Below are 72,089 nucleotides of genomic sequence, written 5' to 3' on the forward strand. Positions count from 1 at the left end.
AGCTGGGAAGAGAGGTTACACAGTGAGGATACGCTACTATTTGTGTTTTTCACCTAGGAATGCTGTCTGCTTGCATCTTTTGAAGTACTTTCCTGCCTAGCTCAACTGTCCCCACCCTTTAGCAAGTCTGCTGCTCAGAAATCTACAATGAAGTGGCCTGCCAAGTGACAATGCAGAGGACAGAAGGGGTGTTTCTTCATTTTCACTAACCAGGATCACTTTTAGCTGCTGGGAATAGCTCTAGTGATCAAAGGAGATTGCATGCATCAGTATTTTACCTAGCTCAACTAGTTTGTGCTTTTATAGCCTGGACTTACTGTGGGAAGGCTGAGGAGAAAGAAAGACCTTTACAGCTGCATCTGCTTTGTGGTGGAATATGAAGGAACCTAGAACAGCACTGTTAGGTGGGCTCACCACACCTCTGGGTGAAGAGAAACACAGTCAGACTACATGGAATAGTTTTGTTCATTTCATTGTCTCTATTTAATCTTTTGAAAAAAAAAAATTGACTCTTTCTCCTCCCAGTCCTTGCTTGTGACATACTGGGGCTTTGTTACACCCAGCACTTGAATAAATAAAATCACCACACGTGGTTCAAGTAGGAATAGCAGCAACCTTGAGTACAGTATTGTAAAAGCAAGAGATTTTGTTCTTTATCACCTTGTTACATTGGTCCTGCAAGCCTAGCTGTAAAAAACACCTTGTAACCATAGCTAATATCCAATATGTCTGCAGCAAAACATATTTTTCAAGTATCGAATCCATGCACAGCACAGAAAGAATGACTTGGAATGGGAAGAAAGACGGAACATTGAGCTCTAGGAAAACTCAAAGGAACATTTTATTGCAACATTTATAATAGAAGTTGGGGGGTTTAGTTTTGCCTCAAGGTGTAACTTGCTCATAAAAGTTGTGGAAAACCTGCTGTGTATAAGAACCCTGGCCTATGATGTCAGAATTCATTATGCACACAGGGGCAATTTACAGCCTTGTAAAGTTGTAGACAAGGAAATTGTTGCTGAAATATTGTTTCAAAAGTTTAAAGGTAATCATTCTACTGATGTATACACCTCAGCTATTGAACACATCTTTTAAACAGTTCCTGTAAACTGAAAAAATCATATGGCTTGAGTTGCAAACGTCCACTCATGTTTCTTCATATGTGCTAGGTATAGAATTATATATGTGTACAAGGTTAACTGTGAGATATTTATTTTTATGCAAAAGTTATCTGCTAAGTTATAAATTAAGCATATGCATAAGGTGTTCAGAAACAAGACAAACTGAAAGCAGTTTTCACTGCCCTCTTTTCACTCCCCATTCAGACACTTAAAAATAAAAAAGGTCAAAAAAAGAGGAAGCAAATCAAGAAAAGAGGGACAGCAAATAATTAAATCCCAAAAAGAACAAACATATTTTCAGCTTTCTAAATACAAAGGTATTTTATCAAAGAGACTGAAGCTTTAATTGAAACATGTATTTCTTAACAGAGCAACTATGGATGCATGAAAACCCACCTAGGATCAAGCAGAATTCGATGCAAAGGTACTGGTTAGTTTAATGTGTCAGGAGAGAAAGCAGTGAGTCTGTGTCTGTTACAACCAGGACTGGCACTGCTGTGTTTAAAACTGAGGGAGAAAACCTGTTGACTGTAGAGTATGGTCTGTTTCATTTGATTGCTGCATGCTGTTTTATTCTGTGGCTCTAAGCATTTTAATTGCTGCTATCGTGATTTTTCCATCACCCTGAACAGGCTTTGTGACCAGATGTTATTTGTCAATTGTCCCACAGTAGCTGGCAATAATATAATTACAGAAATATGGAAAAATATGCTTAGCACTGGGGATTAATAGCCAATCCAAGCATTTTCCTACTGAATAATCTTTTTTCAAATATTCCTTCTCACAACAGTCCAAATTATTTTCTAGCTCTGCATGAGGTAACTTCCCAAGCATCCCAGTTACATTTATTTTTTCTAATGCACTTGTCAGCTACTTCAAACTCCACCCCAACTCCTGACAGCGAGGCCAATTGAACACCCTCTCATGGTGGTTTCATGGGGAACCAGTTCACAGCCTCAGAAATGGACTGCACCCAATGGCAGGAGCCCAAAAATAATCCCACCACTTCCACTTTTTTCAATGCGCCTGCATTGTTCCAATTGCACCGAGATATAACTACTGATTAATTCTGCTGTATAAAAACATGCAAAATGGAGGAAAGTTGTAAGACTGCTTTTCTTTCTTTCTTTCTTTCTTTCTTTCTTTCTTTCTTTCTTTCTTTCTTTCTTTCTTTCTTTCTTTCTTTCTTTCTTTCTTTCTTTCTTTCTTTCTTTCTTTCTTTCTTTCTCTTTCTTTCTTTCTTTCTTTCTTCCTTCCTTCCTTCCTTCCTTCCTTCCTTCCTTCCTTCCTTCCTTCCTTCCTTCCTTCCTTCCTTCCTTCCTTCCTTCTTTCTTTCTCTTTCTTTCTTTCCTTCTTTTTGTGAACATTTTACTCATGTTCACAGTAAAATTTCCATTGGCATCAATAAGCTCTGTATACCAAACTAGCACTAACAGTTTCATTAACTTACCTGCATTACTCCTTTTTTATTGCAGTGGAAGTGAGTGGAAAATCAAGGCCAATGGAATAAGAAACAATCCTATTATCCTGTCCATCAATATTTCTCTGGCTGTGGAACTGAAGGTTAGTTTTATCATTGGCTTTTTTGGTCACAGAAGCTTTAGCACCTTTTCTTGCTCTACACAGCCATTCTGGTAAGTTCACTCTTGTCTCAGTCTTTCAACTCTCCTCCCTCCTTCTGCTGCTGGGCTTCCTTCTTCATCAGATCTATCCAGAGGCAGCAGACATTTTGTCAACAATTCAAGATACCTAGGGATCCACTGAGATGGCAACAGAAAATGAATGTCTATATAACAATAGTCCTCCAGATCTGAGAATTTCTCTGTGCCATCAAAATATTCAAGTCCCAAAAGGCAATAGCATGCATAGAGAAGATGATCAAGGTACAGCCAAGCAAATTTCTATCACATCCTTCCAACCCTGTAAACCAAAGGCCTTACTTTTTCACTTACATGGAAAACACTTTTGATGCCATATCTGTTATTCACCGATATCTGAGATCACCAATGCATCCAGTCTGCCAAGACAATTGCAGTGACATCGGATCTACCTCAGGCATAAATATCATTTGCAAAGTGGGTGAGATTTCACATTGGTGTTGGTCACCCTGACATTGTTCAGTAGTTCTGTTGGAATTAGAGTGAGCCACAGCTGAGGGAAACATCATGGAAAGAAAGATAATCGCACATGGCACTTTTTCCTTTAACACACAGCCTGTCTGGCCTGCACTTGCTGGTAAGTTTATGCAAATGCTTTAGGTGCATGTTGTATGTATGCCTATATAAAGATACAAAGGTAAAAGTTGTGTGAGAATGCAAGCGTGTTGATACCAATATATAAAAAATATTTTATGGTTTTCTATTTATGTACAAAGTAACTGATGACAACTCTGTTGCTCCTAACATTCAGCTGGGAATGTGCCACTTTGCAGGGCTAGGTCCAGTCTCTGAGAAACAATAACTTTAAATCAGAGATTATTTGCAAAGACAGACAACCATTGAGACACAATCTGGAAGTGCACAAATATCACTGCTAGTTCTTTTTCTACACCCAGATATCTTGGTGAGATTAATGTGCCAGAGTGCTACAAGTGCTCAAGTTTTTAAAGAAAATTACGTATCTTCACCCTCAGAGCCAGATTCATATTTCTGTGTGAAGCTCAGAGACTTGAACCTGCTACCTCCTGTGAGCCAATTTCCCCTTGGATCCACATTGCAGATTTCAAGAGTTGGAATAAGTTATGCTTTGGAGAATAAATTAGTTACTGGCAGGACAACTTTGGCAACAGATTCATCTCCTAATCAGTTGCTTCACTAGCATTCTTCTAGCTGGGAGAAAAGGCCATGTCCTCTTCCTCTTGGGTCTGGTGTTTCTTGGAGTGAGTTTGTAATAAGATTCAGTTTGGAGAGCAAAGGATGTGATGTCTTCTGTTAAACAAAAAATATGCTCCTGCTCTATTAAGGCCCATGGGATTTTTTTTTTCTTTTCTTTCTGTCTCTTTCATGAGAACAAAAAGAGTAGAAGAGTTAGTAGTAGAAGAGTGGGAGAAAGGCCTAATTAAAATTAAGGAGGATTTGAATAGCTGAATTTGAATATATACAGGACTTTCCTCTGTACCATGAGAAGCAGCAGAGCTGTCTTCCCTGGGGGAAATCTCTATCTCTCATTCTCTTCACGGCTGTTGTTTCACTTATTTCTTGGCTTTCTCTTAGATGTCTTCAGAGCCTCCAAGCCACTATGTCTGATCTGTTGAAATAATCAGATGCAGGGTTAGCCATAAGACACTTTAGCAAATGTCTTCCCAGAATGCAGGAAACTAAGCCTCCATCCTATGAAGATGCACACTGTTGTTCCAATGCAGAGCCTCTGGAAAAGAGGGTACAAGACATAGATGAGTTTTCATGTGCAGCCTGAATCACACACTCCAATTTCCCTCACTGTGTATTTGTTGTGCTACAAGAGCACCTGTCAATCCCCACTGCACACCATAGCTGCATTGCCCCGGGGCTGGACATACAACTAGGAGAGGACTCCTGAACACAGCGAGTATGAAATGTATTTCCTTGGGCATAGTTTGGGAAGTGCTGTGATGAGATCCAGAAAGCAGCAAACTCCCAGAGCATTAATTTGCTCTCCTGTCATCTACCGTGCATGATACTGTATTTCTGGGGTGACAGCTGGAGATGAAGCCAGGTTCTGACCACAAGAGCTATCCCTCCATCCTGAGGTCTGCTGGACAGACCTCCTTCCACCACTGGCCACCTCCTTGTGTCACTGAGCCTGACATATTCCCTCTGTCAGCATGCTTATGGGCGCCCACCTTGCTGTCTTTGTCTGACTCCACAGCAGCTCCCTTCTGATGCAGACACTGCTCTGCTTCTGGGGTGGTCTGTCTTCCTCATCTGCAGGCTCCCTCATCAGTAGCCCCCAAACAGGGTGGGAAGATGAAAGTATTTTCTTTTCTTCCCATTTCTTTTCTTTTCATGAAGAAGAATGAGGACAAGGGAAAAGAAATAATGAAAGGCTAAAGAAAAATTTTCCCTAAAATCCATTTTATCCTATTTTTATTTGCCTTTTTATTTTTCTGAAGATTGTAGACAAGGAAGAGAACTGAATTTGACTATATCTAGTTCTCGAAGATATCCATTGCTTTGCATGTCACATGCAGCTTTAAAGGCTGTCTGGGTTTGTAGAAGAGGAATAGTAAAATGCCTTCATGACTGCATCGACTTGGACATTTTTCTACCTCTTCTCTGGTGCCATACATATGGCTTTTTGCACCCAAGCAGCCACAAGCATTTTTTCCTTCCAGCCAAGCTGCCCTTGAGAGACCTAAGGGAAGAAGCAGCCTGTGCCCAGGCCATACACTGCCCGGGGTGTTCAGCATCCAGGTTCCCCCTTTGGCGATGGCAGAGAGAGCCCCATGTTCCCAGATTGCCACCCAGACCCAGAGCAAGAGGTTTATTTAGGTCCACATAACCAGCACCATCCCTCCCAACAAATCTCACCCTTCCTCTCCCTTTGGTCCAAACAATAAAAACTTGTCTCAAAGTTTTAATAAAGATGAACATATAACGTATGTGTGATGTCAGCCTCGTGTTTAAAAGGCATAGCAGGTCTTTATAAGCAGAGGATATTACTCTGCCCTGGGACAAATCCGAGGCGAGAGTTTTCGCTTCTGGATTGATGTGGTATGTTTAAACCCATGGCCGCCCCTCTCCGCCTGTCAGCTTGGGAATTTATTTTCGTGGCAAGAAGCAGGCATGGCTGGCGTTATCGGTAGAGATGACATGAGAGCCAAACAAGGGGGCCTTTGAAATAGGAGGGGTCCCCCCTCTTCCTCTCCCCGCAGTGGCATAATTCATCTGAGTAGGGGGCGAAAAACACCGATATACACCCATCTTTAAAACTGGCCGGCTCAGGAGCTGTTGTGGGAAGGCATCCATCGGGGCCGAGGCTGGCAGCAGTGGGCTGGGGGTGGCCGGGGTCCCCGGGCGCCTGTCCCAGCAGGTGAGGGATGCCCGAGCCCCCATTCCCAGGATCCCAGCGCCACCCAGCGGAGAGGCCGGGCCGCCGCCGCGGGGCCGGGGGTCGCCTCTCGGGGCAGGTCGGACGTCCCGGTGGTCTCCCGATCCCTCCCTCCTCGCCCGGACACACTGCGGGGAGGAGGTGGACAACTTGCAAGGGCATGGTTTTAAAACCTCACTTTGTATTTTCGGTGTTTTCCTCCTCTACTGCGGTGGAGGAGCTGGATCTGCCAAGCTGCAAAGCCTTAATGAATTTGGGAAAGCAAGCAATCATGGTGTAAATGGTGTGGCAGTGAAAGTTAAAAAAAAAAAAAAATAAGAAAAGGAAAAATAAATCATGAGGAGGGCTTTTTGGCCGGGATTCCATGATTCCGAAAGGTCATTGGTATCATTTTGACGTTGATTATGTAGCTGTTCTAGTCTCAAGCCGGCTCCCCTCCTCTCCCAGCGTGGTGTGCGAGGATTGTATTTGAAAGGGAGGAAGCAGATACCGAAAGTGATGGCTGATGAATTGTCTAAACCCTTCAGGGACATTTCGTGCGGGGGCTCGAAGGCAGCTCATCAATAAAAACCTCCCGGATGGAGGAGGGAAAGCGAGAAAGGGTGATGGGATTGGGGGGGACATGGACCCCGCAGGCACAATTGCTCCCCCTTCCCCTTTGATCTGGTGGGGGATCATAGCAGACATAAGGCTTTGGAGGTATCGGTGTAAAAAGGTGTGTATGAAGGGGGGGAAAGGCAGGGAGATGCAGCCTGTAAAACCACCAAAAAAAAAAAAAAAATTAAAAATCATTAAAACTGGTTTTACGGTTTCCCGCTCCCGCACCTCAGACCGGCCCTTCTGAGGGTCGCCGAGGCGGGAGGTAGCGGGACCGCGGCCACAGCAGCCGTGCCCGGCCCCAGCAGGCTCGCTCCTGAGGTGCGATCCTGGATTATTACTTTTTTCCAAACTATGTTCGTAAATCATGTAATAATCCGGCACTCAGTAACTCTGCCCTACCTTTGAGTGGGTCGTTACGTTTTATGGGCTTTACTTAAAAATTAATGCAAACCTCTCACGAAAGGAGAGGGGGGTACGGAGGGGGAGGCGGCGAGGAGGAAGGGAGAGAGGGGGAAACCTGCTCCTGATTAGTGCGTTCCTCAGCAGCGGGGCCGGGGCTGTGGGCACAGCAGCGATGCGGGTGAGGGGAGCGCAGGGTCTCCCGGCGTCAGTGGCTGCGCGCATCGCTCCGAGACCTGCTTCTTCCGAAATTAAAGCACCCTCACACACCCTCCGATGCTACCGATACGCCTGCCGTCCCAGCCGGCTCCCGAGGGCTCCCTTCTCGCTGCCCACCCGGCTAGCCCCGCTAGCCCCCCGCTCCCGCGGAGCTTTTCACGCGGGTTATGCGGGAAGAGGATGCCGGCCCGCCGGGGGCGGCGGCGGACGGAGGGCTCGGGGTGAGGGGGGAGTTCCTGGCGGGGCGGCGGGGAGCAGGAGAAAAACGCAGGCCTCCGCCAGGGCTCCCTCGCCCCACTGAAACTATTTGTCTGCTGCAAATGGTATGGAAAGTAATTAAGGTCGGCGCACGTATGAAAATTATTGACAATGTGTAAAGTTAGAAATCTCATTTGATCGGAATGTAAACTTGGGCGGGGGAGAAGCCAGTCAAAAAGGTGCCGTGTGTTCAGATCTCGGGCCAAAGCGTGTTTGCCCTTATTCGCGGCTGTCAGCGGGGTATGCAGGGCAGGATCGGGAGGCGGGGGGGCTTTTCCTGCAGCCTTGCAGAGAGACGAGGAATCCCTACAAGGGCTGCCGCTCTTTTTGCACTAGCTCTGCTGGCACTTGAGCGACCTTTACCGCTGAGAACCGAGCAGGATGTGAACGGGTGGAGGGTATCGGGTCCCACACCCGTGTCTTTTTCAGCCTTCCCTCGGAGGTCTGTCAGAGCCCCGAGCCTGCCTCCTTCCCGGGAGCGCGGCAGAGCCTCCACCTGTCCGGAGCCTCCTGCTCTGCTGCCCCCGCCCGGCTGCGCGCACTGCGCCGGGACCTCGCTTCTCCTGTGATCTCGAAACATCCCGCTTCTTATTTTACCCCGCGCCTGTCACGTTTTATTTACACCGACAGAGGATGCTCGGAGACAAAAGAGTATTTTTTTTTTCTACGTCAAAGATGTTTTATATTTTTGGAAGGGTTGTGTTTCCTTTTAGAGAGGTGACCTATATCCTGACCGCTGTAGGGGGTTTATTTTGATGCTCCGGGAAGTTCAGTTGGAGCTGTGCAGAGATGGGAGGGGATAAAATCTTTAACATTGTCATCTGGTATAGGAAACGCAAAGTCTACTCACAAAAACACTCGGTGGAAGTACTCCGGGGCTGACACAAAACCAGCGCTGTTACCACATGAGGAGCGTGTTTCTGTGCAGATTTACTCGCCGCGATGTCCGCTCGGCTCCGGCCGGCTGTTGAAACACCGGTGTTATTTTTTGCACGGGGGCCAGGTCCCCTCCCTCAGTTGGAGCCCCTGCTGTACCCCGCATCTGGGGACCTTTTCTCCGGTGTCCCACCCTGCCGGGGTAGCGGGGAAAGCACAGAAGGGTGTGCGGGACAGTTTCCCCCCTGGGGCCCGGCATCCCCGCATCTTGGTGGAATTCGACTTGTCTGAACCCTGGATTTAGAGAGCTCAAGCGGAGCGCGGGCAACTCAGACTCGCAGGGTGTGTGTGCCACGGCTCCCGGCTAGTGATAAGGCCGGTGTGGGATGCAGGTAGTCTTGGAGGGGGAGGGCTGGGGGATTAAAAATACAACAAAATCCTAGGCGTAAGTGTCCCCCGGAAAGTCTAAACTCTGAGAAACTCTTTTTCAGTCCGCTGAAGAGACCAAATGCCTGTGAAAGCAGGACCTGTCCGGAGGGGGGTTGGGATGGGCGGCGGGGGGCGGATATTTCTCGTCCCCGGTGTTCAATGCTCGCACTTCCCCTCCGCGGGGTCCTCCGGCCCTTGAGGCCCGCGGAGTCCCGGCTCCCTGCGGGACGCCCCCAGGAGCCAGGGTCCTGCGGGTCCAGCGTGGGAGAGTTGAGCAGAGACTCTTCTCCCACCTGCTGAGGCCGATTTTCCCCTGGAACACACTTCTCTAAAGGCAAATAGATTCTGCTCTTCGGCTGGCTTCTCGCCCAAACTTTGTTTCCCGCCTGGTCTTTTTCTCCGTCCCTCGGGCACTGAACAAAGCTGCCCCGGCCCTGAGAGTTGTGTAGCAAGGAGGAAAGGGAAAGGTGCGGCCCTACCATTTTACGATCACCACATTCGTGTAGGTGTCCTGTACTTAGAGTTCTCCCACATTCAGACACTGCTGAAAATTTTCTTAAGGTATTTTCACGGAAAGCCAGCCAACATGGCGATACCCCAGGTGATCTCCTGTAAAATGCTACAAGAGGTGCCCGCTCTGTGCAAGGAGCGTGTCTGGTGATGCTTTTAGAGTCAGGCTGGTTTTAGGGGGGCTTTTTGCCACAAGGGAAAATGCAGTGCATTTGCACTGAATGTCCCTGTCTGCCCTTGAGAAAGGAGGTGTGATTGTCGTGATCATCTGTCCTTTTCCTCTGCTTCAGGAAAGGAAGGAGAGACCGACTCTTCAACAGAATCTGGGAAGAAGGGTTTTGATGGCATCCTTCAAGGAGACATCTATAAAAAGTCACGCCTGCTGCCCATTGCGTATGCAAAGAAAAAGAAGGGGGGGGGGGGGGGGGGTAAAAAAATAAAAAGGCGGAAAAAACTCTCTAAACAAACATCGGGATCGCACGGCTACTGCCAGAGGTCCCGAGATGTCAAGAGGTCCCGGGAGCAGCACAAAGGACGGGACAAGACCGCTGAGAGTCCCTTCCCATCGTGGCCTTTCTGCTCCCTCCGCCGCGGTGGGATTGCCCCCCTCCACACCCTCCAGGTGGTCGCCCCGGGCAGCCGGGGCCGGGACTTGGGCGCTCCATTGCAGCCGCAAGGCTCCTTCCAGCTGGTTGAAATGCCCGCGTGCCCCTCATGCGGAAAGGGATCTCTGTCAGTCGCTGTAGATCGAGATCTAAATCCAGGCACCCTGAAACTGACAGTTGGAGGAAAATCCTCCAGGGCTTAAGGAAACGCACTTTTACAATACTGGAGGGATTTGTTTAAGTTTCAGTCTCGGCTTTAATTGAAAAAACGCTTCTCATCTGCAGAACCTCAGAGGAGAGGAAAGAGCCTGAAGCACGCAGTTAAAAAAAGGAGGAAAATAACAGAAAAAGAACAAAAAGGGGGTGGGTGGGGGGAAGGACTCCAACATGACCGTAAACATTTATCTTTCATATTTGTCTTCCATTTTCTTAACTGGTTTAGTCTAACTTATTTCACTTAACCCACGAAGCAGAGGGGACTGTGTTATGAACATGAAACTGAAACCGCAATAATGAAGAGATTTCCTAGAATAAAAACTATGATTATACAACAACATCTGAGTAACCAAATCTGCCAAAAAGTTTAATTTCCGTATACTTTGGTAAAACAAACCAGTTGTGCTCCGAAACGAGGATCAGCTCAGAAATGGATACACCAACCAAAATAAACATCTCCACAAAACAGCAAATGCCCTTCTGTTTAATCACAGGCAATTTAAATCATCTTTTTAAAGGATCATGATCATGTTTTGGAGGCTTTTTAACGCTATGTTTCAAAAAAATGTCTGCTGCGAAGAAGAGGACGCTGCTAACAGGTAGAAGATTTAATGTGTTAGCCCCGATTCCCGTATCAGAGCTGTGTCAAGTCAGGATCGAAGCAGCACGCGGCTCTAGCACCGGACAGCCTTTCCCGGCTTTGCTTCACTGTCTGTCCTGTCTCGCACCGCCGAGAAACCAATGACATCCCAGTACATCGTGACATCTTGTGTTGGGAGCAAACGATTTTTCCCATTCGACTAAAAGTAATGATCAAAACCAACAGTCTGAATCGGGGGCAGGTTAGAGTGATTTGCAGGCAACGATCCTCCCCCTTACCTTTAATTCCTTTGGTCTCCTGAAGATCGCAGATATTACTTGAACGCGTCATCCGATTATGACATTTAGACTGACATTCCACCGAGGAAGGTGAAAAAGCACCCTCGCTCGGCGATCTAGAGCAAGGAAAGATGTTTATATATAAAACCACAGATTTTGTTTTAATTAAAAAATATCAGAATAGGTCGTTACAATGAGATCAGGAATCACACATCGGCCTCCCTGCCTTTCCAGAGAACAAGAGGAAAAAAAATGATAGATAGATGATAGATAGATAGATAGATAGATAGATAGATAGATAGATAGATAGTTTTTTTAAAAAAAATTATTTTTTAATTATGGGAACAATTTAAATCGATGCTTCAGGAAAGGTAAACATGGTCTATGGACTGAGCGATTATTTTTTCTATTAAAAATGTGTCGTAAACATTGCCGGGCTTGGTAGTGTTTTTCTTAGCTTATCCTCAGATACAATCAAGCCATTTTCGGACACATTCCCATGTATGTAGCAGTGGTGATCTGGAGGAAGCTGTCGACGCCTGTTCAGTTAATTTAGGTTTTCTTTGTCTAATTACTGTGGAGCTTAGGGAAAAGGAGCTGGGCTCAGGGCAGTAAACTGACACTTGGGCTCTGTGTGTGGTATCCAGGCAGAGTTTGATGGAAAAAGCCTGCTTCCACTCAACTGCAGGTCACTGTCTGGGACCAGCCCCACCCCCTCCCTGCCCGTACCCACCAGCGAGCTCTCAGCACGGAGCTGCACTGGAGACAGACGGACACACAGACACACACAGAGCGCTGCAGGCGCGCCGCTGACACGGCGTCCCGCTCTGCCCGCGTCCGCGTCCTTCCCACCCCCATTCCTTTGCTCCTGCATCCCTGTCTGCTCTTGTCCTGCCGCCGTCCTCCTTGCGTCTCCAGTTTGATTCTGGAGCCTTCCTCCATCATTCGTGAGCAGGCCCGTGCCTCCGCCGGCCCCTTTTCTTCCTTGCCCCCTCCTATGCCCCGTTTCCTCCGGCAGACGGTGTTTGCCAGAACGCATGACCACCCGTTGCAGCGGGGGAACGTCCCCGGGGCGTGAAGGGAGGGCGCATCCCTACTTCTCGGACTCTACCCCTGATTCTCGATAAAATGAATGATATTTAATGGGGCCGTGGGAGGCGGCGAGGGGTAGGGAGAAGTCTTAAAAGACAGTCATATTGCAGTAAACACTGCTGCCTAGGGCTCCGCAGGGCTGGCGACCCCCTCACACGCGTCTACGCCCGCACCCGACCTCATCAGCACCCTTGTGTCCCGGGGCGCACCGGTGGAATTCAGGGCTGGCAGCCGCTCGCCTCGCCCCGGGGCCGTGTAGGGAGCAGAGGGCAAAGACGTGCCTGTGGGGCCGAGGGAATCCCGGGAAGGCGGTAAGCAGCACCGGCGCTAGTCCGGCAGCGGGAGCGAACCGGGGATACTGCCGCAGCAGCAGCGGCGGCAGCAGCAGCAGCAGAAGCAGCAGCGCCTCTTGCCCGAATGACGGGTGGACAGAAGCCAGCTGGAAAAGGGGTGGTCTCTTTCTTCCCCCTCTCGCTCTCCCTCTCCCTCTCTCTATCTGCTGATTTCTCTGCCGGATTTAGGGGGGGGTCTTCGGGGAAAGAGAAAAAAATAATAGCAAGATTGAAGGAACTGATAGGCGATGGCGTTGTGCCTTTTACGGGAAAAAAAAAAAAAGAAAGAAAAAAGTATATATGAAAGAGTAACAGTGCGGAAGAGATTGGGGGGCGGGGGGCAGACTCTTGCGCTTCCTCTCCTCGCCGGATTAGGCAGCGGGATGGTCCCCAGGTGGGGGGCAGAGGAGGAAGCGGAGCGGCGCTGAGCGGACCCTCCGCGGGCGGCACGGCGCAGAGAGGGAGGGGCAGGACCAGGGCCGGGGCCGGGGCCGGGGCTGGGCCGGTCCATCCCGCCCAGTGCCTGGCTCCGGCGGAAAGCAGAGGAGCCATTGCGCAAGGGACCGTGGGGAGGGATGCGCAGGGCTCTGCCGCCGCCCCACCGCCGCCCGCCGCGCTGAGGAGGTGCCCGGAGGACAGCGGCTCCCACCGCCCCCCCGCTCTCCCCCTTCAGGGCACCCCCCGCCCCGGTACCCACCCCGCCCGGCTCCCCCCCTTCCCTCCCAGCCTCACCCCACCCTGCCCCATTCCCCTCCCTCCGCCAGATGACCACCGAGAGCGGGCAGCAGCGGCTGGAGCCCCCCGTCCCTCTCCGCTCCTGCAGCCCGGCTCCCGGAGCTCTCCAGATGAGCCGGCCGCCTTCCTCCGCCCTGGAGACCTCCACCTCCTCTTCCTCCACCTCCACCTCCTCCTCCTCCTCCTCGGCGGCGGCGGCGGCGTCCTCCAAGAGCAAGAAGGCCAGCTCGGGGCTGCGGCGGCCCGAGAAGCCCCCCTACTCCTACATCGCCCTCATCGTCATGGCCATCCAGAGCTCGCCCTCCAAGCGCCTAACCCTCAGCGAGATCTACCAGTTCCTGCAGGCCCGCTTCCCCTTCTTTCGCGGCTCCTATCAGGGCTGGAAGAACTCCGTGCGCCACAACCTCTCTCTCAACGAGTGCTTCATCAAGCTGCCCAAGGGCCTGGGCCGCCCAGGCAAGGGCCACTACTGGACCATCGACCCTGCCAGCGAATTCATGTTCGAGGAGGGCTCCTTCCGACGGCGTCCCCGCGGCTTCAGGAGGAAATGCCAGGCGTTGAAGCCCATGTACCGCATGATGAACGGGCTGGGCTTCGGCGCCTCCATCCTCCCGCAGGGCTTCGACTTCCAGGGGCCCCCCGCCTCCCTCGCCTGCCACTCCAACGGCTACAACCTCGACATGATGCCCAACGCCATGGCCAGCGGCTACGAGGGACTCAGCGGCGGCCACCACGTCCCACACATGTCTCCCAACCCCGGCTCGACCTACATGGCCAGCTGCCCGGTGACTGCCAACGGGGACTACGGCCCCGACAGCAGCAGCAGCCCCGTGCCCTCGTCGCCGGCCATGGCGAGCGCCATCGAGTGCCACTCGCCCTACACGAGCCCTTCGGCTCACTGGACAGCCTCGGGGCCCTCGCCCTACATAAAGCAGCAGGGCCTCCCCGCCGCCAACGCCGCCTCCTCCGGCATCCACTCCAGCGTGCCCTCCTACTCCCTGGAGCAGGGATACCTGCACCAGAGCCCCCGCGACGACCTCTCAGGTAGGGGCGCGGAGGGGCGGCGGGGGCGGCGGGGAAAGCGGCGCCGGAGGGGGTTTTCTCCGGCGACAAAAATTTCTCTCGGGGAACCCCGGACCACCACGGTGTCGGAAAATTGAGGTGCATTGTCTGCGAGAGGGAAACAAATACGCGTGGGTTGGAGCTGTTCTGTTTCGGGACAGTGGGGCTGTTTGAGGGGGACGGCTGTGGGCACGGCTGCGAGCAACCCTCCTGCTTGCCCGGTGCCAAGAAGGAGCACTCTGAGGAAAGCCCGGCTTCGTCCCGGCTCCGTCCCGGTTCCCGCGTTCCCCTTCCTGGTGCCGGCGACATGTGCGCGGCGGGGGCAGCGGGGTTGGCCCCTCCGCTCCGTGCTGCGGCTTCACTTCGCGGGGAGCGCCGCCGGGCATCGCCGCCGCCTCGGTAAACCGCGCTCCGCTGAGACGCGCCGCGGGAGTAATCAAATAAAGGCGTTAAATACTATCCTCCAAACCCCACCGGGGGAAAAAAAAAAGGAGGGAATTTAAAAGAAAATAAAAACCCTCAAACATCAAACCACCCCCTTATCTTAAAAAATGCTAGAAAGATTAAAGCGGATCGAGTATATTTCTGCAACCGGAGGGAAAGAGTTTTCTGGTCGCTGTCTTCTACCCCTTAGCCCCTCTCCGGCCGGTGATTACAGACAATGTCTGCTCAGAAAAATCCGACCACAAAAATGGGTAAAAGATGTTGGGCTCTTACGGGGAATTTTTCCAAATAGCCCTTTTAAACGTGGGTCCCAGAGGTTAAGCAAACAAAGACAGTCTGGGCTGGACCACACCGAAGAGGATTTTAGCCTGACTTAACCCCTATGAGAGCGGGGTCTTGTTCAATTTTATGGGAATTTCAACAAGTAACAAATACAGGCGACCCTCAGCTCTGGGTCCCCTCCCGCCCCCTCCCTGGGCGCCTGTCAATCATTCTCCTGTCCTTCTGCGAGCGCCGCAGCCTGCCCTGGCCTCCCCACAGCCCGCTGTCGCCGTGGGGAGAGCAGCCACCATGCAAGTCGCTTTGCCATCACCCCAGAAGGGACGTGGGCTGTCAGGGGACAACAAGCAGTTGCAGACTTTCCTCCCTTAAAAACAAAAGCCCCAAAGCCCTCAATAGCCCTGACGTGCCTTCTGGGGAGAGGCGGCTGCAAGGCGGGTCGCCGTCTTGCCGGCGTTTCGGTGCAGGGGAGAGAGCGGACGAGATGTGTCCCCAGCTGGGCTCCTCTGTGCCCACAGGGCTCTGTTAATGAGGTTTAAAGCAACGTTTCGGAGCTTTAGGACGTCCTTCCACGTGCTTTTTAGAGCCGGGGCGAGAGGCAGGCGAGTTCACAAGGGCATCCCCCGCCGAACTACGTACCTTCTCCGTTAGGAATTTCTGCTTCGGTTTGTTGTTTTTGTTTGGATTTTTGTTTTGTTTTCCTTTCTTTGGATCTTTTTTTCCTTTTTTTTTTTTTCCCCCTCTGTTTGTTTTACTATTTGCGGCCGCATAGTCGGCCACGCAGGGCCCATGGGGCCACGCGTGGTGCAGGAGTGGGACTGGCCCGGGAAGCGGGGCTGGGAGGCAGCTGCCCCCTCCTCCTGCCAGACACCTGAGGTAAGAAAGCTGATTCCTGGAAGAGAAATTTTCATCCAGAAACAGCCCAAAGTTATCTCCACAAAGCAAAAAAGCAGAAGGAGAGAGAGGAAGGGTTCTGGTCCTCCCGGAGTTCCACTGCCGTTTCCGAGGCCGGGGCGGTTTAAATCCGAATTGCTTCTGTTCAAGGACGGACACAGAACGGTACGGACTGCTGGACTCTGTCTTAATGCCGACCACCAGCCTCCGTTTCCAGCAGTTCAGATATAATGCCATCGCTTTGCAAAACGGTGTTTTCCCGCTTATTTTCTACAGCTTCAGTACCTGGGCCCAGGACTTTAGTGTAAGCCATACCCAGTCCTTGATTAATTTAAAAAAAAAAATCAAACCAAATTATTATTTTTTTTTCTTAGTGGATCCAGTCCTTACTTGTGTATGATATGTAAAATCTCTGTGGCACAAATATTTCAGAAGAGCGAAAGGAGGTAGGGGAAAAGGATCCGAGCTTTTTTATTTGTACTTATAATCAGCAATAATTTTTCTCCTACTGTCCCCGCAAAAGCAGTCGCAAGTGAAATTCGTCTTTCTCTTTCTCTTAGTTAAATGCAAAGCAAATTCGGTGGCAATCGCTGTTGATCGGTCAATAATTCTCTACTCATGACAGCGTCAGGGAGGACTTAAAACCGTGAATTTACATCAAACCCAAGAATAAGAGAGGTAAAAATTGGAAACAGGAGGCTTGGTTCTGCTAAAAGGGTTTTGAATCTGGGGGGCGGGGGGAGCTGGATTTTTTTCGCAGACTATTAAATCCTGCTAAATGATTGAATCAGGATTGTAATAAAGTGCCCCAGTTTATGGTGAGCATACCAGCAGGGTTATTAGAAAGCCGAGGAAATCCAGCGAAATAATCACTTTTATAAAGTGAGCTCTGCGGGGTGAAGGAGGGGACAATGCGGAGGAGAACTGGCTGTGCGCGCCGCCGGCCGACGCCGCCAAAGGGTTCGGATCCGCCATCCTGAGGAAAACCGGGGACGTTTCCCTCCTGTTTCTTTCTCTTTTTTCCCTTCCCCCCCCCCCCCCCCCCCCCCACTCTCCTGCTTTCTTTTACTGTGGTTTTTTTTTAATTCTCCTAGCTTTTTTTTTTTTTTTCCCTTGACCCTCGGTCACATTTGACAGGATCCCGCTAGCCGAGTTTGACATCCACACGCCAAACAAAAACCCTCTCTGGCTCTACCCTGCGGGCCTTGCTCGGGCAATGCTCCCCTCCCCGCCGGATCCAGTAGGAACCCTGCCAGACCAAAGATCCCAGCACGGTCCTACGGCTCGGTGTTGGGGGTGGGGTGACGTCTCCCATGCGGCCCCCGAAAGGCTGTGGGAAATTACAATGGGAATTTGCAAGGTCATTTACATGTCGGTGCCACGGATGTACTCGGCTTGTTGTTGTTGATGAACCGTAGGGTGTATCTTAATATTTATGAAAGCTCACACGCGAAAAGGCGTGAACGCTCTTACACGCGCACACATAAATAAATACATACTGTATCAACACACAAATGGATCCTGACTGGAATTCAACCTGCAGCCGCTCAAGTCAGAAGCAAAATCCTCCCAGGAACGGGGTAGGGAGCGGGAAGAGCGAGGAAAGATGGGAATCATGTTCAAATGGCTGCGGTTCACACAGCAAAACACGCAAGTTGCATCGTCTCCACTTTCTCTCTCTCACACACCCGCACAAAACACACGCTGCCTCATCTACCTCCCACGCAGAGGCTGAACTACCCCTCCAGGCTGAAAAGTACCCAGGCAGAGGGCAGACAGACAGCAGTGCGTGTGTGCCCACGCAGGAGGGATGCTCAGAGATGCCTGCGAGCCCGGCACGCGAAGCCGGGCACCGGGCACGTGTCCGTGGGCATCCAGCTCCGCATGCCTTCCTCTCCTCTGCCTGCGTGCCACGCGGCTGCGGAGTCTAGAACCTGCCCGCAGAGCAGGCTCGGGGGCTCGTACGAGCACGGCTGCAGCTCCCAGCCGACCTGCAGGCGATGAGGGGCTCCGGGGAATCCACTTTCCCCTCCTCGCTCGGGGCAATGGAACACCCGGTCTCTCTGACCTGCCGCAGGTCAGGCTCTGCCCCTGGGGGATCGTCCAAGTCTTTGGAAAGCCAAAGAGGAGTTACCAAAGCTTTCAGGGGGAGCCGAGACCGGGGGTGAGGGAGCGGTGTGCCAGCTCCGTGCAAGCAGCCTCTCTTCCCTGCGGGTGAGGGAGGAAGGACTGCTCCACAGGGAAAAAAAGCTCTCCGACTTCTGAGCAGCTCTTTTTATTTCCTTCTCTTGCAGTGGGATTGCCTCGCTACCAGCATCATCCCTCCCCGGTGTGTGACAGGAAAGATTTTGTCCTCAATTTTAATGGCATTTCTTCGTTTCACCCGTCCGCTAGTGGATCTTACTACCACCATCACCACCACCAAAGCGTCTGTCAAGACATCAAGCCCTGCGTGATGTGAAGGCCGCGCCCCAACAGAGACAATCAGGTGTCACTGAACAGAGCCGAGGTGTAGACGGACCCACGCAGATTAAATATAACGTGCACTCTGATAGAATTGATAGTACACGAGTCACTTAGCAAATTTGCCTAAGGAAGCAGTGTTTTCGGTCCCACTCCACCTCCTGAAGAACATGTACAGCCGATATAATGCTCCAAAGGTCTTACTAAAAGAAAAATGTCTTGCGTGATGTTTTGGTTAGGGGGGACGTAAGCGTCCTTACGCCAAGTCTGACCACCTTAATAATAAACCGGCTTTCTGCCATCTCCTAAAAAAAAACGAGCTTTGGGAAAGGGAACAATTCGACATGTTTTTATACGAGAAAGTGTCTTTGCGTAAGAAAAATAAATGTCTCCGCACCTGCGAGGACTCCCCATTCTGTTACTGCGTTAGCAGGAAATGCATTTTTTATTGTGTTCTCTCCCCGTGCCCCACCAAGGACACTTTGTATCGACTTCAGCACCGACCAATTGATATTATCAAAACAGTATTGTTTAGCCCTTTCGTGTATAGACTGTAAGAAAAGTTCAAAATTTTTTTCCAGTATTGCAGCAATACAACGTTTTGTTTTTTATTTTTACAAAAGTTGTTTTCTACCACAATATTTTTTAAAAAATTATTTTAAATAAATCTCGTGTATACTCACACACTATTGCTTTAAAAGGAGAATATATTTGCACTTATGTATACTTTTTACAGTTTGCCAAAATATTTTGATGTAAAAATTTTTTCCCAATAAAATGTATATAAACGACATTCACTTGACAGGAAAGCCACTTATTGTTCCTTGGCTCCTTGTGAGAAAAACTCTTCCACACCAGCATCCGGGAGAATTAAAGATGCAACCCCAAATCCTACAGTCACTGCAGGCAGAGGAGGGGAGCGAGAGATTGACCTGAGGAGCACAGTGCCATGCTCTCTCCCGCCGTCACGCACTTGCCACCCTGCTTTCCACCGCTGCTGGATAGACTTTCGAATAACCGAGGTAGAGGACACAAAAGCAGGAGGATCAGGACTGCATGATCCTCTCTTGGAGGGCGCCTCCAGGTCTGAAACCTCCCCGCTCTTTAGGGATGCGTTTGTGTGTCCCCGTGTCCCCTTTCCCCGTAGCCGCCTCGGAGTCCCTCTGTGCCCCGACGGGACTTTGCCAGGTGTGGGGGCAGGAGCCCCTGTGCAATGCGGGCTTGGACCTCAGAGGGCTTCTCACGGGAGGGTGGCGACAAAACCGTGGCTTGATAAAGTCTGGGGCCAGCACCGACAAAGGTGAGGGCAGCGAACCGGGCCGGAGGGGAGAAAAAGATTTAAAAAGTACAAAAGAAAACAAAAAGGCGCTCCCGAAGCACCCTAAGCAAAGGCACCCCTGTCCCCACGGTGCCCCGTGGGTGGAGAGCGGCCAAGAGTCGGAGCCGGGCGCCAGGAGCTGCTGGTCTGTGCATCCTGCAGAGCCCATGGCCGTGCCAGCCCCACGTGAGGCCGGGGGAAGCGCTCCGAACCCACCCCGCGAGGTCCGGTCCGGCCCGGCCACCGCCCCCCGTGCAGCCCGTCCCGTCGGACGGGGACGCAGAATGGTCCCCGTACCTCAACGCGCACCGACGCCCGACTCTGCCCGAGCGCTGAAAAAGGGGAGAGAGTTTCAGCAAAATGCTCTGAGAATTTGTGCACACATGTAAGTGTGTATGAATACGTATATATATATATATATATATATATATATATATATGCACGCACCACCCACCCATATATACATATATATAATACCTATGTAATTATACATAACATAAAACTCCTCATCTTTAAAATACATATTTATGCTCAGATATGCCCTTTTCTTCCCCGAGCTTCTCAGGGCCTGTGATAAATTATAAAGTCAGTTTCAGAGTTTGCTCCGACCACAGTGCTGTGTTTACATTCTTTCCGAGGCAAGCCTGCATGGTCGTAATTTATATCCTAAACACTTGAACGTAACTTGTTTACACAGGAATGACAGGACCTCAAAGAGAAAAAAACTGCGTTTCTCTGCCGGCGGCCGGGCGCGGGCCGCCAGTGCCCTCCAGCGGCCCCGGCCCGCAGCGCGCCGGGCTCCGGCAGCTCCGCACAATGTTGACACAGCGAATTGTATTTCAGTTATTATCATCCCCCCCACACACACACCTTCTGAATGCTGTAATATCCCATAAGATGTGAGTAATGCTCCCACTTTCTCGTCTCCTAAGAAAGGGAAAGGATTTGCTAGGGCTTCCTTCAATTTTGGAGTTCTGTGCTCTGCCTTGGTGATTTAAGACTATTAAGGTTCCCTTTCCCCCGTTAAAGCCTCTCAAACAAAGGACGTTTCAGAAGCAGTACTCTTTAGACAGCAGTATGTTTCTGGGTGCTGCCAGTAAAACGAGCTCAAACTTTTTCTTCTGAATTTAAGGGTGACTTAAATGACAGGGAGGAAAAAAGCAGACAGATTTTTAAGTTAATTTGATCTGATTTTGTTTTGATATTTGATTTTATTGCAGTACCTTCTACCCTAGGAATTCAGCCCTTGTTTAGTCTAAAGAACTCCAGTGGCCGCAGAGCCAGTGAGAGTCATGACCAACAATTATGCCACTGTGAGGACAAGGAATTTACATTTTAGCCACACAGCTAAAAATTCCCTTCATCCTATAACATTTGTTAACAGCCACTGAACATACCCAAATACTTCACATTTCAGAAAAAGAAATTCTGTGTTAGAGATCCATCACATCGAAACTTCTAATCACAGCAGCAGTGATGCAGTAGACATCTCTGAGACTTGTGGGGACTTACAGTGTCAGAGAAAGTATCGGAGAAAGCTGAAATTTCTAGCATTAGAACAAAACCCGAAACCTAGATGTGTATCTTCAGTGTGAAAGAGTCCAGGAAGGCAGACCCAAAGCTGAGCATGCATTTGCTTGTCAGTCTGTAGGGAAGCCTGTAGCTGCTATGCTAAAGTGAGCACCAGTGAGTATAAAGCATGGGAAGCTCTGGGTCTCTGCGGCTCTCAGTTACTGCTCTTTTCTTTAATAATAGTCTATTCTCTTCCTCTCTTTCTCTTAATTCCTTGCCTGCTAACATGTCCCTGACTGCTTTGTTGCCTATGTTTTGACTGTAAGAAGCCTAAATGATACTCCCCCCACCCTTTAACCACGTTATAGTATAGCCCAAGTAGCACCCAACAACAGTCTCACACCTATGCTGTGTCTGAAAATAAAGTCACTGCTGATTTTCATCCTAGGACTTCAGCCCTCACAGTGACTTTTTCCTTTCAGGTGGGCTCAAGGGAGGATGGAGCAGAGAACTTTTAGGTACACTTCTGGTCTATTCTAGTGAACAGCTTGTGTAAAAAGAAAGCTACATGAGCTTTTCCAACCAGATCAGCTGGACTAATGCATTAGTAATGCAAACCGTGCCTCCCTAATGACCCCGGACCGCCACAGCTACAAGAAAGCTACAACTAAATTACAAATAGTTAGTCATCTAGACTGATGGCATAGCTCACATTTGGTGAGGTGCTGAGGTAAATGGATTGAACATAGACTAATCCAAACATTTCCATTATTAGAACACACTAGGCAGAGTCTCCGTGGGATGGGAATGAAATCACGCTGGAGTGCCTCAAACAGTTTGCGTGTGATCCACTATAATCTTACATATATATTTTCTCCATTCTCTGGTTTCATCACAGTCTTACTGCCTCAGTGGAGGGATTTTGCTTGTGAGGGTGTTTATATTACACAGAAAAAACCCCACTCAACCACTTGAAAGCTGGGATCATTTAAGCAATCATTTTAACTTTAGCAGAATTAGCCAAATGCCAAGATATCTTATGTGGGATGTTGAATTTCTAGCTGGTAGTCGACCAAAGCATTCTTTAAAACAATGAGTTTATCAATCCCATTGAATCTTCTTGCCCATTATTCTATTAAGACCAACAGCAGATGAATGTCTTGCTGTGTTTTGGCTCAGATGGCAAAATACCTTTAGCCAACACAATATTTTCAGTTTAGTGTGAGAGTTTTAGCCTGCTTTGGAGGCAAAGAAAAGTAAAGATTTTTTTTTTTTTAACTCAGTAACAATAAGCCTGATTTTATTGAACTAGAAAGATTTGCTCATAACATATACATGAGGTAATATTTAAATAAGACTGTTCAATAAAATGCTAGGTATGTCACTTAGGCCACGAGCAAGCAACGTGCTGTTTTCAATTATAATTTTAATATACCTGAGCATGTGAATACTCCCATTAAAGTCAATGGGATTATGCAGATGCTTAGAGCTAAAAGTGCTTTGCTGAAGAAGGATGATGGGACTAGAATTAAACACTACAGGTTCCTCCTATGTGCTGCAGCTGAGGTCTGTATAAGAAAAGGAGTAGAATATACCTGATTCATATACAGGATGAAAATTAATTCAAAACATACTCCAGCTTTGAATAGAGATGTATTCTACAAAACCTGCTGGCATTAATCTGCATGAAATACTGCCTTAGCTAATAAGAACACCCGGGCTTTATTTATATATTGAGCCATTTGATAGATATAAATGAAGAAAGAGGTAAATAGAAGCCAACATATTTTTGAATAAAAGCCCAGAGGTTCTTTCAGAGTTCAATGATCTTTGTGTCTAGATTATAAAGAATTCAGAGCAGCTTCATGTGCCTTGCCAACTACTGAATAGAGCTCCAAAACATCTGTAATATTAAACAACTTCAAGCCTCCTTTTTATGCTTGTTTTCATCCAGCAGTGATTTATAGAAATCTATTGGCTTCTCCACTGGTTTTTCTAACAAGAAATATGCAGGGAGGAGGAGGAGGAGGTTTAAAAATATGTTGGGACACCGCTACCAAACTGCAGCTGGAAATTAGAGCTATTTTAACAGTGGATTTAGATTTATTTAGGAGATTATGGAGTAATGCTAACTGCATTACATCGATTATTTTAAACATTGCAAAATGAATTTGTGGTGGTGTGCAAACTGCTACTGAGTTCACAGGTAATTTGATGTTTTTAGGGTAATTCAAAGAGACTGTGCTGCTTTTGAGGAACAGGATTTCTTGGACTGGATCCCCACTGGTAACATTTTCCTTGCAGTAGGGGTTGCAGGCCATTAATTCTTACTGTCCAAATATAGGTAGCATTAGTTTAAATTAGAAGTTTTATAACTGATTTAGTTGAGCTACTGAAATCCCTTATGTACACAATCTTATCTCATTTTCAGAGATCCTCTTCGGATTGGTTTATACCTGTCCCGATTAACATATACCAAACACATTTTACTTGATGAAAAATCTCTGTAACTAGTTTAAAATTATTCTTTGAGATGGTCTCTCATGCACAACAATTTTCTGATATGATGAAAAGTGTGATTTAGTTCAAACTGCGTAACTGGTGTTCATGGGCACTCCATTACTGTAATCCCTCCTTTAGACATGTATAGCTGCAAGCTGCACCAATACGACCAAATTTAAAGTGGTATCAGCTCCCCAAAGCTGATTGAAACTAAACAAAGCAGTGTCTGTGACTAGGAATCCTTGTGTTAAAGGGCTGCAGCTTTCCCCTATGCAATAGCTGAATGTTAGAAACTGGATATAAAGCATGATCGATACTATAAGTTTCTGGATAATCTTATTCATGGAATCAAGACCTTAAAATCAGGCCTTGGGCCTTCTTGATTTCATGGGTTTTGGGTTGGTTTCTTTGGGGGGGTTGTTTTGTTGTTTTTGTTTTTTTGTTTGTTTTTTTTAAATCTGGATGTTTCCGTGCCAGAGATTTGCTGACCACTGGTGGCTTGCAGAGCATTTTCTGGTGGCTTAGAGAAAGTTATTTGGTTACAGGATGGTGCTTCTCATCCTTTGTTCTGGAGTCAATATGAACAAGTGGGAAGAGGAAGATGCAGAGAAGATTAGACTCAGCAACAGCATTCAATTTTCTTTGAAAAATGAATAAAGAGCCTTCAACAGGCTCAAGTTAAAGATAAATTAAAATTGCAGAACACAGAAATGTTTCCGGGTTCTTCCACTTGTCCTTTGCCACACGGTCTCCTAATGCCTGATGGTCTCTTGGCCATTAATGAAGGGAAAGCAGAGCTGTTCACCAGAGAGGAAAAAGGAGCATCAGAAAAGCACTGAAGGAGTGTACTTTGATTCCAGGTGACTTAACAGGCAGAGCCAAAACAGAGAGAGTGAGGATTCCAGGGAGTGATGTGAATGTTACCAAGTTGGGGTAATCATCAATAAAAAAGGTTCAAAAATGGGAGTAACAGCTGCAGCCACAATGGGAAGATGAACTATGTCATAATGAAAGACAGAATTATTAGGTCCCTTAAAAATAGATATCAAGTTCTACTCCTCATATCATGCACTAAATGTTGCTTTCATTGCAGTGTACCCCCTTTTCTTTTCTGAACAAGAAACAAAGCTGCACTGGGAAGTAGGAACACTTCAATACATCAGTATATTGGTTTTGCTTAGTGTGAGGCAGCAAGGAGGAGTGGATAGGAAAAAAAGCAATAACTCGAGATACGTGACCTCCAGTAAACAAACATAAGCTTGTTCCAGGGCAGCAGAGGAGCAGGGGGTAGGAGGATTCTGGCTTGACTACCCACTGAAGGTGTCCAAAGTAGTCTGAACAAGCAAACTGGAGTGCAGAACTCTGCCAATTTACTCAGCAGGCTCAGAGGCTCTGTCAATAAAGCAGTAGAAACTGTTTGGTGAAGCCTGTCTTAGTCACCGGCGCATGTGAAGCAAGCCAGCCTTGCTCAAGCTTCCAGCAGTGGGCAGTACGGAGAGACAAGCAGAGATGGTAATTCTTCAAATTTCTTTTCTAAAAGCATTATTTCTTCCATGGAAATCAACCAAGCGTCTGCATTTCAGAAGACTACTTTACCCCTGGATATGTGCCATAACAGGCTTTCTCAAAGATGGTACATGCCCAGCCCTGCCAACTTCCTGGGAAGTGCAACTGGCCCATTGCAGCCTACTGCAGTCTCCAGACAGTGAAGCCTGATCTAGCACCCAGGAGAGGAAAGGACCACAGCTCTGTGCTTGCCTTCAGCAAGGCCATAATGAGGACAAGGATGGGACTCAGCTGGAGCACTTTATGCCTGATGTCAGTGTGTTTGTGATGGTAACAGGTGAATATCCAGGAAAGTGGTGATGACAGCAAGAGTCTAATTTTTGCTATCCCCCTTTCAGCTTTCCATGCCTGTTGATTACCCCAGAAGATTTCTGTGTCTGCCAAATGAGCTTTATTTCAATCCTGGGACACAAACCTTGCCCCATATTACTTCAGACAATGGCCTTTGTTACCAAAACCGTGGGGGCAAGGAATGACTGTGAGTGATTCATACCCTACTGTTTCTGTTCTAATATTATAACACCAGATATTCAGACCTCTACAAGCCCTTGACATTTCCTCTACTTTTTTGCACTGATTTCCTCCTTATTGTTACTGATGAATTGCACTGCAGTCCTACTACAGGATCAGGGTTTAATGATGCCCCTTAGTAAAAGAAAGGACATCCACATGTACTTGTTTTCCAGACGTGAAGAGAAGAACCAGGATTCCCTTTCTTTTTTTTTTTTTTTTTTTTAGTGTAGCCTGCTGATTCTGAATTCTGAGTCTCTAAGTTCCCACTTGTGAAAGGAGATTTTTCTCTAGCTTAGCTTCTGAAGGAAGAGACCCACAGGAGATGTAGGGAGGAGCAAGAGAAGGACAAACATGGGATTTAGCCCAGCAGAAGTGGGCTAGGTCTTCTACCAGCCAGTACTGTATTTGATTAGATCCTTCTTGGCCCCATCCTTCAGACTTGGAGGGAAAAGTGATCAAAATTCCATGTTCTCATTGAGTTGAAGAGCATCTACTGTTAAGCAGCTGACATTTGTCTGTTCCAGGAGAGCTCTGTCCTTTTCAGCCACCACTGGTTGGGTTGGCTGCCTCATGTATCTAAGAGAAGTACAGAAATACAGACATATGAGTAGTTGCCACCTGCCCATAGTTGGCTTTAAGTACCCCCAGGGTCCCCAGACAGGAGCCACACTCCAAGGGTGAGAAACAGAAAACAGATGGACATATGAAACAGACCATCCCATCTAGGGGCATTTCAGGACATATTAATTAGTCAGGAGCATGAACCACAACAAAATATGGCGTTCCTTCTACACGGAAAAGCCTTTGATGGTTGGCTAGTAATGGCTAAAAATGAGACAAATCCATAGTCCAGATAGGCTATAAGTATGCCAAAAAGATCCATGTGCTGGGAAACTTGTTATTCAGTTTGTTCATTTCCTGTACGCTGTTTGAAGCAGCCAGAGCCCTTTCACACTATTTAGTCCTTTGAATGCAAAGTAAAATAAAAACAGAGGAAGAAACATGCAGCTAGCAAAAGTTCCAAGCTCAGCACTTTAGGAGGCACTTGAGCACAGGGAGAGCAGAGGACCCCCCAAAGCTGGGAAAGCCCCCACTTACAGCATATGTTCTGCAAAGTCTGCTCTGTGGAGATGTTAATAAATTTGTCTCTTGCCCACACAGCTGTCATTCACAAGGTCACTTTTTTCCACCAGAAAAAGGACCTGACAACTCTCTCACATCCTTACAGACACAAGCAGAAGGTAGAAGCCTCTAAAAAACCCCCACCTGTCCATGAAGTCCAGGTTTTCATATTACTTCAGGCGGACTCATGTCATTAAGAAAATATACCAAGTTCCTCATCAGTCCAGTCTCAAAGCCCACATGCTCTAGGAACTTGTATTTGGAAAGGGAACAGAAAACTGGTGGACTTCAAAAAAAGCATTACCAGCCTAACATACCCTGCTTGCTCACAGTGAAGTGTCTCTGGAGGGTGTGATCTGCATCCTGAATGTCCTTCCTTGTTTTAAAAAGATAATCATCATGCATAATTTTGTCAGGGCATTCATTTCCCAAGATATCCACTTGGCAGTCTAAGAACTTCCTATTGAACTCAGCATTGATTTCTTTTCCAAGCCCATAGGTGAATTCTGCATAAGATTCTTTCAACCTGCTCAGCCTATTCCACCCCAGGCACTTCAGGAGATGCAAGAAATCTTGCACACAAAATCCACACCAATCCCTCTCAGGGTGAGAACTGCACTCACATTTGAACTCAGCTCTTCACCTCTCTAGCATCCTGTGCTGGGGGATACCAGAGGTTGGTAGTTAGTATTTTAAAGATACATTTCTTTCTGTGCATTTTGTCTGTGTTTATTTTGTCTTAAATACCAAGACAGAAGCTCTTGATTCATCTTAATTAGGTTTTCATTATTTTCAAGCAATTTTACCAAATCTGCCTTTGTCCCCTTCCCAAGGCAGCTCAGCACGATCTTCAGCTATCCTGGCCCCTAACTTCTTTCTGTGATACCCTTAATTCCCACATCACAGAAAATGAAAACTGCTTGGGCAGGAGACTGCATTTTACTAATAACATACATATTTAGTAACAGTTGACAAAACTCCTTTTACAGAAAAATGTCAAAATAGGCATCTGAGTAAGAGTAATTGCAGGTGTCTTTTTTAGAAGAACTAGACTCAACCTCTGCATGCACACTTCTCACCATCAGCTGTGAAAGAGCTCAGATGACAGGCTCAGGTGAAGATGTGTTCTCTGTGGTTAAGGGAGATGAATCCTGGCCAAGACGCCAGATCCTGAGCAAGAAGTAATAGACAAAACTGCACTGCTGGCTTCTAGCATGGCTCTGTGTAGTCCCCACCACTCTCCACAGGAAGCAGAAGTTTCTATCAAGCTGCCTTCAGAACTCACATCAAGTGCTCCCCACCACATGAATATTTTGTCTTCCCCCCTAATGTATCTTATTTTGCATGTACCACCAATTTATCTGCCATTGTATTGGGCCTTTGCCTGCTTTGCTGACTGACATGCTGGCCCCAGTGAAGCACTGGGCTTTGACTAAAATGAATAACTTCATCCATTTCACTTCCTTACTCCCATTCCCCTCTCCAGACTGCCGATATATTTGTTAAACAATACTAGACCTTGGCACTTCTGTGCCAACATTTTTTCAGAGACAAAAATTTGCTAATTTTTTTGTGTCTATTTCATCCAATTTCTTATATAGCTTTGTTGTAGTTTGGGTTTACCAATTTTAAATATATTTACCTTTTGTTGTGAAATAGAAATAGAAGTAAAAGCAAAGCAGCCTTAAAACTTAACATGAGATAAAGAAAAACTTTATTAATAACACAAAGAAAAATAATAAATTCAGAGCAGATCTTCAGACCACTTCCTTCTTCCTCTTTTTCATATCTTAACAACGTACAGAGACACTTCAGTGAACTCCTTGCTTAAATAATATTTAGGGAGAGGAGTTTCTTTTTGTTTAGCTATAAGGATCTTTTCAAGGGAGGCAATAACAAGTTCTCTCTTGACTCCACTTTTTCCATGATGAACAGCCGCCCAGGATCTGCCATCATGAAATTCCTCCCACTTCACAGCCTTCCCGGAGCTGAGTTGCGGGCCATGTAAAAAAGTCATGGCGTATTACTTTTAAGGATGAGCTACTCAAAAGCAAAAGTTCTCTTTAGCTCACTTCTCTCTCTGTCCATACATTATTCCCAAGAACAAAGATCCTTCTCTTTTCCTCGGGGCAAAGGATCCTTCAAATACTTTACACCTTGCTCCACCCCCCATGTCTCTCTTTTTTTCATGGTTTAAAGAAATTTTTTGTGAAGTACAGTCCACAAAAAAGATATTTCAGCCAACCTTCATGGCGTCTCCTCATTCTCCTTCCATTTAGAAACTTGGCTTTTACTTCATTGACTTTGTTGTATCCTTTCTGTTCTTCCTCTCACCCAAGGAAAGATGAAAGTCTATAAGTCTTATCTGAGCATTGGAAAAAAAATTAGAACCTCACCCAGAAGTTGCAGGGGCTGTGCCAGGCCATGCCGGAGCTGTGTCGGGATCTCAGGGTGCCCAGGCCCCGCTGGAGGGGCAGGACGAGAACTGCACAGTCCATCCAGAGGAGAAATGGGTGCCAAGGCCGTGTGTCCATGGCTTTCCCCCGGCGCTGCCCGCCCCCAGCTCCAGCCGCAGCCCGGGGGTTCTCCCTCTGCCCTGCCCAGCACACAAAGCCCTGGGGGCTCTCCCGAACCGGGCCCGGCTGCCTCCCCCCAGCCCGTGAGGGCGGCCGGGCGGGCTCGGCCACCCCAGGGCTGCTCCGAGCCGGGGCAGGGCAGGGCAGGGCCCCCCGACCCACGGACACACCGGGAAAAGGGCCAGGATCTCAGCAATGGGCTCGGCTTCTTTTGGTTATCGGGGCTCCTGGTTGGAAACGGGGCCCGGCAGCTCCCGAGCCCAGCCCTGCCTGGCCCGGGCCAGGTCGGTGTTACCTTGTGAGGGGCTGGAAATGCAGGAGAGTTTTCCCGGGATTTACTTGCTTCAAATGTGATTCATGGAGTGAACCGACTTCTCCAATTGGTTTTTCAGGCTGTCAAAACTAAACCAGCCTCCAATTGGTCCCATCAATCCACAGAGGAGGTTCTCATGGAGAAAAACTTCCTAGTGTGCCCTCCCCTCGGGTGCTTTCAAGGTAAAACCAGCACAAGTTTTCAGTTCATGGCTTCTCATCATGGGACAGCCTTAATTTCTTTAGTAAACACTCAACCAAGATCTTATCAAAGTTCTTTAATAGAAGGATATGGAATACTGGAGTTTTGGTTTGTTGTTTCGTATTTGTTCAGTTGGGATTTTTTTACTTTTTGATACAAAATCAGGCTGGAAACATATAGATGTAATTAAAAGATCAGTCTCAGAGTGCATGCAGTGCTTTTCAGCCCCATGGATAATCTTCTCATCTTAGTTACACCAGTGCAAACTAAGAAAGCAAACAAACGCTTTGTTAGTTTGAGTTGATTACTTGGGCAGGCAGTCTAACTGAAAGAAACACCTGCTAAAAATATTTTGAGAAATTTACAGTCTGATCAGACATCGTATTATAAATATAATAAGTAGAATTTTCAATAACAATATAATTTGTAAAATCACCTTTTACAATGCACTGGAAACACTAAATATTGAAGATGCCAATATTTTGTTACTGAATGCATGTGCTAATGCAGTAACAGTGAGCTGGAGAATCCAGTAAGAAGAGATGAGAATGAGAAAGTAAACCAGCAAAAAATGAAGAACCCACAGAAAATAAAAAATGAAAACTGTATGAGATATGTCACTGTGTCTTGCCTTGGTGTTATTTTCTGTACAGTGAAAAACAAAGGACGTGGGCAGGAAGAAATGCACAGGAAACAAAATACGGGGGGTTCTAAGGTTCCCCCAGAAATAGCGAGTACCGCCCAGGGCATTGGGAAGAGGCTGATTGTCCCAGCACTGGCCTGTTTGGCCCATGAGCTGGCATGGCACCAGCCCCACCCGGACCCAGTGCTGACAGACATTCCAGTCTAACACCATTTCCGACAGAAAGACAGAGACTTGTGTCCTGCTTCTCCCAGCCTGAGAGTGGAGGTGCCAAGATGACATGGAACTTGCCCAAAATTTGGGAGGGAAGAATGAAGCTTAAGTCATATTCACGCACACAGGCCTCCTTTTGTTATTTTAACCCAGTTATCGAAGCAATGTGTTCCTGTTGATTTTTAAACCCTATTTTGTTTTGAAAAGGCCAAACTGTATCACTGGATGCATTGTCTGGTTACAGAGCTCCCAAGAGCAGGGAACTTCCAGCCAGCTTCCAAACCAGCTCAGCAAAATGAGGACACAGGGGGATTTGAAATCACAGATCTAATCTGAAAGGGACGGTCCCCATCTGAAATGAGGGAAAGCACAGGGAAGAGGTGCCCAAGGAGAGGCTGCAGAGGCATGGGAGGGCAGCAGGCACATTGGCCATGGAGGGGCCATGCTGATACTGGCAGATGGATACTGGCTCTCATCACAATTTGGAGCTGTGTCATGCTGAAGTGAACAACCCTTTCACAGCTGACATGGTTTTTTTTCTTTTTCATTTGTGGTTCTGCATTTTGCAGACCCAAAATTGCCTGGGAAATAGGTCTGGGGAAAGCATGGCATCTGCTTGGTTCTGAGAGGTACCACCGAGGAGATGTATCACCAATAATGTCTCTGGAAAACAGACAAGCCTGGAGGGATGACTACAGGAGGAGGATGGCTTCATAAAAAGCTATCCTACTATAAAGAAAGACTTTTGACCTATGGACGAAGAAACACATATGAGATTAGGGCTGGGAAACGGGTGTGAATAAAGAAAAAGACAAAAGAGAAGTGGTCAGACTCATTCTGATGGAGAAACAGAATGGGAAACCCAAAGGAAGGAAAGCATTATGCAAAGGGTAGGACAGAGGGAAGCTGAAGAGGCCTCAGAAAGAGTGAATAAAATGATGATGCTGGGAAGGCCTTTCAAAATGAAAGAGGGAAGCTAAGATGGCTAACCTGCAGGAGGGGAAGTTCTTCCTGTTTGGTACACTGCAGGACAGGAGCACATTCCAGTCCCTGAAAACTCTGTCCAGGGAAGGAAACACAGAAATGCATAGAATGGAGATGCACGAATGGGTGGGAAAAAGACAAATCTGCATGGAGATGAAAATGATCTTTCATTTATCTGCATAGGCCATTTGCTGCTCATACCCTCGGAGGTTTTATTTCCCTCTCTCCAAGGCATATCTAGGTTACTACAAGCATATAGAATCCTTACTGACATGCATGTGGCTGCTGTGCTCAGAGGGACATGGAGATATCAACATATGGTATGTCCTATTAAAAATGGTTTTTGCTGCCACATGAAAATGCATTTAGCTTGCATGTGGATAACATTAACGGATTCCTTCAAAGATGAGCTTTAGCTGTCAAAACTGTCTCAGTATTCCTGTTTCTCTTATACCTGTAGTCTGTCTGCAGAGATAAAGTCACTGAGAAAGAATATAGATTTTCTTCTTCAGAAAAGCCTTATTTTTGTCTTATCAGTGAAATAAGTACATCCTGTGCACAGAGACAAAAAAAAAAATTAAAGAATCCAAGTTGCTCGAGACCTCACTGTTGGCTTACACTGCCAGATTATTATAAAATGGCTTAAGTAAATAAATAAAATTGCATTGTCCAAAAACTCCTTTCTTGGAAAGCTTTATATCTAAGCTCTTTATGCAGTGAAGGTAACATTAACATCTTCCTGGTCCTTTAAAAAGTAGTCTGTTACATTGCTGTAAAAAACATGGAGAAAAGATACTGCAAAATTATTCCAAATAAGGAAAATCTGAAGCATAATTTATTACAGCCATAAATTATCATGTAAATGTCAGCAACCAGTAGATCCTGGACTTCAGTGATGGCAACTCTCCTAGTAGGAAAGATGCAGTGTTTAGTTTGAGGCTGTAAAAATGCTCATCTGTAGCCTTTGGATGGCCAGTATTCAGAAACTGCCTCCCAGCCAATGAAAGAGACTCAAGTGTGACATTCCCATTAGGATTTGTGTAATGGCAACAAGAGCATTGGCAAAGCAGGGTGGTTGGCATGGGACACAGTGTGTTGTCTCTCAGGACAAACCTCAGCTTTCATCTGGGGAACCCAAGATGCCTTTACTAGGGAAGTCATGTGCCACTTGAGCAAGACAACAGAAGCCTGTTGCCTAAAATTAGAGGCTGTTTGTTACTCATCACTTGCAGGGCTCTTGGGAGCGACAGTATCCAGGCACCCAGTTTGGAGAAGATATGAATTCAACTTGACTGCTGGTAGTGGAGGCACAGGAATAAGAGCAGGGCAAAGGCAAGCAGTGTTAAAGCAAGGAGCCAGTTTCTGCCCCTGGACTAACTTCTAGTATGCTTTTTATTTGATTAAGCCAACATATTTCACCGGTGCTTTCTTCAGCTGAGGGAAGCAGAATCATTGTGTCCATGGCCATTTGCATGCCCTTCACCTTAGCTCTGTCTCTGCCCATACCTCAGCTTTCTCCCTGGCATACCTGAAGCAGCCTTTGCAGCAGGGTAATTCAAATGCAAGGCAGGAGGTTATTCACAATAAAAAGCAACACCAAGGTTGGTTCAGCTTGTATGGCTTGTTGTAATGCAACCTGCCAAGGTAGAGATGCTTTTTATGTTCAGAAATAAAAATAATTTATTTAGAGGTTGACATTCTCAAGGTGAAAAAACAGCACATATTCAATGGAAGGAGCATGTCTGGAACAAGGAACAAGGATTGTCTTCTTTTCCTCATTTTTTTTTTTTAATTTCTCCTCTCCTTTTCTTCAGAATTGTACTCTTCCTTTCTCTACCTCACTCTCAGAGAATTTGAAAACCTTCCCTTATTTCTGTCCCTTGTTCCCTTTCTCTGTAAGACTTGTACCCAGTCCCAAAATTACAGCTTCCCAGCAGTGGTGGGAAAGAACAGTGAGGCTGGCTCACATACTCAACCCTCAGCCCTTTCCCAGGCTGGCACTGGTGGCAGCTCTGTGACTGCAGCTGGCCCAGCTCAAAGGCTGTGGCTAACCTGTTATATAGGTGAGACAGCATCTTTGGAGCAATCGTCTTTGGAGCAAACTTTCTGGAGATGCTTACCAGACACTTTGCAGCAGCAAGGCACAGTCCCTCCCTCCAGGGCTACTCAGCTGGCTTTAGAGAATGCAGCCTGACCACACAGTGTCATGCCATTGACTTTGAAGCCCTTGAATTCCTTACTAATTACTTTTATTTTCCCTCAAAGCTGAATGTTTACAGGCAGTAAGTATGAGGTGCTCAAACACTCCTGCAGTTCCTTCCCCATACCCTAAAAGTGATTGGAAATTCTTCAGTAAGTACCCTTTCAAATTAGTGGGTGCATACAACCACCAGAGAGAATGGAGAAAGCTATATTTTTATTTGGTGCAAAGATGTCCAAAACTAAACAAAAATCCAGGGAGGATTAGGTATGGGAGGTGACACTGAGAAGGTAGGTGGTGTGGGAAACACCCTTTAGGAGGTCCTCCTCAGGCTTGGATGGGTCTTTGATGACATTTGGCACTTACTGAAAAAGGTCTTGTCTGCATCAGCCTATTGCTCATGTCAACAGCTTGCTCATCACATCAGCCTCAGGCCCTGCTGGGGCCCCAGGGTCATACAGGCAGAAGAGTTGCTGTCTCAGATCTTCCTATGGGAAAGCAAATGCAAAGGTGCAGCTTTAGGGAAGAATTGGCCCCTAAACTCTAGAGGAATGATCAGGTACTTACAAAGAAGTCATCACTGTTTCTGCAAGATCAGCCTTCCTGTACCATTTAAATCTATACACTTAGTTGTGAAGCCTTAGAAAAGAAAGATGCATTTTTAACTGATGATTTTAATTTCCAACCACCATCTTTTAAATCTGGTGTCCTCAGAAGGTGAGGGCTGCTTGAGTGAAGGTCTTAAACTTCTTCTCATTGCTTCTCCACTTCCCCTTTCTGCTCCTGTCAAGGGTGGTTCTGACTGCTTTAGCCTTTCTTTTGATTTCAAAAACACAGATGTAAGCAGATAATGAGGCCACAGGAGGAGAATCCTTCAGGATGTCTTGTTTGGTTTGGAAATATTTAAATGTCTGCTGCATTTCCTTTGAGCACAAGGCAGGAATCTGTGAAAGGGCACTGCTCCTTCTGCTACCCACAGTACTGCTAGGGGTGGGAGAGTGTGCGTGCATGCAAGCATATGTGTACATGTGTGCATGAGATGGTTTCTAATCTTTTCAGCATGGTTCTTTTGCCTGGGATAATGCAAAACATTTCTGTAGGTCGCATTCCCCTGGAGGAAAAGATTTTAACTCTAGTAATTCAGGTGAAGCTTGTTCTATCTAAATAGTCTACCAGTTTCACATTACACCAAATTAATAACTTACTAATTCACAGTGAATAATGATTTTTTTTTTTCGTGGTTTGGATAGGTTTAAGTGCTTGTGGCCATTATGAATGATAGCTGGTTGTTCTAGATTAAGGTATCATAATGAAGAGGAAAACTTTATTATTGTGTCATATATGGTGACAGTGAATGGCTGCTGGATGGATTATGTGGTGAGTTTGAGAATCAGAGTCAATCACCTTTACAGTGTGGCTGGTACAAAGCAGCTGCCCAAAAAGCTTTAACACAGAAAGAGAACTCTTCCTCATTTTTCTCCATGAAGTTAAAACCGTGTTGGAGGCTGCGCTCGACTTCCTACTGACAAACACCTCATGGTCTGACTACCACAGATGGGCCCTAGGCAGAAGTGGAATATAACTCTGATTAAAAGGCAAGGACACTTCATGGGAGACAAATGTGTACAGAAGATCAATGGGTTATACCACAGACGAATAAATGAATTTAATATCCATGGACTTTTCATAAGATTTGAAAAGTCAGTCACATGCAAGCCATGGCTTCATCCAAAGACAGCTGGGGCCTATAGAAAGTGTTAATAATAAAATATTGTGTACAGAAATGTTCAAAAGAATTGGCAGTATTCATGCTGGAAAGAGTTGTGCCTTTGCCAAACATGAAAGATCTCTTGTTGGCTGTGGAGAAGCTTACATTTGGCCCGTGGGCCAGAGAGGGTTAATGAATATGGGTTATTTCTGAAAGGTATTCTACCAAGGCCATTGGCCTGGAGACTGAGAAGAGAAAAAGGAGAAGGAGATAAGCAGGAAAGAAAACCTGCAGCTCGGAAAAGTATTTTTAGAAAAGTCTTGTGAAAAACAGAGGCATAGATGGTCTTACACTAATCAATGTTATGTTGATTTATTGTAACCAATGAAGAAAGTGTAAACTTTGTAGAGGAGTTAAAAGACAGCCAGTTGTTGTAATAAAAGGGGATATTTTAGTTCTGAAATGTAGTGTATCTATTTGTATGTCGTGACCACCTCTACAGTGACAGTTGGCTTCACTATCTTGTTTAGGACCTGAAGTTCAAATTTAGACTACAGCTATCAGTATAAAGAGCAATAGAATAAATTTGCAATACATAAATAAGAAAAAATTACAGTCTGATCCAATAAATCTGATGAACTTGAGAATAACCTGACCATGACAAATGTTTGTGATATTTTGAAGTGATTTGTTTGGGCTTTCAGAAACAAGATTGTTTCAAAGAAGTGTTAAGTTGCAAATATTACTGCACATTGGTTGTGTCCTCATACACTACCTCAACATGTGCTTTTAAGCCTCATCTTAATTATGATTTTTCACGTATACTTGGAAGTAACTGTCTTTTATTGCCTATGCCTTTGTATGTCATTGCAATCCTTGCACACTGAGATATCTATGGTTTTTTTGCACACTGAGATATCTATGGTTTTTTTACCCATCGTAAAAAAATTCTCAGCTTCCTTTTTTAGCTCACGTATTATTGAAAACAAACTAGTGGAAGGATGAAAACCTTCAAATGTTTTATTTTAATTTCTATGGAGACAATAACTGTGAGGAAATGTTTTTAATGTAACTTATTGTATCAGTGGAGACTGTATTGTAAAGAGCATTTTTTTCTATTTCAGCTTATTGCGCCAATAGCTGAGTGATGCAGCTACTTTGCTGTTAAAAATAGCAGTACTATTACTGTTTAAAGCAGGATACCAGTAAATGCACTCTACAACCACAAATGCATTCCAAAGTGTTGTTGCTAGTAACTGTGTGTCCTGGGCTTGTCTTGTGGGCAAGTCAGGGGGTGGGATAAATCCATCTACTGAGGATGGACATTGGATGTAACCCCAGTGAACATACATAGGCACGCAAGCCTGAATGCACACACACTCTCTCTCTCTCTCTCTCTCACACACACACACACACACACATAAAAGTAAATATTTATTAAATGGATGTCTCAGTGTCAGCCCTGCTCTGTATGTTGATATGATCCAAGACTAGAAGCCACAGCTCAAAACAAAAAAAACCTGTGAATACTTGACCTGGAAGCAGTGAGAAATTCTTCTGCAGTTCACTGATCTTCTAATGCTTAACCCTTACCAGCTCCACTTCTAGCATCTGCATGAATGTTTGAGACAGAGTTTGAGTGGCAGAAAGTGAGATATGATATAACTATGTATTTACAATAGATTAACTGCCTTAGGAAAGTAGAGCCAGATGAAATAAGGTATGTTCTGAACAAGTGGAGAAAAAACTAACACAGTACATGCTGCACCCAGAAGGGTAAAAGAGAAAGAAAACCTTTGAAACAGCAGAGATTGTTACATTCAAATTGCTCCTTTCCAAGTCTGTAATTTCTCAGCTAGGTCAAAACAGAATATGAGTGATTACTGTTACAACTGGCATACACTCTGCACTTTGGCTGCATTTAAGATACACAACATTTTCCAGAGAATCGTGTCGGATAATTTGTCTTGTGTATTTTAAGCCTTTTTCACATGTCCTGAAAGACATAAGCAATAATATACCTCAAGGAGTGCAGTGGCTGCAGAGGGGAGGAGGCTTGGGCCCAGTGTCAGGGCACCTGGGTGCTTTCCTGACTGTGTTCCCATCTATCATAAAACTCCAGATGGATTGCTGACACCAGTACTCCCCAGCTTGGCTGCCTAAAGTTCAAACTCTCTTTGGCAAGAGTAATTTCCAATGTCAATAGTGCTGTTTATCTTCACACAGAAGAAAAAGTAACTGCACCTAGACACCTAAGTCCAGATTAACAGGCAGAATTAAGCACTGTGGTTTTCAGAGCTGAGCTCCCACGGGGTAAGTGTGCAGTGCTGTACCTGTTTGCATATCTGTGTTGCCTAACTGGGATGGCAAGGAGAGAGGGTCCTCAAAGGAGCTTCACAGCAGGAAATGCATTTTGGTCGTAGGGGGACTCCACATCTTCAATGCCCTTATCATCTATCTGCTGTAATGGGCTCTCACTTCTCCTTGCCTAGGCTTCTTCCTTATGGAAAACAGATGAGGAGAAGGAAGCATTGAACATTAGGAAGGCTCTCACCTTGTGCTCAATATGAGTGATCACAAACATGTATAAGACACCAAATGGCACTACTGAGTTGCCCAGACCAGGCCCAAATTTGGCTTCCCCCAAGGGGGATCCTGCCTCTCCTCACTGTCTCCATACATGGGCTGGGGACACTGGGCTTCCACCTTTGGCAACTACCCAGCATTTTCCTTACCCCAAATTGTGTGGTATATTCTGTAAATTTCTTAGAACAGCATTACCCCTGACTTCTTCTATTATATTAATACCCCCCAGGCTCATTTAGATAACTCCTAGTTTAACACTAAAGAAGCAATTGTGTACAAACATTACACCATTAAGCCTTGTTATAAGGGCATCTTCATACACTTGTCAAATTTGAAATACATGCTCTGGCCATATTAAGCTAAACCAGTCCACTTTGTTATAAATTAATTACTTTTCTTAAGAGAATTTCTCTTTAAATTCATGGTCACAGGTATATTCCTTGGTTCAAACTTAGTTACTGTTATTAACTTGGTAATGGACAGAAAATTTCAGTTTTGCTTTGTGAAACAGAATTCTTGAAATGTGGTTCTAACCAGAAAAATGAAGGTGAAAGCAGAATTCTAGGTTTCACTGTCTTTGTTCTCCCCATGAATTCTGCTTAGCTTACTGGTAGACATCTTTTACCTATTGCTAATATGGAGAATTCAGACAAGTGCTGAAAATCATGTTCAGGGAGTCATGAATCTGTAAGATCAGAAAGGACTTCCTGACACAGGAGGCTGAGGGACTAATGAGGAGAGATGTTCTCTTGGACCTGTTAATTAAAAATGAGGAAAAATAGGTCATGGATGTGAAAATCTAGAGCAAGAAAAATTTACTCTCACTGGAGGAGCACCCAGTTAGGGAATATTTAAGCATATTGAATCCACACAAATCTATGGACTCTGATGGGCTGCAGTCATGAGTGCTGAGGCATCACTGAGGAATCATGAATGCTGAGCACATATCATGATGAGTCCACTCTTGATAATATTTGGAAGGTCGTGGCAACTGGGGAAGTTCCTCAGGACAGGATAAAAGTGTCACTGCTAGCTTCCAGAGGGGCAATAAGGATGACCTGGAGAACTAGAGTCTCACCTTGATCCGTGTGGACATGATGAAGAAAAATAAAAAACAAGATTGAGGGTATTCACTGTGGATTTACGCAGGGGAAATCATGCCTGACTGACCCGATGGCCTTCTGCAATGAAGGGACTTGGCTGATCATACAAAGTGTGGCTGATGATAAAAAGTGTTGGCTGGTGGGTGTGATGCCTTTCAGAGGGACCTCCACAGGCTGCATAAATTGGCCAACCTGAGCCTCACAATGTTCCGCAAAGGGAATTGCAGAGTCCTGCATGTGAACAGGATAACCCCATGCACCAGTACAGGCTGGAGTCTGGCCAGCTGGATATCAGCTTTACAGATAAGGATCCAGGGCATCCTGGTGGCCAACCAGTTGCCCATGAACCTGCAATGAATCTAAAAGGCAAAGAAGGTCAATGGCATCCTGGGCTGTGCTAGGAAAGACGTTACTGGCAGGTCAAGGGGTATGATCCTTCTCATCTATTCAGCACTGGTGAGACCCATATGCAGTGCTGGGTCGGGATCTGGGCTCCCCAGGACCAGAGATACACGAACGTTCTGGAACAAGTTCATCAGGGAGCCACAAAAGATGGTGAGGGACTGGAGCATTTCTCATATGGGGAGAAGTTGGGAGGGCTGTGAGTGTACATTCAGTAAAGAAGGCTCAGAGGAATCTCATCAATCTGGATAAATACTTGAAAGGAGGGAAGATGGAGCCAGATCCTTCTCAGTGGTACCCAGGGATGGGACAAGAGAAAATGGGCATGGGCACGAAATGAAATACATGAAATTCCATTTAAATACAGGAACAATTTTTGGGTTTTTTTTTTTTTTTTTTTTTTTTTTTTTTTTTTTTTTTTTTACTGTGAGGGTGGTCAGATACTGTCACAGGCTGCCCAGGTAGCAGAGTCTTCATCCTTGAAGATAATCAAAACCCGACAAGACATAGCCCTGAGAAATTTGCTGTAGCTGAAACTGCTGTGAACCAGACAGTCTCCAGATCTGCCTTCCCATTTCAGCTTTTCTGTTATCCTGTGACCCCTGCAATCCTTTCATCTAATCTCATGCTGTACACAGGCCACAGAGTTTCATCCAGGGCTTCCCCATACACACCAATCAGGCATGCTAACTGAACAGAATCTCTTTTAGAGAGGCATCTGCACTTGGCCATAAGACTTCGACTGATGGCAAATCCACTATGCCCTTGATGGAGTTATAGCTCCAGTAATTTCCTTTGCTATTAAGAAAACACCCTTCACCTTACCTAATCATCCTCTTCCTCCATTAATATTTAACAACTAATAATTTAAAATTTCAATCAACTAAATTAACCCCTCATTTCTACTGTGCAAAAATACTGCATGCATTGAGTTCAAACCCAGTATAGCTGACTTAAACTTCCCAGATGTTTCTGAGGGTGACACATGACCAAGAATTGGGACCAACTATCTCTTTCAGAATGAGACAAGTTAAGGAGGGGACAGTGGACTACCAGTCTAAAGAGAGAAGTGGATTGGCTGAGTAAGAAGGTAATATTTTTAAGATGCTTTTCAAAGTAAAATTATCCCCTCATTAATAAAATTACCACCCAGATATTGGCAAAGATTTTCTGTTTTAGATGTACCTCAGGAACTGATGACTGCACCTGTCCCTTCCAGTTGCCCCTGAAAATCCTTTCTCTCTCTTCCTTAATGTCACCAAAAATTTCCTCCACTCAGTTATTGTAAACTCAGAGCCTCTTGCAGAGAGTGAAATGCAAGCTAGACTCTGTGCTGTTACAATGTCCTTGAAGATTAGAAAATAACTGTATAGATTGTGTAATCCACAAGCCATTTAACCTGCCTTGAGGACATATATAGCTTCCCACTCATCAGAAACGAGGCCATCTCTGTTAATTGGGAGCCTGATGTTTCAGCCTATTTTTGTGAAATAAAGGCACACGTAATCCACTACTGTAAGCATTACAATAGTAGGATCATGTTTTCACTTCTAATAATTCACTTTGCAAGCAAGACTTTGTATTCCTAGTACTCTGCCATCCTGGTTTGGCTGGTGTCTAATCCCTACCACAATACTTATTTTAGCTAATCATCATAGTTTTTCTTTAAATAAACCCACAGTAACCAAAGTGGTGAGGGAATTAAGTACATAATTTCTTTTGTAGCCCAATATCTCCATCTTATGGTCATAGCATGTATAAGGACTGAGTTTCTCAGTGTTCATTTTACCATGAATTGTAGTGGAGACTATACAGCAGTTAAAACACAGTTTAGTATTTTCTCTGAAATAAGTGGGAACTTGATGGGTTTTTTCAAAACTTTTAGGATTTTTAAACTGAATGCTGCTACTGAATCTTTTTCTTAGGGAAGGGCTAGTAGAAATTGCTGGTGATTAATACACTTTTCTACAACAACCTACACTTTTCTACATCAGTGTTGCACTTCACAAGAAGATAGAAGCTATATGGACAATACCTATACATCTGTAGGCATTGTCCAGCAAACCATGAATTGTCACCATTGTGCATTTCTTCCACAGAGTTCCAAAGGGAGAATTAAGTCATGCCATATTTGCAGTATATTTTCATTAACGTTTGGAATCAAGGCCATAGGACACCAGGCAAAATCAGGAATGGATGCATTGGTCAAGTTTGTTTAGTGAATGGCTTAGTGCTGTCCCAGGTTTTCTGCTCATGATCTACACAGCCTAGAAAAACCCAACTGAGCAGAGAAGACCTGGAGGAAATGAGCTTGACAGGAAACAGCTGCTGATAGAGAGATGTGATAGACAGCAGCACTGATTGCTCTCTCAGAAAGGCTCCCATCATATATTTCCATGGTGATATAGCACACTGTGGCTCACTGAGAGCAATTTTGTTTGTATGGGACTAGAATATCAGCTCCTATCTCCTCCAGAAAAAAGGATATAATTATACTGAGGCTCAAGATCATATGGGAATCCTGAAATCAGACTAGCATACCGTCCATGCTAGGGAATGTGCACTACACATCAAGCATACCTCCATTAATGATGCAATTGGTAGTACACTTCTTCTGTCACATTATATTTTTCATCTGTCTCTGAATGGCAGCTCAATTTGATTTTCTGGAGAGAAGGAGAAAACCCCCAGTGATATTTGGCCTAGCTAACTTCAAAACCTAAACAGTTTTATTTACACATCTATGCCAGTCTCAGCACAGAGCAGGTCAGAGAACGTGCAAACAATTTATCCTTTCAGAAGTGTCAAAGAAAACCTATTTCTGCCTCAAAGGTTTATTCTAATTGGAGGACCAGGCAAGACGCAAACGCACTGTTTTGCTTACCTTGTCCAATTTGGACTGCTGCCTCTTCATATAATTCTGAACAGCAGAACCTGCTAACCACAATGTACCTTTTCCCAAGGCCAAAAATTTCTTCACACACCTAGGAAATTAAGTCAAAAGTTTGTGTTTATCAATACCACTTGCAGGCAAAATCTGCAACAACAGTATATTTTAATGTGGGAAAACCAATAATTTTGATATATGAGTTAAGCACTTTCTGTCAGTCCTAATGCAGCCCAATGAAAATGGCAAATAAACAGTAGACCATCCAGCTTGTCTACCCATCTCAGCTGTTCTGTTTGGTCAAGTGAGAGTCTGTCACCATGTATGTTGCCAGGACTACTTCTAATAATTTAGGATGTATGCGATGTTCCCATACTACTGAGCAGTCTTGTTTTGAAATAAGGTCAAAAATTTTTCCAGTGTTAATTTTAATTCAAGCACCATTGCAAAAGGAGCACTGAGGGAAATTGTATCAAAAGGAAGCACACAGATTCTGCTGTCATACAGTGCCCATGTGGGGCCCAGGAATAAGAAAGGCTCTGTAAGTGGCATGGAATATATGTGCTTTTTTATTTTAAACAGCACCCAGCTACTGAAAATCTACACAGTATGAAGAGTATCTACATTGAATTGAAACATTCCCAATCCCACGGAAGCAGGAGAGACTCCAGAATCGTTGGGTACCATGATGCATACTGCATGAGGGACCACTTCCAAAAGATGCAAGCAGCATATACCTATTTTCAGCAATGCAGACTTTTCCTTAAAATGAAACCTCTCTACCTGGGTTTTATAAAGACAATGATGGCAAAATGAAGGAATGGGAGCCCATGACTTCATACTTTGCCTTGTCCTGTATTTTTCAAGCAAAATTGAATCCCAGAAGTCTTAATTTAGTCCAATATTTACAAGAAAACCTGTTTCAGATTTGTTAGTTAGAGCAAAGTCATGACAGGTGCCAGAATTCACAGCTTTCCCAGCTCTCTGAAGAGCAACTTGGGCTCCCACTGCTTTGAACGCCAATGCAGGACCGTGTAGGTAGTTCCAGGCATGACATCCCAGATGGGACCTTCTCACTCAAGTCTCTATTCCTCATGTGTCTGTGGCTGACACACAATTTAAATGAAGTGTGAGTTATTTCTGGTTATGGGACCTAGAGTGACTCACACCATGTCTAGATCTGTGCTTGACAACAGTCAGGAATAAAGCTGAAGCATTGCAAGGCTCATTCTTGAATGAAAATGAAACAAGAGACTCATAACATTAAGTTTAATAGCAAGAAAGAAAGGTGGATCTAAGAGAAGTATGAGGGAAAATGAGTTGCCATTACAGATGCTCCTTAATTGTAATGCTGGTAAGTTATAGCATGGCTCTAAGTTCCAAAATCACTCTCCTCCTTATGTAATACACACATGCATATCACAGAATAGCTGCTGCACCTACACAAAAAAATAAGCTTTTGTTCCCTAGTATATGAGTTACTAAAAGTAGTCAGTGGACATTTACCACTGCCAGAAAAGCTGAAACATTAACTCTCCTTTGCTTAAGATACAATGCTTTGAACCAAGAACCAGCTTTCTTCGGTTACATCAGTAAAAACAGACAGCTGATCTTCCTAAAGACAGTGAGCATCATCATCCCTTTCCCAATTTAAATCTGATTTTCTCAGTTTGCTCTGGAGAAGTCTCATAAGGATCCCATAGCACATAGCCTGGCATTCTCCCTGCAAGGTCAGGAAAGGCTTGTAAAGCATGGGTAATACAGGCACACTTCTCTGCAAGACAAACCCCAGGGGAGTGAGTCTTAAGCTTGCAGTGGGATAATGCCTGCCTTGAATACTGAACTTTTCTTTCTGAAGCAAGAAAAGCTGTTCACAGAGTTTCTGATCTAAAGAAACATTACCTTAAATAAAGGTATCTTCTGGCTTCTTTTAGTTTATTATTCTTGGCCTGAATATGGCATTTTCACAAAAAGGCTCATGAGTGCCACCTTCACAACTTAGAGGAGATTAAGAATGTTATTTCCTAGGAACAGCAGACTATAAAATATTACCATGGAGAAAACAGAACTATGTAAATGCTGTATCTACTAGTTGTTGCAGTGTCCTAGTTAAGTCCTTTTCTGGATCATCAATAAACAAAGCTGCAGTCTGTGAGTCCTTATTAAACTTACCATTATCTGCTTACACTACCAGAGCAGTACTGTCATGGCAGATATATCCTCCACAATAAAACTGGGTGTGAGACCAACTATTTATCCATAGGATTTTAAAGTGAAGCTATTTCAGGAACAAAAAGGGAAAAAAATAAGAGAATATAAGTATTTTCATATGGAATAAACATCCCTGCACCTGCCACAGTGTCAGTGGCTGCAGCATTCTGGCAGGTGTTGCTTTGCTCAGAAGAGTCAAAATGTTTTTGAGTGCTGTTTGTGATTCTAGACTTTTAACCTGACATAACTCCAAACTTCCTGGGCATTTCTTTGGTGATATTAATCTTTGTCTCGCAATGCTAAAAAAAAAAGTTAAATAAATAATATAGAAAAATCTATTTTAAAGTACATATGTAACGATTTCAAACTCTCACAAACTCTTGCTGTTATAGGGAGTACAATTTCTGTTCTACTGTATAAACAAGGGATCTAGGGAAAGTTCAGTAGATTCATTGAGATGGTTTTCTTTGAAGAGGTAAAGAGTAAAACGTATTAATGGAATGAGGCAAAAACTGCACCTTCAACTCACAGTACATTTTAGCAAATACTATCTGTGCATCATACTTAAAGAAAATGCAAAGGATACAAAACAAAAGTAAATCTTAGGAGTGCGTGCATGGAGCAAAGTGCACCAGAGTCGTGAGTGTGAGAAAGCATTGCTTTGACAACTGATGTAGCAGTCCTTACATAAAAGCCTTTTCCCAAGGAAATGAAACAACATCAAAAACCTGAGGGGCAGGGGCCAAGGCCACACACACTGGATCCCCACAGGTGTGCAGCTCAGAGTTCACAGGTTTCTCAGCCACCCTCATTTGTAATGAGGGCCAAGGGGCACTTCCAAAGGCAGGTTTTGCTGAAGGCTGTTGTATGTCTGGGGCTGAATCTGCTCAGCTTTTCACTGCTTTTGAAATCTCAGCATTGCACTGGTCTCAGGGCAGAGGGGACCTGTGGTGGCTCCAAGCATTGCTGAGGCCAGTCTCCCAGCACAGCTGGGCTGCCTGACATCCACAGGGCACCAGGTCCAGTGAAGAGCTGCCTTTCTGAAGGAGCCCCAGGAGCAGCAGGAACAAGGTGCTGAAGAACTGGTTCCATAAGTTCTTGTCTTGCCTTTGCCCTCAGCAGGTAAATGGGCCTCTTTGCCCTGCTACATGAGTAAATCACCTTGCATTCCCCTGGCTAACTCAGCTGGAAGTGAGCTGTTGGCAGGGCACAGTCTCCTCTTTTTACTCCCTCCGTCTCCATCCCCAGGTTTGTTTTTCCCAGGGCTGACTGACTTGTGGGCTGGAGAGTGGGCTAAAGGACGGAGTCCTTGACACTGGGAGACTTACAGCAAGCAAGCAGTAAAGAAACACAAATAGCTCAGGAGGTATACAAAGGATTTTTCAGGAATATCATTAAATGTGGATCTGAGGCTCTTTAATAGGACCTAAAGCAAACGGTGCTATATTTCCACGCACTTCATGTGTGTTTTGCATTAAGCATTAATCATGATCATTGAATATTTAGGCACAAAGAATTCATGTGTTTTCTGACACACGTGTTGATGTTGGATGTATAGTTTAGATATTCTAAAGATTGAGTGTTCCCGTTAGTGTTAGCAATTTAGAAGGCACATAGCTATTTCCTCTGGTCTCAATATGTGATGATGCAACCGCCAAAATAAATACCCCCAAACACAGTCAGGTTGAAGTACCCATAATATCAACGAGAGACAGCTCTTATATTAGTAAAATACTGCTTGTAAGGGTTTGGCAAGATTAGAGAGAAGAAAAAATTTAAGAGTAGATCCAATATACACTCATAAACCCTTGCATAGGAAAAGGGATAACTGCAATTTAATTTGAAGAATTTTGCAAATAGATGTTTTAAAATAAGAGTTATTAAATACAAGCAACATATTTACACTCAAAGAAATAAATTCATTCAAAAAACCCCATTATTACAACTGAGTTATTAGAGCTGATTTTATTTATAAAGCTCTAAAACTTTGTCTGATGCCTTTAGAACACAACACCAAGCAAAAATTTAAAGTGATGCGTTGACCCAAAGACACATTCCCTAGCTTGGGCCATCTGGGGCTTCCTCCATGTGAGGGAAATATTTGCTTGGCACAGGGCCTCTGTGGTGGGAAGAATTCACACCCTTTAAATTTTTCTGCTATGGAGCATGATGGGCATGTTTTGAAGAAAAGTAGCGAGCATGGGAAGAGATTATGGCATCTGGGTGGTGGCCCATGTGGTACAAAACCTCAGTAAACCATGGAAAATAAACCCAAGTAAACCATGGAAAGTAAATCCAAGTAAACCCTTCCCCATTCAAGACCAGGAAATCAGGGAAGCACAGAAGCCATCAAGCCATGTTTCCTCCCTTGCTCCTCAACATTTTAAGCATTGGCTACGGCACAGGTGAAAATCAGCACCACAGAGCTTGGTGGTGGTCAAACCAAGTGTGAAAGCAATGGTTGTTGTGGTTTTGTATTGGCTTCATCCTGTCAAATAAGGTGGAACTGCTCCTTACCAGCCCCAATGAGCACCTTTCAAATAGCTGCGTTTTATAAAATAGGAGAGCTTTCAAGAAGTGATTTGAAGAAGGAAATGGAGAGCACTGACACACATTAATCAGGAGGCAGCATGGAAAGAGGCCCTGAGGCAGGACTGGGAAAGCAGAACAAAAGGAACAATCACAACAGATCACCAAGGGCAGGAAAGAGCACAGCAGAAATGAAAGCACTATTTTCAGTAAGGTAAGAAATACAAAGGGCTTAAGGAGTTCAACCACCTCTGGAGGGGAAAGAAGATTTGAAGACAGCATAGAGATGAAGAGCCAAGGAGACAGGGAATGAATGGGATGAGGTGGTGAGCTTGCTGGAGGGATTTGGAACAGACTAAGGGACCTTGAGCAAAATGGGGTCAGCCCAGAGTCTTGGATGTGATAACAGGAGGCAGAAATTACCAGAGAAATTATTCAAGTGCTGGCAGAGGGAACAGTGGGAAACTATTCCTGCTGGAGCACTCAGAAAAGAAAGGAAACACCATTTAAAGCAGTCCAGGACCAAAGTGAAAAGATAAAACTCCCACTGAATGATGTCACTTACCCTTTAAGGAGAAGGGAAAAAACAAAACAGGAATGTCAGGGTAACAAGAGCTCAAATCAAGTACAAAAAGGTGCTAAGGGTAAAAAAGATACACTACAAGTGGAAAAAGTCTTAGAAAAGAGAAAGACCTTTTGAATGTCAGGAATAGAGCCACTGGAAAAGGCTCATGGGACGCGTGAGATTCTTGCCTCCCCTCTGCCGCATAGATACAGCCCATGTTCTTAGCTGCATGGGCATGGGGCCATTGGGGCAGCACACACACGTGCATTCCCTTCCCAGCCCACCCTCTGTGAGGGGTGTCTGCATCCAGCCTTACTGGGGCACCTGAGCTGTGGCAGGGGCACTGTGTCCTAAATGTCCACCAAAGTTACTCAAGAAAGCTGCTAACCACTGGGAAAACAAAATATAGCAAAGCTGATCCCAGCACAGCCCCTCAATTGGCTGGTATCTCTAGGCCATGTCTTCAGTTCATATAAGCTGGCATTGCTCCACAGACACCACTGGAAATGCTTTGACTTTCAGCAGCGCTGAGCAGCTGACCGTGTATTCCCATCATTTGCAGGGAAGAGTGTATGTATCTCTTTTTTGTGAGCAGAGTCTGAGCACAGACCCTTCACTGAGAAGCAAACTGAGCACTGTGCTAACAAAAGAAACCACCCACCGATAATTTAGTAATATGAAATTCCTTATATTTTCTCTTAAAGTATTTAAATAACTACTGGATATAAGACTCTTCAAAACCTGCTTTATCTCCCTCCATCCCTGCTTTGCATTTCTCCTGCTAACCAGTGATGAGGTCCCAACAGTAAAAGTTCTTCATTTTTCATTTTCTTTTTTTCTGATTTCAATGCTTACTACTTAATTTAGAAGCAACCTTTTTTGGCATCCTCCTAAAGTCAGGTCATTAAACCTGTTTACACTTTCATTTAGAATATTTCACTATCTTAAATGACCAAGATAAGTAGCTCTGTTGTATAATTTCTTCATTTTATAGTGGTTTTGTGTCACTTTATATCAGTGAAAACACAGATACGCTCTTTCTTTAGGAGTTTGAAAACTAAATAGCTGGTGCACATCTGTTCAAATTTAATTTGAACCTATAAGCTCCAAACTGAAAGTAAAATGGTGGTGGTGGGGGGGAATTGGTGCTTTTAAAAGAAAGTAGAACAGCAAAGTTCTTTTTTATTTCTTATTCTCCTATGTAATTATTAATTCCCCCAGGCTTTCATGAAAGTCTTTCTGGAATCTGTTACTTTCATTCCATTCTTTCAGTTTCTTTTATCTTCTTCTCTACAGCTCCTTAGAGCTCTGTTACACCATATATTCTTTTCCCACTGTGTATTACATTAATCCCCCCATCCAATGAACACCTGTAAAATGTAATTCCCCCTTCTAAAAAAAAATAGTGTTGAATTTTAAAAGTCAAAATTCTGTCTAGTTAACAACAAGCCTTGTTTCCAAAGTGATGACTTAGAAGCAGCCCAATAACATTACAGTCAGTTCCTGCAGCTCCAGCAGTGACTGGGAGCTCCATAGGGCCCAGGAGCAATGGGAAGACAAGAAGGTCACTCAAATCCTTGTAAAACCACCTACACAACCAGAAGAATCACAATTGTGGACACAGGCTCTGGGGAGACCGTGTGAAAAAGAGGTGCAGGGAAGTCTGAATCCCCATCCCTCACCAGGTCTGCTGTGAAGAGACCAGGCATGCAGCAAAGCATTTTCTTCCACTTGGAACAGCAGCAGGTCAAAAGCCCAGCTGCTGTGCCCACAGCAGGTATTTGCCCCCACTCCTTCTCCCCAAGTAAGGATAAATGAGCAACCTGAAATGTGATTAAAACACTTATCAGCAATCAGAAGTATCCCTTGAAACTCATGAGAAGAAACAACCCCAGGCCTTTTCTAGTATGGGACGTTCCAGCTGGATTCCCAAGTTCAGGCTGTCGAGCTTTGTGTGAATAAGAACAACCAAGTCTCAGACAGCCTAAATATCCTCCTATAGAAACGAACACTCTCCTCTCCTGTGGGGAGAGGCTGAACAAAGCTTTCATGACCCTTCCTAACAAAGCCAGCCTCTGACTCGGTTTTTGGTAGATGAGGGAGAAAGGAGGATCCTTCTCAGTGGGAGGGCTCTGTCGAGGGAACATCAGAAGGATGCACCAGACGGACTCTTGGACTACATCTAAAGCTTTCTCACATTTCTTTTCCTTCCTCCCCACCCTCCTTCCCCTCACACACACACACACACACACTCAGTTTACCTCTTCCCTACTCATCTACAAAGTGGCTGTTCAAAGCACCGGGGATGGTGATGTATGCCCACACGTGCATGTGGGAGCACAGTGGCTGACACTCTGCACGTGCTGGCTGCTGCAGGAAAGGTCCTTGGAGGCTGGTGGGTGCAGTAGGCATCAGACACATCTTTCTCCTCCAGCCCAGCCCACACTGCCCATTAATCCCTTTGGACAAGGCTGGCTTGGGAGCCCTTTGGCCAAGTCTCCTCCAAAGCCTTTTCAGGCACAACCAGGGTGGAATGGGATGTTGCACGAATGTGCTCCTTCCAATAGGCAAGACATCACACAGGCAAGGCATGAAGCATGAGGTTCCTACAGACTCTCCAATGCCACCATTTTAAAGCAGTGAAAATGGCAGAGGTGAAGGAGAAAGGAGGAGTGGAAGAACAGCTCTGCACTGATTGCAGTGGGATTTGGAGTTGATTTAATGAGGAAAATTACTCCCGGATCTTAAATTGCTATGGTTTCCTCTTTGATTGAATGTTGGTATTGCTTTAAGCTTTCAAAGGAACAAATATTATTACAATATGCATTTGATAAGTGAACATTTCTGGTTCTTTTCCATGTAATTTACCTTGTTAATCTTTATTCTCTCTCAAAACAAACAATAGTTTGACTCTTCCTCATATTGAGGGCATTAGTTTGCTAACAGGCTGAAAAGCGTCAGTTCACCATTTCTAGCAGATCTATTTTCTTCAAGTTCTTGGCAAGAGAACCCCTCTTGCTTTAAAAGACAGTGAAGTGTCCTGTCTTGTCTTGTTATTCCTCTGGGAACAAATCATTCTTTTATGTATGCTTTGATGTTGAAATAAAAGGGGTTTTAAATACCATTTCACTGTACTGGTTATAAAAATGCTGTAATTTCCTTGTTACTTGTCTTATTGGAAGTAAGTCAGCGACAAAAGCACAAATACCATATACACAGAAACTTCCTAAATACCTCTTTTATCCACAGTACTGTGTTTTATTGAAAGGCTCCAAACTCATTGTCTGTGAGTGAAACTCCACTGTTATTGTCTACATGTTGTTATTCTCACCCCAAGCCTGAGTATGGACATACACATTAACCTGGTCACTCTGCAATAAATCACACACTCACTCAGGCACAAATTTAACAGGAGAGGTTGAATGTGGTGTGGATCGTGTGTTTCCAGCCATGTTTTGCACTAGGGGCTGTACAAGGCTCCTGTATCTGGCCTTGCCAACACTAATAGTCCTAGAAAGCACCTTGGTTCACAGATACTAACACCCTGTTTGCGACTCCAGTGGCACTTGAACAGCAGAGGTCAGTGGACACATGTGTGAACATTTACAAGTCATGCATTAAATCCCACTTGGATGAAACTGGCACACAGCATAAATTCAGCCCACCGCAGATGTCTTGAGTCATGAGTGCGGTTCATGCCAAGAAAACTGAAGGCTATTAAAAACACCTTTTATGCTAAATTCAAAACACCAAGACTTACAGTTCTCTTGCACTCCTGCATTGACTCCTACAAGTCTTCTTCCCACTTAGTCCAGCAAAAGCGAGAGAAGCGCCAGACCTTTGTATTTATATTCATTGCAGGGCTGTACAGAGATGTGTACAGACCTGTGTTCGGACTGTTTCTGTGCAACACGTTGTTCTCTCACCTCTGTGACACTGCTTTCAAAATATGTTAGCACTTCCACTAAGTGGAAAAAAAAGAAAAAGCCAGCATGACTCCCCACTGAGACATAAAGTGCATGACATTATGCAAAGGAAGGTAATCAGACTGCTAATTCTTAAATAGATCTTAATGAAAAGCAACAAAAAAATCAGTGTCAGGAAGAACAATAGCCACAAAAGGAAGAGGAAGATTCAAGTTTTATTAACTTTTTGCTCACAACCACAAAGAGTTCCTCTTCTATAATCTGCTATTCATAGCAAATGGGGTAACTCCTCAGACATTCATGAAACACCACAATGTAATTGTACTGTTGACAGTACAAGTCAGTAAATCTCGGACAAGATTCATCTCAAAAAATCTCAAATAAATTGTGGTTAAGGATGTGTATTGGTCATGGATTTAAAACAGTCATTGAAAAACAATGAGCACCTTAACACAGAAACAGGCCTGCACATGCTGCTGCAAGACTAAACTGTGATAAATTCAAACAATCCTTTTGCTTTTTTTTAAAGCAAAGCTTGTGTCAGAAGCACCATGGAATTAATTGAAATAATCAATCTCACATTCAGCTCCATAGAGGGGACAGGAAGGTGTGGCTGTAAGAAGCTAAAGGGGAGGAGTGGAGAAGGTAGTGTGACGAATTAAAAATATCTCAGAGTGCTTTGTTTTACCTTTGGGAACCACATGCTGAAAAGAAAACTTATAGGCAACTATGCAGTCCGGGCTATAGGGGGCTGTCAAGAAACATATAGAATCAGCCAGGGTGGACAGTTTTAATCAAATCTGCATTTGTGATCAGTAGACACAAGGTCAGTGAAAGGCGGAAAGGCATTTTATTTTTGGGTTTTCAAATATTTCTTGATGAAAGACCAAATAATACAAACTTAGCTATTTAACAAGTAACTCTGTATTTTACAGGTCTTTAAAAAATGCCTCATAATGTTTAACTAGTAACTTAAGCCTGGTTTGGGTATTAAGAGTACAACCACTGCACAGCCAATTTTAAACACAAGAACCTGAAATACAAAAGAAATCCAACAAATTTTAAATCAGTGACAATGTTTCATTGTCAGGGACCAGGTTTAATAGCCTTTGGTATTCAGTATCCCAATACCTATGTGTCACTTGGCTTCCCTGAGAGGCTGGGCTGCATTTGAGGCATGTAGAGACTTCCAAGCTTGTGGTAAAGTGCAAAATTCTACATTTCCAGGTGCTTTAGTTCACTGAACAATACTGTCTCTTCTAGCTCATACAGTTCTTGTCTCCCTTGGGAGGCATCCTCTAATCTGAGAGCAGAAACAATTTACCTGATCTCTACCTAGTCTGTGCTGAGGTTACCTCAGTCTTGCCCTCCACTTTCTTAATTTCCTGCCTGGGAAAAGGGAACGCCAGACTCTTACAGGCAGCTACCATCCCACCACTCAAAAGGTGTAAATTTGAAATTGGTGACATGTTAGTGCCTGCTAAGTTGCAGTATAGGATAGAGCTGGGGCAGCTTGTCTCCAGTAAGGTCCTTTCTCTTTTGTTGATATTTATCTCAGTTGGCTGACTCATGGAGGCCCATGAGAGAGCCAGAGGGGGACTTTTTACAAAAGCATGCAGTGGCATGACAAGGGGCAATTGCTCTAAACTGACAGAGGATGGGTTTAGAATAGATAATGGGGAAAAATTCTTTACTGTGGAGGTGGTGAAACACAGGAACAGGCTGTCCCCATCTGTGGAAATGTTCAAAGCCTGTTTGGAGGTGGCTTTGAGCAATCTGGTCTAGTGGAAGGTGTCTCTGCACATGGCAGGGAGGTTGGAATGGGATGCTCTTTAAGATTCCTTCTAACACAAACCATTCTATGATCCTTTATATAGCCCAAATGCCTTATGTTACACACAGCATTAATACATAGATTAGTATTCATTTGGAGTGCTGGAGGTACCTTCTGATATGTCTGCAGGCACTGCTAACTTCTTCCAGAACTTCTATGGGCTTCCAGGTTGAGGAAAAGAAGGACAAGATGTGCAGGGAACGTGAAATGATGTAGCTTCCAGTAAAGTGAGGGTCAGGCCCAGAAACACAGTGCATTTCCTCTGGAAAGGAAAGCCCCCCACCTCTTTCACTATAAATATATCAGACTTGTGTGCTTTGTTTTGAGCCCAGTTTCCTAAGGAAACAAGGTCTGTGCAGTCATGCTGTGTCTGTCTGTTTCTGTTCCCTACTCCTAACTCTTGACCAGATTTGACACTGGGGGCCACAGTCTCCAGTAATTCAAGATTTTTTGTACCTTGGTGACCAAGAGGAGAAAGGTATTTGTTGTTCTTTATATCTCCTCTAAGAGAAAAGCTTTATCATATGCTTTTTCTAAGATAGAATCCAGAGGGGAAAAGACCTTGAGAGACAGGTTAGCAGGAAACCAGGTTGTGTTAGTTCCTCTCCTCCAGGAACTACTTGTTTAGTTTACAGTCTCTACAGGAAGTGTCCAGCATAACAGATACCATGCAGGCAGTGCCCCAAAATACCTTTTTGAGGCTGGACATTTCAGTTTTCAAAAGTTACAGATCTTTATAGAGATCTGAGAGGGTAGTCTGTTAACCTTTGAAGTCTGGAGAACATCTGATATTTCTCTGTCAACCACTTCTCCATCTTGGTGTTGTCTCTATCTTCTTGGGGAAAGAAGACTTTTGGGTGCACCGGAGGACCTCCCTTGCCCAGGTGCCCCCTGCCTACACAAACCAGGCCTTGCAGATCATGCAGACATTTGCCTCTCTTCAGATTCAGTGAATGGCAGGGGTCCGGTCATGGTAGCAATTTGTATCCACCTGCTCGTGTGCATTCCCAACAAATTAGAGGAAAATGAAACCTTAAGGATCCAATAAGATAGCATTTTATAGCCAGTCTGCATAGAGTGAAAAATGCACAGATGAAAATGCAGGAAATCTACCCTCAAGAGAGCCTTATTTGCTTTACAACCCTCTGTTAATCACAGCAGAGTATTGTCCTGTGATGTGTATGCATAAAATGATCACTTTTTTTTGTGGTGTAATGATGCTGCTTTATCTACTGCCTATGCAACTGCATATAAAAAGCAAGAAATCTGTACTTAAAGAATGAAACATATATTAACAAGAAAAAAACAACACCCCATAATTCAGAATTGCGTTACAGGTTCCGTACAGGATCATATCTCATCTACTTTGCTTAACAAACATATCACGTAGACATATCTATCTTAAGACAGACACAATTATTCATTGCAAGAACGACAACTATTTTTATGTAAAGCAGAAACTAATGAAGTAAGAAAATGCATTGAGAGATTTTTGGATATGAACTTCTGAATTGCAAGCATGGCGTTTACATGGCAGCTGCTTTGCTGGATACTGCCTCACTGATGGCTTGTGGCATTGATTTATTGACATTCCCAAACTAGAAATTAAGGTAGCCTCAGGGGAGGATATCAACTGACCTGTAAATTGGAACATGTGTTTTGGGTTCTTTTGTTGTGCTTTTTTTCCTCTTTTTTTTTTTTTTTTGAACAGCACTTCTGATTTCTGCCACTGATTTCAAACTTTTCCATATAACACAAAAAAATTCTTCCACATCCCAGATGTATTCAGACCATAACAATAAATTAGGACAATAGACTCATGCTGACTTCTGTCAGTAGATCTAGCTCCTGTGGTTGCACTTTTTTGCCTATACAGCATTAGAAAGAAGAGCTACCTTTTCTTTTTCAACAGCTTTTTCCAAAGTCAAGATTAATCTAAAGTAATGAAATGTGAGGTCAGTGAACACTGAATTCTAGCCAGGGTATTAGCAAGTTGGTGAAAGAGCATTCTCACGGAGCTGTCTGCCACATCTGCTGATGTTCCACAACAGAAGAGACTCCCCAAAGTCCCTGTCTTGAATTACCCCTACACCAGGTTTCTACCAGTCTGTCAAATTTTATCTGAGTCATTCACCCGCCCACTCTGACAGGAGCGTGGGAGCAGTGAACAAAGGGCAGGCATCCACTGGGAATGCTGCCAGAGTGAAGACTGACAGGCCACGCTGGGCCCAGATGATTTGATACGGCGTTTTGGTAACCTAATTGTGAGGCAAGGATGCTGCCTGTCTTTACACTGGCAGAATTCATCCCATGATGGGGCCTGATACTGCAGGAAAGAAAATTATTATGATAATTCTGTCATCCAAGCTACTTATGAAGCATCTGCTAGGCATTTTTGAGGGCAGAAATGGCATTTCTGGAGCAGCAGAAACCTAAAGCCAGGAGAAAGTTCAAGGGAACAATTCACACTTAGGATAGTTTCCAGTGGATGTCCAGTGCCTTGAATCTAAAATCCAGCCACACTTCAGCCACCACCCATGGCAGATAGCACAGGCAGTTCATGGTATGACCAGCCCTGATCCCAGCACGGTTTGGCAGGTCCCCTGTGAATCCCTCCCAGGCTCCACACCTCTTCCTGCATGGTCAGATATCAGTGCTGCTGGCTGATAGTGCCCTTGCAGCACTGCACCTGTGCCTGCACTGCAGCTTTTGACTTGTGTCTGGTGCTGGCAGCTCATCAGCAACGCAGTGCCTGGGGTACAGCTGAGAAGGACACATGTTTGGTGCAAAACACAATGTCACAGCAGCCATTATCCCTGGGAAGGGCTTCACAGTACCTTCACTCCAGTTTTTATCCTTGCCTCTGGCCTCATCATCTGGGTCACTACCTGTGCGCTCATACCAACACAGAGAAAAACACCTTTCAGTTTCATTTTTCCTTCCTAACAAAAAGGCAAAACCAATCGTAACAACGGTATTTTCGTTACAATTCTTGCACGAAACCATTTGCACCCATTACAACTCTGCCTCAATCTTCTTAATCTGAATTACCATCCCTGTCACACATGGCTGTATTAGCAAGCATTATTTTACAGAAAGATTGAGTTTCAGTGTTTGTTTACCATTTTTGGGCTGGTGGATGTGCTGCTTGTTCCTCATCCCTCTCCAGTCCTGCAAGACCTGAAACAAAGTGTTTTCCCCTCTGAGCCCTTGGCATTAATCACAGTGCAGCACAGGAGGAACATGAATTGCTCCAAGCAACTGCTTGACATGTCCTTATGTCCTTAAGGAGGAGTCCTTATGGCAAATGCCTCACTGGCCTTGAGTTTCTCTTCCCAATATAGATTTACTGTGGCTCTGTAACAAGGAAATTGCAATAGCTTTAATGTGCAAAACCATATTCAGTCAATTAAAGAGTTTCTTCTTTTTCCTTTGGTTTTACAGATGTCTACATCTGTACCCATACCAGGTATTTTTTGCTTCCACTGGTGTGGATTGTTCTAAAAACATCTGTTTGAACAAGCACTGTAAACTAAAGTTTTTGTTTACTCAGTAAACTGAATGCATTTGCACTGAAAGCTAATGAGAAAAAAGGAAAACAGTGGTTTTGATCTCTTCCTCACCACCAAGACCAGAAGGTAAAAGAAATCCACAGCCTGTCCCTAGATCTCCACCTCCAAATCAAACAGAAGAAAACAATTGCCTTCCTTGAAAACCTCACAAAGAATAAAGCTGTAATTAAATAGAATTCTCATGCCAGCAACTTTGGGAAATACTCTGGTTTTATTCTTACAGCAAAATCTTCATTGATGCTGAAGGAATTTCATGTGAATGGAACAGACTCTGAAACAAAGAAGCTGAGATAACAGCAGGACACAATTCCTATGGGGCTTCCCCTGCTGCATCTCCAGGTCCTGGTGGTTCAACCAATGCCTTCTCCAGCCTGATGACACCAGCCAGCATTTCCTTTCTGTTTGCTCTGGGTTTTCTTAGGTGACTATGGCTGAGAGCCTCCAAGGCTGGGCATGGGAGAGTGTTCATGGTTTGAGTTACGGACAACAGGGTAGAAAGAAAAGTTCGTGATAAGAATCACATGTCAGCAGTTATTCAGTCATGATATAGCTCCAAAAAGGAAAGATAAACTGAATTTCACAACTATTCAGATATTAGTATTTTAAGAGCAACAACTTTTTAACTCAAATAATGGCTGTGCTCAGACAAAAGGCATGGGTCTAAATTTGACCTCCAAATGCAGAATTTCTAAATATCCAGAATAAGCCTGGCTGTCTGTGCTTTACAGTTCTCGAAACCAGTCATCAGGGCCTTTTGCAAAGACCTGCACCTTCTCCAGCTCTTCCTCAAGCCAGCCAGGTTTTGCCAACTCCAACCCAAAGTGCCCTGAGCTTACATGGATACTGCCTACTTCCCCTAAATGGTGTGTGAAAGGATGAATGGATCCAGAGTGCCTCACAGGAAGAGCATGAGGGGAGCAATTGTAACTTCCTCTTTGTAGAAAAGAAACTGCAGAAATTTATTACAAGCTGATGTACGTGAAAGTGCTGGCATAACAGTGATGGCTTTGCTGCTGAGACAGAAGGCAAAATATTGTGAAGGGATGTGATGGGGAATGCTCTAATTAAAATACTCATAATTTGTAGGTCTGCAATAAGGATATTTTATTTGTTTAGAACATCAGCAGGAGTCAAGAGACTGAAGCTCTACCCATGATTTGCTGTGTAACTTACAAACGTTTACTTTCTCCAACACTCAGTCTGGATATTTAGAAAAGAAAGAATTAAGAGCAGTAGGAGACACAGTACATTAATGCTTGTAAAGTTCCTTCAGATACTGGCTCTACAGTAAATTAAAATATAAATATTAATGATCTCTTACTTATTGTGAGTGAGATAGATGGAAGCAAGGCCTCTGGGTAATCTTAAGGTATTGCTTTCATTTCATACTAACAATTTATTAATGTTCTTTCATTTTCATTTCCCAAATCCATCATAATTTACTCTGAAACATTTCTGAGTATGCACAGTCTTTTATGCAAAAAGGTGTCCTCTCCCCAGAAGGCCCAGAAACGCTGGCCCGTGATTAGAGGAGCAGGTTTTAAACGATTTATAAAACATTTTTCTACAGTTTTAAAGAGATTTCTCAGTCACCTCTGCTTAGAAATTTCTCCCCACTCGAGGAGCAGAAGGTCCCTGGCTGCACCTCCCAGCACAAGCCTGGCAGGCGTGTGTTTATGTGCTCAGCCTCCGCCACCGAGCAGAGGCTGCCAATTGTACTGAGCTGTACTTCATTAAGCAGCAGTTTTACGAGGTGGGCTGCAGCACACGGGGGACAGGCACAAGACCACCAGATTTATGGTATTTCAGTGTCAAGCTGACAGCGTGGCAGTATTCACACAACAAAAACCACATTACAAGAACGTTACAGGCGTGAGAGAGCCCTGCCAAAAAAACATCCAGCAACCCAATGGGGTAGGAAGTTCAGGGTTAGGCACTAAAAATTCAGTACCCAGCATGGCAACATTCAGATGGCACACCTCCCCCTTTGCCTGTCTGCTGGGGTCTTTAATCCTTGGCTGTGGGTTAAAAAGCCTGGCTTTTAGGGCAGCTTTTGAGTACCAGGCTCCAGCATGCACAGGAGGCAGGCACCCATCCCTCCAACACCAGCTCCTCACCAACATCTCTGTCCAGCCATAATGACTTCCTGGAGCAACAGCCCAAGGAGGTTATCATTCATTTAGTCTCCACATGGACATCTGTCAAATGGGAAAGGAAACATGGAATGCCTTCAAACCTGCTTTTAAAAAATGCTTGTCTCTCTTGCCCATATCTCCCACCAATGAATGGGTTCCTATTTGTCTCAGTGAGAACTATCATTTCAGAGGTGTTTTCCAGAAAAAGCATGGAATCATTAAGAAAAGTAGGAATGAAATCACTGTAGTAGATGTGAACTGATAATGGAGTTTTTGTATAGAGTCAAACTTGAAAAGATCTGGATCACAGAGAAACTCAGCCCACACACACACACACACACACACACACACACACACACACACACACCCTAACCTTTTTAGACCAAATACTGGCCGTGTTCTCTTTAGCCCAACATGAAATTCACCCTGGCAAATTACAGGATAGTGGTGTCACATGTATCTATCACTGATTCTTAGTCCCACAGAGGACAGGAGAGCAGATATCTCAAGGGAATTTCTCTACTAGACCTTTTTCAGGAAGAACTGGTCAGGAATCCACTTGGAAAATGGACTACACTAACCAGAACAAGGAACCCTGTCCCAAAATTAAATAAACAGCTAATTTATATGGCACTTTACCTTGACATCTTTACATTACCCATAATGTAGATGAAGTCAAAATCCTGATGGACATCAAGGACTGCAATGCTTAGTCCAGTCTCTGTGTACCCTCACAGCCCAGAGATATGCACACATAAATTTTTTTCCTGTCTGCCAGAGCAATTTTCAGATACAAAAGAGCCCAGACAGGGTTTCTTGGCACCAAAGGGCACTTGGTCCCTGGCTTTCTGGGGCAACCTTTACTACAACCCCTTTTCCACAGCAATGTCCTCTGCATCATGACAGAAAAGGGAAGCAAGAAACGCCCAAAGCAGGCACTTCTACAGGGAAAGAGACTTTTTGTTTTTTGTCTTGGTCTGAATTTGCTCTGTGCTGTCAAAGGGGACTGAAACCACCCAAATGAGCCTTAGCTCCAGTCCCAAACTGCAATAATGCTGTGGCTCAAACAACAGGTACCTTTGCTTCAGCAGCCTGAGTTTCATTATCTCATCCAAGAACTGCGTAAGGCTACTGTAACAAGGAAACACTTCACACAGATACTGTGACTTGATCCTGTTTGCTCTAATCAAGCTTAATGCTGTCCCAGGGCAATCTGGAAAAATTCAGATTTGCACACCAGCACTCGATTTCAGCAAACCAAATCCAGGACTCAGACAGCAAGTATTACAATTCTGGCACCTCATGCTAAACAAAACTAGCCCTGCAAGATACCATCACTTTTTTTTCCTTGTCTGTCCTCTCCTAACCTTGCATCTCTACAAAGCATGTGGAGGAGCTCACACTTGTCACAGATATCTGCAGCACACCTGCCCCACTCACAGCCATACCCAGCATGTCCTCCCTGTGAAGTGCCAAAAAATCTGCTCACCTGGGGAACCTATGGGGGCCAATTAGCTCCAGCAAAGCACCATAATAATAGGACTTGTCCTCCTAATTTTGTTTCTTGAAACTCAGTGCACTCAGCTGTCTAAACCTACTCGAAGCCAACTCAGGTGCCCATGACAAGTCATTCCATCCAGGTGCAGCTCCAGAGCTCATCCAACAGGCAGCCTGAGAACTGGGAACACACTGAGAGCATCAGGCTGCCATGAGTGCTAGAACAGAGCCATGGCAATAACAGTCCTGGAGCTGCTGCCTACTGTGCCTGTGTCAAAAAGCAGCACCTCAGTCAGGGAGAAGGTCAGGCTGGTGCCAGGAGGTGGAGGAGCAAAGGCTGCCAGCATAAGCTGGAGTCACTGTGAGTGATGTCCATGTACACACCATACATCCCACTGCTCCCATCACTCAGAGTTTCAGCAGAGCCTGAAACTGTGCTCCAGCTCATTAAAAGGCTTCCAAAACCAGAACCACGTAGTGAAAGGTCACTACAATAATGATAATAGAGATAAGTGTTACAAATAAAGACTTCACTGGCAGAATCTGGCCACAGCAAAACATGGACAACTTAGCTACTGTGAAACAAATGGACAGAAGAGGACTTTTATGAGCTTTACAGCTGGAATTTACTGTTTGATTATTCAAAATATTGTTCCCCAACTACCAAAAGAGACTTTGATCAAAAAAGTTTGCTTCCTTTAAAAACAGGTCAGTAACGTTGGTTTCTTCAGTTTACTTCAGGATAAAACCTTTCTGTTAGACTTGGAAGGCCAATGTCCTGCCCTCAGTATGATATTTTGGGCTAAGTTTTGGAGCAGACTCTCAGTGCAGATCTTGAACCTCTCAGCCTTTGGGCTTTTTATATTCATACTGTGAGTCAGTCCCACCTACACTGAAAGGAAGTCCAGCCATGAAGTTTGATGCAGATATGGAGTCATGGGTGGATCAAGCCAATCCAGCAGCATGATGAGCTTTTAAAGACAGATTTTAGCTGCTTCATATCACAAGTCTGAGAATTTTCAGATCAAAACCCTCCAAAGTATTTTAGGTACTTATCAGCGACAATTTTCATACTACTCTTTTGTGAAAAAGAAAGGTTTAGTGATGCTCAGCCTTGAGAAAAGCAGGCTCAGGGGAAATCTCATCACTGAATATAAATACCTGATAGCAGGGTAGAAAGAGGATTGAGCCAGGCTCTTAGTGCAGTCCAGTGATAGGACCAGGGATACTGACACAGACTGAAAGTCCTGAGATTCCCTCTGAGCTTAAGGAAACACTTTCTTATTGAGGGGTAGGAGAACATGGGAATGGTGAGTTTGTGGTGTGTCTAGCTTTAGAGGTATTCAAGAGCCATCTGGGCATGCTTCTGGACAACTGGCTGTAGGTGGTCCTGCAAGAGCAGGTGGGCTGGACCAGATGATCTCTAGAGGTCCCTTCCAACCTCAACCACTCTGATTCTATTCAGAGTTATAGCCTGAAAAACAAAATTCCTCTGAGGCATGAGATAGAGCAGGATCAGCTGCTCACACAGTGAAAGTGCTCAAAATAAACCCAGATAAACTCAAAACACCCAAATCACTGCATAGACACGGACATGGGAAAAACACATATCCACTGAGGGAAAAGCAGCAGCACCATGAATGCAAATGAAAACTGAGGATTGTTGGTGTGCAGAGGTTCATCCCCACCACCACACTCCCCGGCTGTGCTGGCCCAAAGTATACAGATACAGCTCAGAAATCCTCCATCCTTCCTGACAGGCGAATTTGGAGCCCGGTGGCTGCAGGCAGAGAGCGCAGCACTAGAGGGCACCAGCAGGATGCGGCCACTCACGGCGGCTGGAGCACACCAACCTGCTTCGCTGAGGATTAAGCACTTCTCCTTTTTTCCTCTTTTATTAAAAAATAAAAAAAAAATTAAAAAAAAAAAATAACCCACTACCAGAAAGCAACACACACCTCTCTTCTGCATAGTCATGAGGAGCTTTCTGTTAAAGAGAAAAGTTGGGAGCTAAGACCCTGACAGAGTTTTTGAGAAGTCCTCACAGCTTTGCAGAGTGATATAAAATACCCCAGGCACAGACACGAGGGGAATTTCAGACAGTCTGGGCAGCACGTCTTCCTTACAAATAGGAAAACTACTTACGTAGCAAAATTTGAAATTTGTTATATTCGGAATTTTATGTAAGGAAAGGCAACCACGGGAACAAAGGAAGATAAAAGCTCTGCTAGCCAGGCTCCCTGTTTCCCCCTCTGCTCCTGCAGGATTCTTCAGCATCTGCAGCAGGTGCTACTCTGGCACCCTTTGGATCCAGTGCCATCACTCTGCAATAGCACATCCTGTTCCACAATACCCACACACAGACAGGGGGACTGAGCACCCCAGAAAGTCCTGTGCCACCACTTGGCTTGCCACAAGGACCTCCCGAGCTATCACCTGCCTGAGGCAGCTGCTCACCACTCTTGGTTCATCCCAGTTGGTCACCCCAGACAGCAAAAAACATCCCTGATTTGTCATTGTCAACCAACATACAGACTCAGCCAAACCACCCTCACCAGACTGCTTCCACTCCTCTGCAGGCATCACCTGCTCTGTAAAGACTCATCTTTTCTTCCTCTGCACATATGCACCCTGGGGGTGTATCAGCACCAGGAACACCATCTCCCCTGTCCCCACAGGAAGGCAGGAGAGCTGCACTGGCAGCCACAGCTGCTCCCCACCTCCCTGTCACCTCCAGCCTCCACCTTCAGGGACCAGGAGTGGGTTTATGTGCTTGCTGCTCGGCCTGGGCTGAGCAGAGACTGCCAATTGTACTGCACTGTACTTAATTATGTAGTAGTTTTATGAGGTGGACTGGAGCACACAGGGGACCAACGTGAGACCACCAGATTTATTGCACTTTAACTTTGAGCTGACAGTATAACAGGCTCTAAGAGGTAAGTACTCAGTGCTTTATTCACTGATCTTTTGCCCTCTCCCTACATTTTTGCACAACATTTTGGAACCTGTCTGGGACAATGGGAAAGATCTGGAATAATGAATAAAATAAGAGAAAGGTAGGCAAACGGACAGACATAGGGAGACAAAATACAGGAGAGGGATGAAAAAAGAGGAGGAGAGGCAGCTTTTCGTACAAACCAGGTGCTCCAGGCCCTGAGTTACCACATTATTTTCTTTGTCATGAAATCACAAACCAGCCTTGTCAGCAAAGGCAATTCCTCTGGACATGCTAATGGCTGCAGCCCTGTGGGACTCCTAGCTCAGTACTCATTTCTTAACAGTAACGCTTACATTTGAACAAAATAACAAGAGCTACATCTTCAGGGTTTTCAGTCGGGAACAGCCTCCTGTCACTGCCATTCCAATGAGATGTGGCTGAAGGAGTTACTTCAACAAGATGTTCTCACCAGCATCGTTTGACGACATGGACTGGATTTAGCCACATGTGTTCAGGGTTTGAGGAAAAGAAAAATGGCCTGGTTTTAGAACATGGTTGGCTGTATGCACCAGGAGAATGGAAAAACCATCACATTTCTTTTTTTTTCTTTCTTTTTTTTTTTTTTAATCTGCACTTGTTCAATATTTAAAATATTGCTTTGAATCTATACAGATTTTCAGTTATTGGACCACTTGGATTTTTAAACCTCACTGACTCTCAGCCAGACTGCCTCTGTCTGCATTGAAAGGAGCCATTCTTCTTCTTCTTCCCTTTTTTTTTTCTTTCCTTCAGTGAAACTGGAGCCTTTCCCTTCCCGTAACTTTCAGCTGGCTGAGCCATTCCTAGATCTCTGCATTTTTCACTTTCCAGCCTGACCCCCAGGACTTCGGGAGACGCGTAAGAGAAGTTATGTGACACATTGGCTGCAGTGAAAAGCTGTGCAGCTGAAGGGGAAAATGCTTCAGATGTCAAAATAAAATAAAACAAAGATTTACATCTACGAGGAAAAAGCAGGGTGAAAATGTTCTGTGAGGAATGGTATTAGCTACAAACTGGTGGAAAAGCACAGAAACAGAGCAAAGTTGTACTGTGTAAGAAATAAAGTGCATGTGCATTTTTATTATACCCGCTTTTTCTAGAAGACCACTCAGAACTGTGTTTTACCTGTTTCAAATACAATTATAAAGAAATAATCACATTATTAGAAACTAATCTAATTGGGTTAAAATTGTAATTTTAAACTAGTTCAAATTAACAGATGTAATAAGGAACAGCACATTTTGCTTGGAAAAGTAAATATACACCATTATTGCAGTGGGGATAAAATTATTAGACTGCTTAGAGGGCTTAAAAAGAGTCCCAGACCATGCTAACAAATATGAGATAAAACTAATCACCAAAGTTTTCATGAGTCCTAATGTTTGAGAAAGTTTATTAAAATCCCTGGAATGTCTTATGATTTTTAGTACTGATTCATTGCAAAAATACTGTCAGAAAAGGAGCTCTTAGTTTGCATGTTGCTATGCAGAAGAGATTTGCAAAATTCATTTCTCAACCAAACATGGTGAATGAATTGTCTTGAACCCTACAGAGCCCAAATGTGGAAACTCACATTTTTCTCCATCCTTTTCAAAGAGCAAATATTCTTAGATTCTGTTTCATCTAGAATAAAGATAAATCTCTCTATTCAACCATCTTAGTGAAAAGATTGATATAGTACTGGAGTTCTCTTTAATGAAAAAGAGTTTTGAAACACTTCTCCAGTAAAATACCAGTATACCATCCTGTAATTTAATTTCTGGAATTACCTGGGGAAGGACCATTACTGACCTTATCGCAAGAGCAAAAGAAGTATTTTGAGTTTACAGAGAACTTTTGGTCAATTATTGCCAAGATATTTATACTGTAACACGTTTAAGCCTGGAGCTGCCTCTCACCATGTATTTATATCATTTGTAGCCCAAAAGAACCCTGATTTGTGTGAGGCACCTGGCTGGTATAGGAATATAAATAGCAAAAATAAACTAAATTCCTTGATAAGTGATCCTATGACCCTGTAAATGTTTATGGGAAAGCTTGTAATACTCTGCTGCCTCATCTGACATGATTTCCACCACCCCATCCCCCCCCCCGCCCCACCCAACCACTCCAGATTAGCTAATATTGAAATTTAGGAAAGAAAAAAGAAGAAGAAAAAAGAAATTTAAATTATTTATATTAGTTAAATAAGCATTTGGTAACAAGATAGCCTTGGGTCTTTCCAGGATTCTTATTTTATTTAACTTTACAGAGATCACAGTGACAGACACAGTTTCAAAGTAAAAAAATTAAGACAGAAATGACCATAAGAATTAAACAGAAAAAAACTGTTTTAACCAAAGTTAATTAATGAGGTTCTTACTTAACTTATCAATATGCAACAGATGAGAAGGAAAATCTTTTAAATGGTGGTGAAAAAAACCTTTAAAGTTTCCATTTAGCACCTTCAGTGTGAAAAAGGCTGCGCTGCACCTTGCTGCTAGATCCTTCTGTCAATAACACACATTAACACCGCTGGAGCACAGAGAAGTCCTGTTGGATCAGCCCTGCATACCAACCCACATATGCAGCACTCCATCCCATCACGGCTGGAAGATTCTACCTATCCATCATTGGCTAGGAAATGTGAGATAAGCGGACAAAGGAAAATGCCAAGGCACGATTAGGTAATCTCTTTCCTTTACAAAATGATTTCTCATACTGGGAAGATGAATGGGACTCCAAAAAGCACGTGCCCTCTCTGTCAGTAGCAAAACATTTTTTTTTTTTTCTTCCATAAGCAGGAGTCCCAGAGCTCTCAAATTCCTGGGCACAGAGGACGCACTTCCCGTTGAGTGAATCCCGTTGATAACCATCCCCGTCACCCAACAGCTATTCTGTGTCCCGCCTACGCTCGTCTGCTACAGTGACATGTTGTTTCTCATCTTCCACTTGTCCTGTTGCACTCACCGGGGCATTTGTGAACAATTTGGATCTGCATCTCAATGATATCTTTCAGCACCACCTGTAAAAATTAAACGGATGAATCATGCACACAGGCTGTGTCTAAGGCATGGGTGCCTGTGACTCCCTAGTAATTTTATAACCTGTTTACCAGTTCCAGCCAAGTTTGACAGAGGGGCAAACACCTCCCAAGACACAAAGTTCTCACAAGTTCTGGAAAACAGACATTCAGATAGAAGAAATTGGTAATGTAACTACAAGAAAGGCAACAGGACCAGTTCTGCTCTCACAAGATCAAAGTACACCCTACAGACACAAGGAAACCAATTTTCACTGAGTCTGAAGCTTATGGAGGTACTTGATTAAATGGCAACATGTGTCCCTGCATGAGTGGTGGGAGGTGTGCCCTGTGATTTCTTTCCTACCTGTTCATGACTAGCAGGGTCAGGGTCACACTTTCCATTCCCAGAGGTACACTACCCAGTTCAGGAGCTGAAAATGTGAAAGTATCTGTTCCTTCTAAAGAGAATCAGTACCTGCCTATTGGTGTGGCTTAGAGGAAGCTCGAGGTGAAACTAGTCATGGATCCCTTCCTCCTCCCAACCCCATGTAACATGACTTGCCCTGCTTAGCCCGCCAGGACTTCAAATTTAGGTTGCTCCTCCCAAAGTCCCACCTTTACTGCACCATAACCAAGTCCCAAAGCTTCATCTGAGCACAAAGCCATCTTGAATGGACTAAGAAATGGAAAGTGCTCCTGTAAATATCAGTTAATTCCAGACCCATCCACAGGAATTCAGTAGAATTCAGTAACCTCTGGTAGGAAGAAAACAGCAGACACTTAACAGACAAAGTTCTCTGAGAGAAGGATACACAGCTCTGTGCAAGCACCACATGGGCCAGAGCACCAATGTGCAAGACTGTCAGTGGCATCTTGCAATTCTACATGCACGTTCATACACCTGAGAGTATCCCTGGAAAAGAAACACAAATATGTGGATCATCACTCATAAATTCAGCCTTTCAAAGGTCAGACCTTTTCTCAGAGGCTTTTCCTCCCCACTTTTCTCAGGACTATTTTTAATACATACAATATTTTTAATGCATATCACTTAATTGAACATATTTTCTTATGCCCATGCTCCTGAGGAGCTGTGTCCTGTTTTTCTGCCAAAGAAAAGCAAATCTTTGCTGGTGGGCAAAACATCCATTAGCAAAACTCCTCCGCACGTGGAAACCAATTCATTCCTTTATTTTGGACAGTACCTGTTTTTGAGAAGGGGATGGTTATTATTTCAGCCAGCTCATTTTGTAATGGAGTCTATCTAACTCATTTGGGTTTTTGCTTTTGTAAGGAACTGTGGCAAAACAATCAGGCCTGAGCCACAAGACCACACTGTATGTTCCCTTTGGAAATACCCAGTTAGACAGTTGTCAGATAATTTTATGTGCTGAATAAGTGGTTTTTATATACAGCAATGGTATAGAGAAAGAGATAATCTACACAAGTATGCTTTTCCTCCAAAACTGCCCAGAGCTTTTCTCTGTGATTACACAGAAGGCAAGTACATGTAACAAAACAGAATTCATGTGCTGCACAAACCTCTGTGACTGTATCACCTCTACCATGGACCTATACCACAAGAAGAACAGATCTCTGGGTATTCACCTTCAAACCCACAAATTTTTCATCCCTTACCTAAAGGGAAATTTCTGCTAGTGGTACCAGTTGTGTGACTAAACCAGCAACCAGAGGCAGACACAGATGGAAGCCAGTCTGACATTCCACCAAGCAGGAGGCAGCAGTGACCTATATATACTTGTCAATACATTTCACAAGAAACTGCAAGTTGTTTCAGCAAAATATGACTCCTTTGATACTTTCCTGTTTAATTTAATCCAGGCTTTTAGTATCCAAAGAACCCCACTGCTTTGAAATGAAGAAACTTGGTCAAACATTTCAGCAGTCAGCCCACAGCTGGCAAGCACAGTTCAGGGGCCTAAAACACAACTGCTCACTAGGTTTGCACTCATAGACAATGGAGCTTTTAAAATTAAGGCTTGTATACACAGGCAAATTTATCAGCCTGATTACACTGGCATAATTAGGCTGACAAATTTCTCTGTGTAGACAAGTCTTGAGACTCTCCAATTCATAACTAGGCAGGTCTTTCAGTGAGAGAGAGGGAGAGAAAAGAAGGCAAATTAGCAGCTCCTGAAATATCTGAGGAATAATTTTTTTATCGGTCTCTCATTTTTCTTTCTTAAGATTTCTTTTTTCCCTACAAATGAAGGTGCATTTAATTTCTAAATTAAGATTTGGATGAGGCATCGGTATCCTTGTTTTTAGATAAATTAGAAATAATAACAATCATCAACATTCCCTCAACAGAAAGGATTCTATCTCCAGTGTCAGACAAACTCATGATCATTGACAGTCTCAGAATTCCAGTTTAGAGCACAGACTGTAGTGGGTTTCTCATTTTTTAGGACCATGCATCTGACATGAGACTCTCAGACACCCCTGTCCCTCCACAAGCATTGTGAGAAGCCCACGCTGTGGAGAACAGCAGTCTGGAGACACACCAGGAGCACCTCTGTGGTTAACTTTCTTTCTTTCCAACTCTCCCTCACTCTTTTCAAACCAGAGTATCACATAATTCCCTTTTGAAACTGCCAACTCCACAATGAAATAGATCAGGCCTGAACTGGAAACAGCCCATGACACCTCACCAGAATAAGATCCCTCTGGTGTCTTTGTGGATGGGAAGAGTCTTCCATCTCAGGCACCTTCTGCACATCTTTGCTCACTGCCTCACTGTCTTAGTGCCCTGAAGCAAAATTCTGAAACAATAAGGATCATGTCAGGGGAAAGAGTCATGGCAGGACAACCACAGTGAACCTAGCCTCAAGTCCCTTCCTAATGGAGAATACTCCCTGTGCTCTCCTGGTTTCCCACAGGGTGGGATCCCGCCCTTGTACTGCACTGCTAATGTAAGTGATTGTGCTGCTAATAAGTGACAAGGGCTTCGTGAGCTATGCCAACATAGCTGTTACCAAGCTTCATCTACAAGGGCTGACTTCAGAGTCTCATAATCTCCCTCAAAATAATCCCTCAATGGATTTGGAAGATTCAGCCTTCAACTTCAGCTATTTCCCCATTCTAAACTTTTATCTCCTACCTATCTTCAACCTCCACCTTCTTCCATATCCCTCCTTGTCAGAAACACAGCTCTCTGCCTTGACAGAAGCAAAGACTCTCTTGATAGCCTAGCATAGTTCCCAGGCTCTCCCTCCCCTTTACTCACTGCTATCAACATAACACCGAGCAGCTCGATGACGGAGAAGGGGAGCCCCCACCATGCTGGGCACTGCACATGCACGTGCTGGAAGAGAGACTTCTCTTCTTGATCTTCCAACCAAAACAAATAAAGCCAAAAGAAAGGTTCTTCCCTTTTTACAGATGGGAAACCAGGACCAAAGATATTAAATGTCTGGCCCTAGGAAGCCTGCAGCCAAGGCAGGAACTGACCCCCTGTTTCCTGAGAGCCAACATTCGGTGTCTAATCACACATGATCATTCTTTCCTCTCTACCTCCCTGTAGGCATGAGGAATTTTTGCTCTACATCTCCACATGTTTCTTTTGCTCTGTACTGCACACAGCCATACACACATAGATGAGACTCCTTAATAAATAATCATATGTGAATTCCTGCACTTCTCTTGTACTTGTCAACCGTGTTTCCCTTATAGCACAGGAATTAGTCTTTCCTTCCCGTATTCCCAGGGTAATTATCAAACAAACTTTCCTCTGGCATAGACTTCCCACACCAAGGACACTTTAAATCTTACACATAAATCTCTTTCATTTCAGCAGGTCTCACTCCTGGAGAATGGCATTTAATAGTGATCTTTTTTTAATCAGGTTCAGTCCCCTGTTTCCCACCCCCATCTGGTGAAAGCCACTTTCCACTTTGAAAGGAAGTCAGTCTTTGATTTCATAAATGATTATAAGAAGATTTAACATCCTCAGGAGCACAACTATTTTGATTAGAATGTATTTGCTCCAATACCTTTTCCAGCTGTCCTGCTCCTTGATGAAAACCGCAAAATACAGAAATCTTTCTGAATTCACCCACAGACACTGAAGTGTGGAGACAAGCTACTCACCCACCCTCCCATCATTTGGACTCTGGCTCCACACAAGGTAGCAGAATAAAGCAGGGAATTGTCAGCACACCGGCTGTGTGCTGGTCTCTGCCTCAAGCCCTGGCAGGCTGTTTGCTGAGCATGGATGTGTGCGGGCTTGTTTGCTTTAGCTCGCTGACCTCTGCAGTTGCTGCAGCCCTGCAGCTTGCCGAGACTGACACCACGAAGAGCAGCTCGTGTGGAAAGGCAGGAGAGCCACACAGATGAAGGTTTCAGGGGAGCATGCATCTACTGTCACTCTTGCAGGCAAGCAGGCGTGAGCATAACTTTTACAGGCAAGTGTAATTTTGCAGGCAATACCCACTGGTGCACAATCTGTCCATCTTCACGCTGTGGCCAGCTGAAGGATAACATCAGATGCTGTTTGCACAGTGCCATAGCGGGTTGGAGTTTTCTGGCTTCAAAGGCAGATTTAAACTGCAAGATAAAATTTTTCTGCAGCTTTGCTTTCAAAGACTTTGTACCATTTTTCATTTCAAATACTACCCCTCTGAGGATATGTGTATATGTAAAATGAGATGGCAACCTGGGGGCCACAGTCCCACGTCACCCTCCAGTACTCTCAAAGGCTGTCAGAAGCTCAAAGGGTTCTCCTTGGAAAACAGTAAATGAGATTCTGGCTCAGAAAGACAAGCTAGGCAGAAATTTCCTGCCTAGGTTTCTTTAGGAGTGTTTCTGACTCTGCTACCCGGTCCAAAGGGGTGAGACCCAAATGTGGAATTGTTTTTTGATCAAAGTCTTCAGTGTTCCATCCTGTCTGTCAGCAGCTGTGCAGCTTCATTTCAGCAGCACTAGCTTTGTGAAACAGAGCATAAGCTGTGCAAAGTCAACTTCACTTCTGCGGGTTTCTTAATGGTCTTTCAGACTAAACCTATTCCCCTAGAACCAAAGACACTTTTT

At 44.6% G+C, this 72,089-nt stretch overlaps 1 protein-coding gene across 1 annotated transcript; it reads left to right on the forward strand.

Moving 5' to 3' along the window:
- Positions 1-13,241: 13,241 nt before the first annotated feature.
- FOXF2 (forkhead box F2) lies at positions 13,242-18,439 on the forward strand. The gene is made up of 2 exons (XM_062499364.1): positions 13,242-14,343; positions 18,273-18,439. The coding sequence occupies exons 1-2, from the start codon at positions 13,329-13,331 to the stop codon at positions 18,437-18,439; spliced, it is 1,182 nt and encodes a 393-aa protein (XP_062355348.1). The 5' UTR covers positions 13,242-13,328.
- The last annotated feature ends 53,650 nt before the right edge of the window (positions 18,440-72,089 follow it).

This window comes from Cinclus cinclus, chromosome 1 (genome assembly GCF_963662255.1).
Source record: "Cinclus cinclus chromosome 1, bCinCin1.1, whole genome shotgun sequence".
Lineage (NCBI taxonomy): Eukaryota > Metazoa > Chordata > Aves > Passeriformes > Cinclidae > Cinclus > Cinclus cinclus.

Bases quoted from the DNA above. Each gene is read 5' to 3' on its own strand.
- FOXF2 (XM_062499364.1), top strand. From the start codon at position 13,329: ATGACCACCGAGAGCGGGCAGCAGCGGCTGGAGCCCCCCGTCCCTCTC. The intron at 14,344-18,272 runs GTAGGGGCGCGG...CTTCTCTTGCAG, and splicing joins CCCCCGCGACGACCTCTCAG to TGGGATTGCCTCGCTACCAG.